At 42.8% G+C, this 72,089-nt stretch overlaps 1 protein-coding gene across 3 annotated transcripts; it reads right to left on the reverse strand.

Annotated features, from left to right (window-relative positions):
• Window positions 1-8,238: 8,238 nt before the first annotated feature.
• Window positions 8,239-51,252, reverse strand: fgfr3 (fibroblast growth factor receptor 3). 3 transcript variants are annotated; one of them, XM_086152272.1, is made up of 17 exons: window positions 50,968-51,252; window positions 46,060-46,125; window positions 44,237-44,239; window positions 37,258-37,427; window positions 29,835-29,958; window positions 29,138-29,328; window positions 23,597-23,741; window positions 22,689-22,864; window positions 17,177-17,322; window positions 16,785-16,906; window positions 16,523-16,633; window positions 16,254-16,444; window positions 15,089-15,211; window positions 14,282-14,352; window positions 9,523-9,660; window positions 8,913-9,018; window positions 8,239-8,497 (listed from the first exon to the last, which is right to left on the reverse strand). In XM_086152272.1, exons 1-17 carry the CDS (start codon window positions 51,182-51,184, stop codon window positions 8,333-8,335), a joined length of 2,265 nt encoding a protein of 754 aa, XP_086008398.1. In that variant the 5' UTR covers window positions 51,185-51,252; the 3' UTR covers window positions 8,239-8,332. The 3 variants fall into 3 exon arrangements, with proteins under 3 accessions (XP_086008398.1, XP_086008418.1, XP_086008407.1); XM_086152292.1 differs by lacking the exon at window positions 44,237-44,239 and having other exon boundaries at window positions 17,177-17,325; window positions 22,689-22,867; window positions 46,072-46,125; XM_086152281.1 differs by lacking the exon at window positions 44,237-44,239 and having other exon boundaries at window positions 17,177-17,325.
• Between the last annotated feature and the right edge of the window lie 20,837 nt (window positions 51,253-72,089).

Below are 72,089 nucleotides of genomic sequence, written 5' to 3' on the forward strand. Positions count from 1 at the left end.
CTGGAGTCCAACCGGTTTAATTTAACCCTGCATTTATTTTTCCCCAAAACATTATTAAAATTCCTACACAAATATGAGCCCCCCGCTCTTTCCTCCTCTTTGTTCGATGTTGCACATTCTCGTACCCGTTCTCGTTCTCTCCATCCGGTTAAATCGGTGATGAATCTGATGCTGCAGAATGATGCGACAACCTGTCGGTGCTGATGCTGGAAAAACACTGATTATCTGCAAATTAGATGTAATGACCCTCGATTGGAGGGGTTGGGTGCAAAGCCGGTTGTTTTAAAGAGTGTGTGTGTATGTGAGTGTGTGTGTGTGTGTGTGTGTGGTTTCGGGCTGCGTAATTGAAACAGACTCAAGTTGATGACGGGTAATTACTTTAACTCAATCAACGGCACGTTTCTCTAGTTTGGAGCGGGAAAACCTTCCAGAAGCATTAGGGAAAATCAAATCACGTCTTACTTCTTTTTTCTTTTTCAGTCATAATTTATGGAACAGTAAACGCACGGGAGGGCGAGCTGCGGAGGGAGCTCAGCGTGCCCGGGGTTTTCCCCAAATAAAAAACAGAAAACAATCTAGAATGGAGGTTCATTGAGTGTTGGCTTCACCTGAACAGCCAGACAGAACCCCGTCTTCAACATTTAGAACCTCAATTCTGGGGTCGATGCGGGTTTATAAATACCAAGTGTGGAGCCCTTCCTCCTCTGGTACCTCCACCTCCTCCTGTCAGGCAGGGGTTGGGGGGTTGATTTAAAGGTTAGACGTCGGTGCAGCGAAGACGGTTTTGACGAACGGTAGCCAAGGTTGCGGGGTGGGGTTGAGCGGGTGAAGGGAAGGAGAAAAAGAGGCGGGAGGCAGAGAGGGAGGATAGCGGGGGTGGAAAAGCGTCCGCCAGCGCAAACACCTCCGAAACAGAAACATCCATTTAGCAGCAAAAACAAGCCCCCCCTCCTCCTACAAGGCTCCGGTGAATGGGCCACTTCAGCCCGCCGAGGAAGTTCCATCCAGGGGCAGGATGTTCCCCTCGGGACGCACTTGAGCTGGGCCGGGTTCCAAAAGCCCCAGAACATAGAACCCTCTCTCTCTCTCTCTCTCTCTCTCTCTTCCACCCGAGCTGAGTGGCTTCAGTAACTGCTTGGAAAGAAAAAGTGTAGCCGGAGGAACGACGACGGAGGGCGTGTACTCCGCTTTGCGAAAAGAGGGGTGGTGGTGGTGGTGGGGCAAGACTTTCCACGGTTAAGGAGCAGTTAAGATGCTATGAAGGGGCTAATTTGTTCAATGTGCCACAGAATAAACAGGAAATAAAAAAGCGCCGCTAGGCCGGGATTCAAAGGGGGAGTGGGGGTGTTGAGGTGGAGTAGGCGGCGTGAGGGGAGGGGGTGCAGCCGGCGCCGTCACGCACCGGTGTCGCCACGTCACCGCGCTTCAGGCCCGGCGAGAGCCCGACTCGTAGGTCGGTGATGATGTCACCTGCTCATTTGCATGTAATAAACTCCCGCTTGCCAACATGGAGACCAAAATGCCACAGGAATGAAATGAGCAGAAATGAGGTGTTCAGGGACACGACTGTTTTGCGGGAAAACACGGCGGTGGACTGGTTCCAAATCATTTTCTGATTTTTGAATGGGGACTCTAGAGCAAGGTTTTGTTTTTGGTGGTATTTGTTGCTGTGGCGACTTTGCAAACCCACCGGAAGTCATTTGTTTTAGGAACCCAAGATGGACCAAACACCCTGTTTGGATTCCTCATCAATCATGTGAAGAACATTGTTCACGTCATGAAAACCCTCAGTTTAAATGGCGGTTCTTGCCAAAAGATCATCTGTCAATCACATCCCAAACGCTTCATATCTCCCGGCAACTAAACATTCACATCGAGTGACTCGAGGGGAACCCGGTTATGTGGAGAACAAGAAGATTCGATACAGTCAGGCAGCCAATCTGAAGAACCAGAACCACCGGTGATGGCAGCTGCAGACTGAACCTATATGCTAATTGTTTATTGATATCAACAGATTTGTCCAGTACGCACAGGTTTCAAGATTCTCCATCTTCCCCCCGTCATCCAAAAACCAAAGAGTCCAAAGGTGTCAGAGCTTCACTGGCGACATGAAGCAGCCCGTGAAATCTGCTAATTCCAGCATCTTGCAATTTAACTTCAATGCTAAGACTCATGTTGGTACCATCCAGCATTTGTAGCTTTGTTCTGTTGATGTGTTGCTAACTCCATGTTTGTCTGTGTTTGTGTGTGTGTGTGTGTCTGTGTGCTGTAGCAGCGGGAACTGATTATCCACGAAAGATGAAAATCTCCCTGCAGCTCCTGGACGTACGAATATAAGGACTTTATTACTGCTTTATTTATGCATTATAACGTAAAGTTGTTGTGCAGAGGACATTTTTTTGGTTAAAGCTTCAATCCTGGTCTAAAGGAGGTCTAGAGAAACATGTAGAGCGCTGAATTAACCCGCCCCTCCACTCATTAACCTCAGAATACCCTGCAGACGAAACAAATCAAGAGTCAGGACAAACAGAAATGGTCTTTGTGTGTTTTGTCATATCTCAGTCTCACATAAATAACAACAAACCCCAGAAGTTGCCGATACCTTGGCCGGGAATAACAACAATGGCTGATTTTGTATTTTTTTCTTTCCTCCGCACTAACAGTGGACAGACGCTGTGCTGACAGCCAAGGCTATTATAAAGTGTTTATTGAAAACCCTCCCAACAGCATAGTTTGCTAGGCACAGAGAGAGACAGAGACGGATAAATAAAGAGAGAGAGAGAGATGTGATATTTTCTTTTTCTCCCCCAGTGGGGATTTTTAGCCCTGGGGGCTGTTTTGATGGAATGTTAGAGGAGATTAATCACAATTAAAAACAGCTACATGGAAACAATTAGCTGAATTACAAATAATAACAATAAAAAAATTAAAAAAAAATCACAAAATGGTTAGTTCCACTTTTCTATGTTATGCACAGAAGTGAGGAAGAATAAATTACTTGTGATAGACAGGAAAAAAAAATAAAGAAAAGCTTTTCTTTATTTCCTAATTTTCTATTTGTAAAGAATAAAATCAATCTGAAGCCAAAATGAAAACAGGAGAAAACCTAACAAACAAACAAAAAAAAAATTGACACATCAGACGCTGTAATGTACGGAAGCCGAATCACCCATTTCTACAAACATCTCCTTTTCCTAGTTTTGTCTTGATGGGGAGCCGATTCTCTCACCATTTCAAGAAAACAAAGCTCCATTTTTCGTGATAATTATATCATTTTACTTTATTTGTTATTTGAACTAGCTTTTCAAATGTATTCATTTTTACTGTCAACGCCGCATCACAAAGAAGCATCAGACTCTCCTGGAAGGAGTGTTTCTTTAAATCTCCTTCAGCTTTACGTCTCCCCATGAATTGCAGTCATTCTGTAGTTTTGCATTTACCAAAAATTCTTCTAGAATGACGTGGTGACCGGAAAGCAAAACCTATGCAGGATTACTGGACAGCTAATACTATTTCATTTTTATTTTCATGTCAGAAATATATGCATCATTAATCTCACTGATCAGCCCTGTGGCAAATTTGACGCTTGAATCATTGCTAATTATTCATCCTGTTTAAAAAATATGATCCAGGTGATCAATAGTTCTAGGTAATCAATAATTTGTGCTTAATTTTTCAACTTGTCTCAACTGTTAACACCTTGTTGGCTGATCTCAAGAAAATCATGATCGATCATGTTGATAGAACACTGATTTGTAGAATAAAATTTGTATTTGATGATAAGAATAATGTATTTGAACAATTATGTGACCAAAAAAGCTTATAGCATATTCATTAAATATTAATTCATATATTACACCAAATATTGGATTCCTAATCAATGGAAATGTGTCGGGTTAAAATAAAATGGGTGCTTAAAATCAGTTTCTCTCCTGAGAAGTCTGGAAAACTAAGTCAAGTGATCGATTCCATCTCAGCATAAAGCAACTTCTGGCTCAAATGACTTCCCTTCTCTTTCATTCAGTGTTGGATATTTTTATGGGATTATCAAAATAAAGCGGCGGGGCCAAAGCAGTGAAATCTATATTCAAAGTCAATAAACAACTGCAAGCTACCGGAAATCCAACTTTAAGTGATCAAATCCCATTAGCGTTCAGAAAACAAGCATTATCTTATTGGAGTTTTCGTGACTGACTTGCAGGTCCTCATGGTTTTGTTTCTACATATTTGATTTGATTACATTTTTTTTCTGGTTAGGTGGGTTTTGATTGCAGTTTTAATTTTTTTCCCCAAAAAACACCTGGGAAACGACAGTATCCAGCGATTGATTGCATTTTGATGTTTTATTGTGAAAATTAGCTTTATGCCCGGTGTAAAAAAAAAAAAAACAGAATCAAAAACAAAACAAAAGCAAACAGTGTGACGTGGCATCTGGACTACAGTGAGGATAAAAAAAACAACAAAAAAAAAACGATGAGTGAATGAAGTCTCAGCCTTGTCATAATATGATAACAACAGATGGTCATTTAGAGGGAAAACACTGGATTAAATTAGCTTAAATTGAATTCAGTTTAAGCATAACAACAAACAGCTGTCACTGGGCACTTTACCCCAAAATTTCTTTACAATTTTATTGCATTCATATTTTTTCAATTTGAGAAATTATTCTCATACAATCCTGCTTTTCTTGAAATATTGCAAATTCTCAAAAATATTTGTGTCAACTTCATTCTCATCTCTGATTTTTTTCCCTACCTCAGTGTGGCCTCCGTACCTCGTCGAACAACTCTAGTCTAATTTTGAGCCAAAATGGCCACCTTTGATTTTTGAAAATATATATATATATATATTTTTTTTTAAAAGCATCAGTCGGTTGCGATTTCCTTCCCGGGTCACGAGTTTTTACAGCATTTCATTAAGACAGAAACAACATGTCCATCAGAACTTGAGACAGGAAGACAGAGAACAGCGATATTTAAATCAAAAATAAAAAGAGTAGCTAACAGACCGGAAACATCCTAGATAGCTTAAAAAGCAAAAAAACAAAACAAAAAAAAAATATACAGGATAAATTAAGCCGACAGCAAATTGAGGGGGGCTTTAGCGTTGAGTTAACAACTACAGCATCTTCATCATCTGGCTCTTTCATGAACAAAATAAACCAAAACAAAACAAAAAAAAAAAAAAAACAAAAAAAAAAAAAGAACAACAACATGGAGGATAAAAAGCAGGTAGCTAAGAATATAAATACTCTCACCATAGGGAAAGCTTTTACACAGCATGGAAGAATAAATTAAAACCATCCACTCTTTAAAACAAGTGCCTCTTTAGTTCTGTTCTTTCGGTTCTTATGTAGATTTAGATTTTTTTGGCTTTTATTTAATTTTTTTTCTTACATTCAAAATGATTAAACTGAACAGATAAATCTCAGCGGATTATTTCAGGCACTTTGTAGATTTTATGGGGTCAGAACTGACAGCAACAGTGAAAAGGTTGCAGAGAAAGAAATAAAAATAAACAACTTCACTTTACAAAGGCCTCTTTTCTGTTTATGCAAAAAAAAAAAAAATCATCATTATGTTTAAAAGTACCATTAATTTGATGGATTTAAAAAAACTAAAAACAAAACTGGTGTAGTGATACAATTAAATACCAACATTTACACTTTAAGTACTCTGAGTGTAGGAGGGGTTTAATTAAGTACTCTCACCGTCTCGCTGGGTAATTACAACATTAATTACACTGTAATAAGGCCGTTGCAAAGTCAAGCATTTCCCCTGGTTTTCATTTAGCAGCGAGTAAATCAAGCTTCTAGACCCTTGAGTGCCTCTTGACAACACGTTTCCGTTTTCAATGACTGTCCAATCATCAATAGGGGTTTTGGAGGGGGCAGACTTCTATTAACACTTGTATGTCTGCACTGGAAAATGTTACAATTTCTTCTTGCATGGCCAGTAACGTTATTCTTTTTTTTTTCTCCAAAGATTTCAACCGTTTGCTATTACAATTGTGTTTCTTGTGGATTTTTAAGGGAATCTGTTTTACGAAATTTCATGGGATTTTTTTTTTCAAATTTTCTTGCAGGTTTTAAGAGAATTTCTTGCAAATTTCAAGGAAATTTCTAGCTTATTTTTTGGAAATATTATCCCAATAAGCTATCCTGCCTTTTAGGGTCAAACATCTCGACGACTCAGTGAAACAGACTGTGTTTTAAGACTAATTTGGCACTTTTTTTTTCTCGAAAAGAAAGAGTTTAGAACCTCCTTTAACTGATCAATATCTATATCTATATAGACATAGATATAAATGTATGAATATATATACATATAAACGATATATATATATGCTTTCATTTGTTGCTGTGCTTTCCAAGTTGCACAACTTGCCTTCATGTCAGTTTTAATACTGAAAGAGCAACAATGTTGCAGAGGCAACAACCAGGAGGGGTTGAGGGTGGCGGTGGTGGTTTTGAAACACGAAAGTACAACAGCTTGTGTGCGTGCACGCAAGTCAGGGGTGCGTTGGTGCCACACGCACGTCGACCCTGTGACCCATGGTTTGCCATGCGAGTGCGCGTTGCCTTCAGGGGCCCCCCGTTTGGAAGAAAAAAACACTTCACTTTCCATTTCGTTTTTACCATGAAATAGGAAGGGCAGTGCCGGATTTTGTTCTTTTTAGTTGGTAGAGATGATGAAATGTCAAGTTTAACCATTAAAATAATCTGATTTTAGTTTGCAAATCTGATTCACGTGTTTTCACCTTTTTGTGTGCAGAGACTTTCCTTCAAACAGGACGACAAGGTCCCTGAAGGCCCCGCCTGCCATTCACAGCTGCTTTTTTTCTCTATGTTCGGCCTGTGAATTCGCGCGTTTGAGCCGCGCTGAAAGGCCTCTCGGTGACGAGATGCCGTTTCTTGCCCAGCAAGAGGTAACGGTTGCTTCAGCGAGGCAAACGTTTCGGAACTATAACATTAGTGAGGAAAAAAACAAAAACAAAATACAAGTAAAATTAAAATTAAAATATCTATTTAAATTTCAGCAGGAGTCTTAAGTTCACGACCCCCCCCCCCCCTCCCGATGGCTGGATAACACTCGCTCTTACAGGAAAAGAAATCATCTTCTGTCTGTCGTATGGATTCTTGTTAACAAAGTACAAAGGTGGATGAAAAACAAAAGAGAGAGAGAGAGATGTCTGCCGGTTGTGTGAAAAAATAACTTTGCAGTTCTGTCTTACAAATAAGTTACTGAAAAAACAAAAACAAAAAACAAATGAAATAAAATAAGTCTTCTGTGTACTAAACCCCTAAACTAGAACTTTTCAAACTTGAGAATCACATATTAAGTCTATAAATATCTTTACAAATATACAGGTTAATTAATCAAATATTTTTTTTTCTTAATCTCTCCGTGTTGCTCTAAAAAAAAAAACAAAAAAAAAAAAACGTAACAATTAAACGCCTCGCACCTTGGTGACAGTGTCTCTCCTAGATTGCAACCATCCTAAAACAAACAAACCTATATTTATTTTTGTTTTAAAAAAAGGATGTAGTACATGGTAATATGATACATAATCTGCCCGTAGTGTATTTACAATAAATCATTAAAATAAAAAAAAAATTAAAAAAAAAAACTTGCTCTCTGAAATCGGAAGAGGAGGTTGCGCGGCGACCGATTGCTTTGCTTGTGATACGACTCAAAGATGATAATTAGGGTTCTGTTTGTCAGGCTGTTACGTAAACACGCCCCCCCCAGCCCCTCCGTGGCTGGTTTCCAAATGGTCCGGCAACGGCATTGGTTGGAGCTTCATCCCGTGGCGAGGAAATAAGATGCCATCTTTGACGCCTCCCCCACTGCTGACTCTCTCGTCCCTTTCCTCGCTTCCCTTCCTCCTCCATCCCCGTCTTTTGTTCGGTCTCAAAAAGTTTTTTTTTTTTTTTTTTGAAGCTGTATTTATCCCAGTAGGCACGGAATGGTCCCCCCGCCCCCCTGCAGATCGTCCATAAGAAAAAACTGGCCCGAGTACAAAAATATAATTTCTTTTCTGAAAAGAGGAACACAAATACGGTTCAAATGGCAAAAAAAAAAAAAAAAAAAAAAAATCCTTCAATGTTTCGAGAGTCTCTGCTGAGGAAGGGGGGTTAAGATGAATTGAAGCACTGTGGAAGTATTGCATGCTGAGTTCCATAACTTGAGGAGCTGGGGGTGATTATTGGTTAGAAACTGGAGGAAGGAAGAGGAAGAGGAGGGTTGCAGGGTGGAGTTTGGGTTCAAAGCCCCCCACCATGAGCCCTTCCCCCCATCCCTGACCCCCAGCCACCACCCAGCTCCGGTCTTTATGTCCTGATCACTCCGTTGCTCGGTAGCTGCTTAGGGAGGGATGGCTCGTCGGGCAGCGGGTCATGGGCGAACACGGAGTCGTCCCCTGAAGAGCATGTGCTGTTGGAGTCCTGGCAGGTGGGCGAGTACTGCTCGAAGGGCACCGACAGGTCCAGGTACTCCTGTCACGGGTTGGGCACAGGTCAGTCTGGGGTTTTTAGCACCGAAGAAAACCTCCCCCCTTCCCAGTGGTTTACGCAGAAAAAAACCCCAGATCAAGTTGGACAATACCCCACTCTAGGGGCAAGGAGTGGGCTAGAGCCAATCCCAGCTGTGACTGTGGCGAGAGGTGGGGTTTAACCCAGACTTGTCCCATGTCAATCAAAGGACCACATTTAGACATCCAACCACTTAGTCTCTCATCCACACCTACGGACAATTTAGATGGACAACAGAGAGAACCCGCCCAGCCACTGGTTCACAGCCTGGAATCCTCTTGCTGTCCATTAACCTCAGTGATATTGCATCTTTAAAAAAAAGCTTTCCCTGCTAGCCAGACGATCTCACCAGTAGGCCGTAGCATTCGGGGGAACTTACATCGGTTGAGGTCATTGATAGAACCCGGTCGTGGTCTTCGACCAGCTGCCTGAACGTGGGCCTCTGGGACGGCACGGCGTGCCAGCACTCCCTCATGATCATGTACCTGGAATGTAACACAGACAGACGTTGGGGACATTTTCCACTGATCAATTGATTTCATTATGATTATTGGAAGGTGATCAGAATAAAAAACAATTAAAAAATTGATGAAATTCTAGTGAGTGTCACAGTATTCATGTTACACTACAAACACTACGATGCTCTTTACTGGAATGCAGCATGCAGCTGCCAAAAATCTGTTCTGGGCTCAAATGGGATGTCAAGCTAGCAGGCGCGGATCTGGCCAAACACTAAAAGCCCTGGAGAATGTGGATGATAAATAAGAAGGTAGCATTAGCCTGGCTCCTAGCTTAAACAGGCAGGCTAATGCAAGCGGGTATATCTGTGACAATGGTAGCACCTTGAGAACCAAATTATCATGAGATACAAAGGTTAAGGCTTATCTGCTCATTTGTTTCCAGCTTCCCTTCCTCACTTTGGAGAATTTACTGTGTTTTACTTTAAAAATCTAATCATTTCCGTTTTCTTTACATCCTGGATCACCTACAGTTCATGGGTGCAGTTAGCAGGTTTGTCCATCCGATGTCCCTCCTTCAGCAGCTTAAAGAGTTCCTCCACGGGGATCCCCGGGTATGGCGAGCCCCCGAGAGTGAAGATCTCCCAGAGCAACACACCATAGGACCACCTGAACACCACAGACACACACACAAAAGAAACAGATGAGAGGTCAAATAACTAGCGACAACCAGAAAGTGATCAAGCCTCAGAGGGGGGCTCTGCTTCCCCCTGATAAACCAATCAGTCCAGCTGTAGAATGTATTGATCTTCAATGATGTGTGCCACGCTCAATCTGAGAATCAATCTGAAGCTCCCACGGCCCGGCCGCTCGATATTAGCTGGTATTAAAATATTAGCCCCTGAGGCCGTCAGAGATGCAAACTCATCAGGAAGCACACAAGAGGTGAGGCTGACGGTACTGGCCGATCAGATACAGAGATGCATTCTTTTTGATCAGGTCCTGTTGCCATGCATCCAACCCCTGACAGCAACCTCGAGGCAGCAAGAGCTGTATTCGACTCGGTAGCGCGGATCAGTTCCCCATGCAATGGGGTGTGATTGGGATGAAATTCCTTTGAAGCGGATCACGTTGAGGGTGAATGTGCGCCAACAGTGACCTTGAACCGTCATCGCAGCACCCCGATTGAGATGTAATTAAATATCCTAATGCAAAAGTAAAGGTTTTTAGCAGATTTTTCTATAAACCTGAGTGTTGAAGTCAATGATTGGATCAATAAGGAACTAAACCTGTTTGCAGAAATCAATAATGTCTATAAATAAATTCTCAATTAAATTTCCCACCAGGACTAGTGCTGGGGGACAAGAAGGAAAACATGTACCTCTGTAACAAAGTCTTTTTAACTGTATCCTGGGCTGTCATTCAACAAAGCTCCGTGCGGTCTCGTGCACGTCCGCCCCTGATGGAACATTTCACTTGGCAAATGGAGCGGCCCCACGGCGGCCATCGACCTCAACAAATTATGCCAGGGATGTCGTGATAAATTACATGAATTGCAACACCTCTCTAAGTGCATGACGCTCGCCTGACAGGCCTTCGAATAAAAAAAGATTTATCTGTCTGGTGTTTCACATGGTTCAGTGCCAATGGATGGCGGACCTTTCATAACAAATCAAAACGTGCCGGGAGTGGGGGGGGGGTTCATGCACAGACAACATAACGTAATATATATGCACTGAGTCGCCTTGAGAGGCATGCCGTTTACAAAACACCTCGGCAGGCGTGAGCACAGAACGGTGATTGAGGAACACATTATTCAGTATCCAGTTACGGGCCAACTGCTGCGCGATGTGGAAATATTTGCAGGTCCGAGTCGATCTGTCATTCGTTCTTCTTTCTTCCTTGGTGGAAGCTTTCCCGGATGAAGCGCTGTGTTGTTCCCAAATGGACTCAGCTACTAGGGGAGGTTATCAGATAATGGGCCGTCTATTAGCTCAGTGTCCTATTGTTTGACTCTTCATGCAGTGGATTGGGACCCCCCCCCCCCACACCCCCCCACGGCGCTCAACAGGCTTCATCAAATTATCCATGCTCCGGTCGAGAAAAAAAGGAGGGAGGGCGGGAGGTGAGGTAGGCAACGACGGCAGTCCAGTTGCTGTTTCAAACTGCGCTTGTTTAACAAGCCAGTTTTGTAGTTGATTCCAGCTTGGTTCTCCCATTCTGGGTTCCCCGTGTTCTCCTGCTAAGGTTCTCCGTTTGCCTCTGACAGTCCAAAAACAGTCAGCAAGTAAATTGAAAATTGTCTGTGGGTTTTAATGATTGAGTCAGTGGTTGGACGTCTCTATTCGTCGTACAAATGACCTATCCCAGTAGAGATTGGTTCCAGCATTCTAACAACCCTTGGCTGCGGATAAGCCGCGCTGTAAATGAATAAACCAATGATAATTTAGTGGGCTAAACTGTATAGGGTCAAGGTGTCACCAAGGTTTCATCGATGTCACGAGCAGTGTGTCCAGAATGGCCAAAGTGACATCATCGATCGCTGCCAATATCTTGACTCATGGTTGTAACACCGGACTTATTTTTAAGAGCCAAATCTAATCCGTTCAATTTTGAGAGCAAGTGAACTTTTGAACCAAATCTAATTACATTCCCTCGAGAGAACTGCACAGAATTATGCTGGGTTAGTGTGGTGCCGGTGACCTTGAATTTCACCACTTGGATGGAATGAGGTCATCCCGCTGGCCGATTGGACACATAAGCCAAGTCTGACGGAGTGACCAAGAGGATTACCTGGAATATAAGGTTGACAAAGATGATATTGTGGGGGTTGGGTGACCTTGACATTTGACCGTGGAGAACAGATTTGGTCAATTTGTGAAGAGACTGTGAACCCTAATGTTTGAAGACAAATTCAAGCCCTTGGAGCAGTTCTGACCTTTTGGTGCATAAAAGCACCCTGCCCTCTGACCGGATGTTTGTGCCAAAACTGTATTTCATTTGCTTGGGTCATCAAGATGCTGAGGTAAATCATGACTCTGAACCCTGGCCACTGAATTCAGAAATTTTGTGCTGAAACTGTGAGAAAGCTTCTGGCTTTAATGCTAGAAAGAGACTTCATTCTGCCTTATCAAACGGAATAAACCCTTTGCTCATTAGGTCTGAATAAAAATGTTTCGCCAAATTTGAAGAAGTGAACCAAGACAAATGTCCCAAACAAGTTGGTTGAAAAAATAATTCCCAACACACTCCTCTCCTCCCCCAGCTGCATCAGTCCAGGCTTTTAGCTAAATCTTTTTAAGTTGCTGAGGTGATAAAAAAACAGGCTCCTCAGGTTCGGAGCCATTCAAGCGTCGAAGGAGAGTGCAGAGCCCCCACTGGTCTTGTTTGCAATCACCCCCGGGTTGTCGGAGATGAATATTAACGGTCGATTTGGTGGCTAATTGGGAGGTAAACAGCGGCAGCAGTCAAGGAATGAGAATGAAGGCTGTTGTTGGTGTGCTACGATGCCGGAAAATGTAAATACCACATAAAAAAAAGATTAAAATGGGGAAAAAAAAAAACATTCTGTTGGAGAAGGATGTGGATGTTTATTTCCATATGGTGGGTGCAGGTGAGGCATGTGAGGCATGCTTTGAGTAGTCACTCAGAACTGGACAATTTACCCAGGAAAACATGATGTCTCGGAAAAAGTGATCAGAAAACTGGATAAATGCTTCAGTCCCTCCAGAGGGAAGAATTCATGGGACACCTTGGGGTCGTGGATCTTACCTGACTATCCTCAGGCATTCTTCGAGGAACTAGACCAAGTGGTGTTTGTGGAAACAGTAAAACGAAAACAACCCCTCAAAAGGCTACAGTTGATGAAATGAGTGAAAGCATCCAAAAAATTTCTATGTTTTCTTGTTTCTGCAGAAAAGTACCAGAAGTCAAACTCAGGGTGGATTCTGAAGTCTATTTCTCGGGTCCTAGAGAAATTCTATCCAAACTGCAAAAGTATGAAAGGGAAGCACCTTACTTTAAGATTATTCTCCTGCACTACCATGTTTTGACAGGCCTGCTGCGTTAATTCATTGGATTGGATTAACTGATCAGCAGTCGGCTTGTTTCCAGGGCAGGCTTAGGGAAAATGAAGGTCCGTCATATCAGAATTGCAGAATAAATGGACTCAGGGAAGCGGGGGTAAGAGGATGGAGTGACGGGCCATGGCGCAATGGATCAAAGTTTTGCAATGTTGGCAAACAGGAGGAAACACAACGACACAGCGCAAATCCTGTTGAGATCAGACCGGTGGCTCTTCTTTAAAATAAAACAAACATCAACTTCTTCCTGCCACTGTTTAGTCCCCCCCATCTCCTACGCAACCACCCACCCACCTCCACTACACATCTGTTTCAGCGTAGCATATTTCATAAAGAAAAAAAAAGAAAGCATCGCAGGTCAAGAGACTAAGTCCCCCCCCGGGGTGTTTGAGAGTAAACTGGCTGCGGACTGACTACTGTATAAGGGGGCGGTGGGAGTGGGGGTTGGGCGGTGGCCTGGCAGTGGGATCCACTCTGTAATCCAGACCTGCTGAAATAACAGAGCCGGGCTGATTCTGCTCCCGGCCCGTTCCCAGTCGGTGTAATCACACGGCCAGCCAGTGTTGACAGGGGCCCGTGTTTGGCTTGGACGGCTGTGCTGGGGACACAGCGTCTGGCTGCAGCTGGTGGAGGAATGGGGGGGGGGGGGGGGGGGGGGGTGCGATTGTGCAGCTACTGCAAGACAGATTGACTTTGTGACCTTCTTTCCCAAACTGGCCTTGTATTTCCTCCTCACAATTGGAGTTAACATGGCAGTGATCAAGGCATCGGGTACGGTGGGTTCCGTGCGGCAGCTCCCTCTGCTTCTGTGAGACGTTGGAAAAAAAAACGCCTCGAGGGTAAACGCTTTGGCGATAAAGCCCCTCTTAGCGGCTCCTTGCTGTAGTTTAGAGTGGATCCCCGGCTGATAAAACAGCAACAAGATGCTGGAGCACTGCGGCATTCCTGCTTTTGGAGATTAAAGAACAAACGAGCCGAGGAATGTGGGGCAGGCCGTCGCGTAAGAAGCTCTGGATTATCGAGTGAGCCCGGGCGACAGCAAGCGGGAGATATTTGCTGAGGTGCAGGGAACCGGGCCAGTCCATATTCACACGCAAAAATACGGCCCTTGACGCTAACATGCTCAGTCACTATATTTCAACACTGGGATTCCAGGCGGCATTTCGGCATGCCAGTCGGCATGTGACGGTTAGCCTGTGAAAACTCACACGTCGCTCTGATGCGTGTACACCCGGTCGAACAGGGCCTCCGGAGCCATCCATTTCACGGGGAGACGACCCTGCCAAAACAGACAGACATACATTTCAGCTTGGGTCAGCAGTAGCGCTCTGCACGCAGCAGACGGCGAAGGAATCGGTCCGTAAAGACAAAGAGTTTTGGATATCAACAGATGAGGATGTTTGAACAGCTAACACGCCTTTGACCTCCAGAGGACCTCCATCCAGAGCAACCACATTCAAACTTGCGAAAACATTTCGGCTCTTGCCACATTTTAATATATATAGCTATTTTAACTTAATCGGCTCTCAGGTTCATGGGAAGAGCTGGAGCCAATTCCTGCTAACATTGGGTGAGAGGCAGGGTTTAACCTGGAAGGGTCACCTGTCCATCACATATGGAGATATCCAGACATTCACTTTCCATTCACACCCATGGACAATTTGGACAGGTGGTACACGGAGCTGAGATCAACCCAGTCACCCCAAAACATGGATTAGGGGTCTGATTTACAATAAAGGAACCAAAAGATGTAAATCATTGATCTCTATTCACAACAGCATTAACCGTTTCTACATTTCCATATTTCTAAGTTTCTTGCAAAACTTTGTTCCCCTTCACCAGGCAGGAATTTGATGATGGTGAGTCTGTTGTATTTTGTTCCAATCTCGAAGGAGTCCAGAAAGACAGCTCAGTTTACAGTACTACAACCATCGTGCACTCAGTAAAATCCCCTCTAGCAGGTTCAAGCAGATGGGTGTGTCTGTGTTTTATTTTCCTGAAGGAGGTCAACTCACATTTGTGGTCTTTTTGTAGTAGTCTATATTGTGCACATCTCTTGCGAGACCAAAGTCGGCAATCTTCATCACATTGTCCTCAGTCACAAGGACGTTTCGGGCCGCCAGATCTCTGTGGATACACTAAGGAAAGAAACCCCAAACACACACACACGCACGCACGCACACACACACACACACACACACACACACACACACACACACACACGCACACACACGCACACGCACACACACGCACACACACGCACACACACGCACACACGCACACACACGCACACACGCACACACACACACACACAGACACACAGACACACACACACACACACACACACACACAGTGTGTTAACAGAATGTCTCTCAAGTTCTAATCCAACTCTTTAAAACTTCAGAACACGGCACAGGTCAATTTGTTTCTTCTCCAGAGCTCAAACTCTTATTTCCCGCAGAATTAAGTCGTGAACCCAAGCCAGGAGGATGATCGACCCATTCTTGGTTACGGCAGCTGTGCCCGTCATGCTTTATTGCCTGACGTGTGAGCTGTTTTTTTTTTTTTTTTTTTTTGAACATCTACGAGTAAGGAAGGAGGAGGAATCACAAATTGAAAAATTGGAAATTCAATGGTTTAACTCTGAAATGTGATTGAGAAACAGACAAAAATACTGTTCAACCTATGACTTGAGATGTGTGTTTGGGTGTGTGTGGATGGAGGAAGCTCACTTAGAAGCACATGCTGTCAATTTACTCCAAAGATAAACAAGAGCAACACTCCTGCAGCACAGAACAGTGAGACAATATATTGGTTTACTTGAAGCCCCCTGATCCGATGCATTTAAACCCTGAGGCCTGGAAATGATCCTGACTCTTCCGATTTTGTTTTTGTCTCACGCCAACTTATCGCACCTGCGCTACATGTTCGATCCTCTTCATAGTCTGTCGAGGCCCAATAAATCCCACATTTTTGGGTTATTCAAAGACTTGCTTCAGTGTCTATACCTCTCCCATTTTTGAAAGAATCGGAATCAGTAAGGAAAATGTTTTTAGCAAGTGTCCTTTTTTAAACGCTTTTGACAGGTGTCTAGCTGACAAAGGTGTTCATGTCATAGTTGCCAGGGCTTTTCAGCCCACACAAACACGAACGGGCATATCTGTAGATAAACTGACTGACCTTCTGAGAGGCGAGGTACTCCATGCCTCGGGCGACCTGGTAGGCGCAAGACACCAAGTCTTTGAAGGTGAGCTGCTCATCTGGGATTTTACAGGTGTCGAAGGAGTAGTCCATCCCTGGCGCCCGACGCGCCCGCAGGTACTCCCTCAGGTTGCCTTTGGAGGCGTACTCCACCAGGACGTACAGTGGACCTGAGGGCAACACACAGCACAGGGTCAGCGTTTTGGTGACAGGACTTTTCGTCAGCTGTTCCTCGGCAAGGGCCTCACCGTCCTGAGTGCACGCTCCCAGCAGGTTGATGATGTTTTTGTGTTTGCCGATCATCTTCATCATCTCCATTTCCGATACAAGATCAGACAAATCCTTGTCTGTGGCGTCGTCTACATGGAAAGAGGGAGGAGAGAAGGAGCAAGCTGGATCAGGATGATAACAGATCGGACAAAGACATCGGACAAAGCTAACTAAAAAAGCTCTTGGAATGCCACCCAACAACATTGAAGTCAAGGAGTTTTTTGCAAAACAACCACAAACCTTTAAGCATTTTCACAGCAACGGTTAGCGGCTTATTTGGCTTCTCCTTGTCAATACCAATGGCCTCAGCCATCACCACCTGCCCAAAGCAGCCCTCGCCCAGGGGTTTACCCAAAGTTAGCCTGAAAAAGAAATAGTAAAGAGCAGAGGGGCATCAGGGTGGTGTGAAGTGTATGATGTTGAGCTGGCATTTCACAAAAGTGTCTCCCTATGTGGTTAGTTGGGTGTGTAGGTGGACAAAGTGATGACCTTGATGCTCAGTCCGGTAATGTTTCCACAGCAAATTAAGGCATAAGACTGAAAACCGACACCCTGCCTCTGATGAGATAGGGTGGGGAAAAAAAACTCTGGAAAAACGACTACCCCCAGATCTCGATCTTCTCCTTCCTCACCGTGTTCGAGGGAACTCCCACTTCGGGTCGGAGGGCAGCTCCAGCTCCGAGACGTTGGCCAGCATGGGGCCGTCGCTGGACGACAGGCGGGCGATCCTGACCAGTGGTGTGTTGGAGTTCATTGAGGAGTTGGAATCCAAGGACACCTGCTTGGGTGCAAAAAACAGACTGTTATCGTCTCCGAAAGGAAGTGAAGGGATGAGTATTGGGACAAACGGAGGGAGGACAGGAAAGGATGTGAAGCTCTGGAATCCTACAATCGAAGTTTGTGAACCTAATCAAGTTGGAAGACAGAGGTGTAGAGAATTATAATTTGCATTGTTCTGGAAACAACTCGACCAAAAGAGAACAACCTGGGCTGATCCCTTGTCCATCAATCACAGGGCACACACAAATACAGATGTCAAACCGTTCATCGTCTCATTCGCACCTATGTGTAGTTTTGGGTGTTCAGGGAAGCCGGTGAGCCAGTGAGAGACGGTGGTGAGAACCAGGCAGGAGAGCATGGAGAACCCATTGAACCAGTTGAATAGAACCTGGAAAACCACCTGTTGTGAGGCAGATGTGCTCACCTCTAGACTGCCCTGATGCCCAAACAAATCCGTGGTACTTATGAAAGTAGTACTGGAAACTGAAGGAAACACTGCACTTGATTTTTCAAGACTATTTTTTTCCCATGATCGTGCTGTTGTTTTTTTTTTTTGAAAACTTCACTCATTCAGTCATTTAAAACTCCTCAGAATGTAAAGACTAACTCTTAACTCAGCTGAGTCAATAAGTATGCAAAATATGTATCCCGTATATTGCAAAAAAGTAAAAAAAAGAAACCATGGGAAAGATTGCATCTGAGGACTGATGTCTGAGCAGCGTCGAGGAACAGACAAAAACAACGAATAAATAACAACAATCTGATTTGTGGCGACCAGCAGAGATTTCTTTCCAAACAGCCAGCTGGAGGAAAGCAGGAAGTAAACAAAGACGAATGAAGGACGAGATGGGGCGAAGGGACAGACGACTCAATCCATCAGAAGAGTCCATTTCCACGCACCTCGGCTGCCGTCAGCGAGCCGTGGGCTCAACATCCTCCCGCCATTTATCTGACTGCAGGGAGAGGGAGGGCAGACACCCCCCACCCGGGTTTTGATGAATCTGTTTGTTTTTTGTGCAGCTGAAGGGGCCGAGGCCGCCGGACGCCAACACCAAGGCGTCCACTTCACCGGACTTCCTTGTCTCCACCACGGAAAGGAAAAATGAGAAAGTGCTATGAAGCTTAAAAAAAAAAAAAATGGCCAGACCAAAATTTGAAAGGCATGAAAAAGTAATATCTGAGAGAACATGCCAGGAGGTTTACAGGAGATTTACTCAAAGTTATGAAAGAGAAAGGAGAGAAGCGAGAGATTAGCTTTACAAAAACGAAGTGAAGATTACAGAAAAATGCAATAAGATCTTTTCCCCCCTCACTGGCCTTATAAGACCAAATATATGGACGAGGAAGAGAAGAGTGGGAGGCTACAATTAGAGCTCATTTTGTTTCTTTGTATAAATCGGATCCATCATCCCTTATCTGGTTAGGAAGAGGAAAAAAGAGAAAAAAGGCCTGCATTTGTGGGGAAACACAATATTAACCAAACTTTGATTTGTACAAAATAACACGTTTCCCCCAAAAACTCAAAGTTTTCTGGGGAAAAAAAAGACTCTCTTAGATTTCAAGCTGCACAACCCTTCAATTATGAAGCCAAAGTTGGAGCGAAACAACCACGTGGCAGCTGGAGGCAGTGGAGGAGGCATGGGGGCGGGGGTGTGGTCAACCAGGGATAGGGAATGTCGGGGAATTTCTTCAACTTTCCTTTTGAAGTTAAAATTAAATTAAAAAAAAAAGGTTATTTTCTGTATGCAATGCTCATTTTGGAGTCGCACTGCGTTTCATGGTTCGGTGAAGATGAGGAGTGAAATTGGAGATCTTGGAACTAAGAAGAGGCTCTAGTCTTTCGGTGGGATTGGAAAAAAAAAACGTCAAAAAATGTCTGGTCTTCCTCGACATGTCCGATTTTTATTGTCCTCCTCGCTAGGGTCAGATCACATCTGCAACATAGCTTGTTTTCTGAAGACTTCATTCACGCCTTTAATTTGAACTTCCACATTTGGCTGAAAACTACAAGTATGTAATTCATTTATACCCCATTGCAACTGGAGCAATCTAGATGGGTTTGTGAATGAGATGTAGATTGAAGAAGCCTTAGGAGCCTTCAGGTATGAGAGACGCTGAAGAATTGATGGGATGAAATGATCGGTGAATCAATCAATGGATAGACGGATGGATGGATGGATGGATGGATGGATGGATGAAATGAGCTCACTTGAATTACTGAAGAGATGGATGGGTGGGTGATGAGATGAAGTGATGAATGGATTGAATGTACTTGATTTATTGAATAGATAGATGGGATAAATTTGTGGACTGATGGCTGGATTGAGTGGACTTGATTCATTGGATGGATAAATGGGTAGATTGATGGGATGACATGTTGGATGGATGGTGGGACCCAGTGGATTTGATTTATTGGATGGATGGATGGATGGATGGCTGGATGGACGGATGGATGATGGGCTTAAGTAATGGACGGGTGGATGGACCAATAGGGGAATGTACACAATTGGATGGATGGATGATAGGATGACATGATGAATAGGTGGATTGGTGGAAGATAGGATGTGGTAATAGATGGATGGATGAGTGGATGATGGGATGAAAAGATGCATAGTTAAAGTAATATATGGATGGGTGGATGAAGTGGGCTGGATTAACTGTCTATATGGATGGGAGGATGATTAGATGGAATGGATGGACAGGTGAATGGGTGGAGAGATTAAATAAATTGGATGAATTTGATGGATTGGATGGGTGATGTGATATTCCCTCTTTCCAGGAAAGAAACACCCCCTACAGGCTGGATATGATCTGTAATATCGAAGTACCTTTTACTATCTTTTTTTTTTTATTGAGTTCAACCACCATTAGCTAGGAGAATATCTTCAGTGTCTGAATCAAACTAGTGCTTCCCTCAGCTTCCATCTTGAATGCTAGTCTGATTAGCATTTGGCTTCACTGACTGGCCATGTTTCTGATGTGTGAACAAAAAGATAAAGCTTGTTTTCCCTCCTACTGCAGTTCTTTAGCATCCCGACAATTCAATAATCTCATTCCTCAACTTTATTTTTACTCTCTATCACTTACTGATGGATTCTAAATCGGGATTTTTCTCGTTGAAAGGAACGGAAGGATGGCTAAATGGTGACATTCAAACACACATGACTGCTGCACAGGGTTATGTCTGATTCATAAAAAGAAAGATTGACAGGAGGGAGGGGATGGATAACTGATTTACATTAGAAATGGTTTTAAATGCAGAGAAATCAATGTGAAAATGCTGTGGCAAGTAATGTAACGCTATCTACAACAATGACATTTATTATTGTGACTTATAACTCTCTGTCAAATGGGGCTTTAATTCTACCAGGATTTAGATGCTTAACTTAAACAACTATATTGTAACTATCAAGGCCTATTTCTGGGAGAATTGAATTCAACATATTATTTCCAGGAAAATTGAAAAGGCATATAATTTAATTACAGGCCTGCCCGGCCATTATATGGTTTTAATTGTGAGAAAATTTACAAAAATTGTCTACAATGCCGGTGCAATGATTTTGGTTAACAACAGTTTGCTGGCATTCCCGAGAACCAAATGGCATCATTAGAAAGAGATCTATAGAATACTAACCAGGGCCAAATTATGCAAATTTACCAGATGAAAACCAGTTGTGGCACTTCCAGATTTGATGATATATTCAGCCACTGGTAATCCCAGGGGTTGGAGGATGCAGGGTAACACCATGGATAAATAAAAGATATTTGCCAACTAATGAATAGAGGAGATATCACGCTCAAACACTCATTAGTTATAAAAACACACAGCACACAAAGGGTTAAAATATAAAGTAATTAAGGAGTTGTGTACTCCAAAAAACACACTTTATGTAAGTAATTGCTAATTCCAACGGGAAAAGCTCAGTGCTCTGGAAACATCTAAATATTCAGAGACATTTCAGATAATCCAGTGTGGCATTGAAATGCAATATAATATTTATTACAATGTGGAAACGACGAACAAATTCAAAACATTTGTCATCGAATAATTTGAGATACTGGCACCCCAATTTCCAATCAGTTAAGTTCAAAAACATAGTGAGAGAGCTCTTATTTCCTTTTCGTATCAAAGAAGTAAACGCAGTTGATGAAGAAGTTTAATGCAAATAAGGAATTCTAAGGCCAAGGATCATTGAGGGTTGGACGTTTAGTTATCGAAAAATAAATTTCCCTCTCAGCACAAGTGAAATGTTGTAGGCTCATCTATGAGAGCAAATGAATTTCAAAAGCCCTGGAGAAAAGCAATTATAACTCACGTTCCCAAGTTTGTCTCCAATTAGAGACCAAACCTGCACCTTAACCGCAGTCTCTAAAGTTCTTGAGAAGACAATTGCAACACCACTAGTTGATTACCTGGAAAGTGACAATTTACTGAACCCCAAACAATTTGGATTCAGAATAAGGCGCTCAACAGAGATAGCAAATTGCTGTCTCAGAGAAACTATTAAACAATAATTAGGGGAAGGAAATGAAGTTGTGGCAGTATTCTTACACTCCAAAAAAAGTCTTTGACACTATGAACCACCAAATGGTCCATAATAAGCTCAAAGTTAGAATTCTGTCTTGAGTACGGAGAGCAATGGATTAGACCGACTTCTACTCTGTCAACAGACCAGGCTTGTAAATGGGTATTCCACAAGTTTCAATTCAAGGCCACTTACTGTTTTAGTTTATATATTGATGATTAACCAAACAGCTGCAACAGAGCCAAATGCAAAATGTATGTGGATGACATGTGAAGTTATGTAAAACACTAAACACCAATATAAAGAACTTTCGCCTCATCAGACCATATATACTGTAAGCTGACACTGCAGCTCATTACTCAGTTACTTTCCAGGATTGATAAAGTGTTTCTGATTCTGATTCCTTTTGGACTTCCTCTTCTTTCTGTCTTTTTATATATAAATTAGCAAATAATGAAATGGGGAATTACCGGTAAATACAAATATATAAACATAAACAATAAAAAACAATAAAGATAAAATTAAATAAAAATCACTCTGTGCTGAATCAATCATGTTCTTGTCCCAAACTGAGATGCCCCTGTTTCCCTGTCAATCAGACTTTTTCTTCTTCTTCTCCTTTTGGCTTATCAGTCAGATTTATTATGTTACTGAAATTTAAATTACCTACATATAGCAATGGTACTGCAAGTGATCCTAGCTAAATGACTCCTAGAGGTTTAGGAAAAATCTTAATTTCCTATATGAATGAAAATCGGAATAAATCTCCTGGATTAGCTAGGATTAGGGAGGGAAGGAGGAGAAAGATGGTGCAAATCTTGTATCTACTTTCTGTTACCTGTCTCTTGAGGGGGAACTTTGAAAGTTTCTGGACAGGGGGCGTGGGCAGCGTCTTCTGTGTGGTCATCCTCATCCTGCAAAGGACCACGATGACCACCGCCAGGATGAAGAGCACGCAGCCTGTCACATAGATGAGGATGTCGGCGTAGTAGTCCACCTTCTCTGGACTGACTGCTGCTAGAGGTGAGGGGGAGGGAGGATGCTTTCGGTCAAAATGCCCTGGCTCCTGTTCAGTTTCATGACAAACATAATTACATGTGGCTTCACTCTGCAGCGCAGTGGGTCACATGGTTCGGGTTTGGTTTACCCCACTGATGCTCATCTAGACTTTTTAACAGTCACTCAATCAATCAGGGGATTCATCGGGTCACTTTGTGGCCTTTCGGCTTTCTCTAACTGTTCTTATTTTGGTTCTGCCTCAATTTAAGTCTAGGGACAAAGAGTCTTTGAGGGCAAAGCAGCCAATGGGCAATTAGCAGATATCCAGGCTAATACACGTTCATGTTGAAAAATGGTTTCCATTCAGGTTGTCATCATCGATAAACTACATCAGATACAAATGAGAAATAACAAAAACTAGGCTCAGTGAGTGCCTTACTTGAATTAAAATCAAATCGTAAGCATAAGTGTGACCTCTTCCTCTACCACTGTGGAATCAGCGGCAAACTGCTGTTTGTCCCAAATGATCTGCATTTCCATTAATGCTGCAGAATCAGGAGGTGCTTTTCAGAAATTTAAGGACATATATGTACACACACACACTCACACACATATATTTGTATGTATGAGTGTTTACTTTCTAGGGTGAAGCCTGCTGTTGCGCTACAGAGTGAAACAAATATATGCATTAAATATTTTTTTAAAAGTAGGCATCCGGAGGGCAGCGAACAAAGGCGATGTCGATACCTGGAAGCACCGTCAGCCAAGCAGAGTGGTAAGCAAAGCCGATAGAGTTCCCCGCCAGGCAAGTGTACTCGCCCGCGTCCTCGAAAGATACATTGGTCAAGAAGAGAACCTCTAGCTCCTTATCAGTGGTGTTAATACCGGCCGTCTGTCGGAGGGGTTGGGGGGTGGAGGAAGAGAACAAAGAAATAGAGAGAGAGAGAGAGACATTATGAGCCCGGAGATTATCAGAGGAGTCACTGAATGCACCGTGGAGGGGACAGGAAGGCCAAAGTGAAATCACCAGCGGCACCTGGAAACACCCAAAGCAGCACCATCACCAAAAAAAAAGGGGTACCGGGAGCGACCCTTGCTCATTGACTGGATTTAACAGTAAGTGGGGGTGGGTGGTGGGGGGTTGCGGATGTCTGTCACACAGGTAGTGCGATTTTTCCCTATGGCCCGAATGTTTTCTCCAGAAAGGACGTCGCTGGAATATGTATGGTCAGTTTTTTTTTTTTAAATCTGCATTGGAGTTGAAAAATAGCTCAAAAATAAAATAATGCATAAAAAATAAATATTTTCACTTTACCTTTATGTTACTTTAAAAATACATGCCTTGATATAAAATTATAAATGCTAGTTGCAGTGCTCTTTGCAATAACAATACCCATTATAACAAAAGAGTGATACATAAAATATCTGCTATTGTAGTTTATTCACATAAAATTACAAGTAATTAAACTTTAGTTGTTCTTTTTCTGAAACTGCACATTTTCAACTTCAACTTTCTAATGAACCATTTAAACTCAACTTATATTCGACAAACTGAAGCAGCGTGTGTTTCCCTGTGTCTAGCGGTGGGCGGGGAGTGGGGGACGAGCATTTCCAGCAAGGCGTCTGAGGCAGCTTGGCAGGAGGTGGGCGTGGCTTGGGTAATGAACAGCTGGAGAATTCACTTCCAGGGAGAATCAATACCAGCCTGCAAGCGTGTGTGTGTTGCAGGCTTTTCAAATTGCTTGGATAATAAATGGCGTGATACTGTGTTTATTATTGATCAGGGCCAAAGATAAAGTAACGCCGGCTGTCAGCCTGAATGATGCTATTAGCTTTGGAATGTGTATGCCTGTGTTTGTGCATGTGTATTTGCATATGTAGAGATAAATGTAAAGTCTTACTAGCCAACCAGCCAGAACCCAAAAACCAAAAGAAGTCCCGCAGAGAGGAGGAGACCCAGCAGAGGGATGGAGGTGGCGAAAGGAGTTCAGGATTTTCATTATTTTTTATTTCTATTTTTTTTTTTTTACCTGGTTTGTGCACGTTAAGCCAGAAAACGTTTTCCGACTTGCCTACAAAATTGGAGGCGCGGCAGGAGTACCGCCCGCCATCGCCCTCCGTCACGTTGGACAGTTTCAACTTATCGAGCGCCTCCGTTCGAAAACTGACAAAGCTCTGCCAGAGAGGGGAAAGAGATGGAGAGGTGGTGGGTGATCGATGGAGGGGAAAGGAGGACAGGTGCAAATTCCTTTACACTAAAATGAAAGTGATGATAGTCCTTTTTTTAAAAACCTGTTGTTTTTTTTATATACCTGATACTTTCAATAGATTTTAAATCGTCGCTTCAAGGTGTAGTTTTTTCAACTCATTGAATTGTTATTTTTGCTGATTTTATTTATTTCCTTTCAATATCAATTAAAAACATATTTTCTTCCAATTAACATGACCTTTTCTTAAACAAAAAATCATAGTATACTCTTGTCAGGTTTTTTTTTGAGAATGACAAATTACTTTGAGGTATTTTTTTAAATTTCTTTTACTTTGCATATTTCTAATTTCCTTTTTTCTAACTTTCAGATAATTTTATTTCTGGTGGATTTCAGCTAAATTACAATATTAATGTTTGATTTGCATTTCTCTTTTCAACATGTTGCTAATTCAAAAAACTAATGTAGGTAAAGAAAAAAAAAAAGGATCAAACCACCTCCTGTTAAATGACTCAGTGATGCAGACCGTCAAGGGGTTTGAAATTTGGTCAAGAGAAAAAAAATAGACATTCATTGAAAAACAACAACTACCTTCTGCCTGAAAAAACAAAATCAATATGATTGCATTCAAAGTGTTAGTATTTACAATAAAAAAACTAAAATTATATTTATAAAAATAATTGTGAAAACATTCAATCAATTTGCTATAATCCCTTTTAGTCTAAGCAAAACCTGGTTTCAATTTTCACAGCGTGGCTGTAGGTACTTTTATGTCCCAGTACTGCTGATATTTACACACGTGAGGAAATGATACTTTTTATATTGGCTGCTTATATATGTGCTGCACACACAGACATGCATGTATAGTCAATGAGCCTGTCTGTTTTTTAGATTTGTAGCAAGTCAAACCTGTAAGATGATACTCACATATGCACATGCACACACACATGCGCACGCACGCACGCACGCACACACGCACATGCACACACACACACACACACACACACACAAAATGCATACCCTTTGCTAACACATGTGTCTATTGAAAGATGAAAGGACTTACACTATGTCAATCTTTTTCAAAGCGTGTACACCACATGAATTCACACACATACATGCTCACGCGCAGACACACACACACACACACACACACACACACACACGCGCGCGCGCACGCGCGCACACACGCACATCTCTCTGGCAGAACTGATGAATAATTAAACGGGCAAAGCACATAAAGCTGAAAACATATCATGTTTTATGGTGCCTTAATGAACATCCAGGGCTCTTCGACTCCAGACCCCCCCCGCAATTCCCCCCCATGTGGGGGCGGGAGAGAGGTTGGGGGGTGGAGGAGTCCCTCATCGTTAACTTTTCCAGGCATCAAAAGAACGATTCAGCCCCCCCTTAAAAAAAAAAACCTACAGACACCTCCCTCCGCACACACACACCATTTTTTTAAATTCTCACCACACGAGATGTCGTGGGTCGTCTGAGCGAACCGCGGTGTGGGCGAGTGAGCTAGAGGAGGGGGGGCGGGGGTTGGGTTGGTGGTACGTATGTGGGGGGGCTCGCACCCTCATCTCTGTAAATACTGTTTCAAATTATGCGGTGGTCGAAAATAGAGTGTGGAGCCGCGGTCTGGCCTCCCCCCTCTGCTCCCCCTTCCTGTCTGTCTCTGCCTCCTTCATCCCTCTATCCCACCCTTCTGAAACCCCCCTTCGTTTCGAGCCCCACACTTTCTAAACTTTACACTTTGGTTAAACTCGATTTTCTGTCAAAGCAGGGGGGGAGGGGCGCGTCGATGCCGCCTTGCCACTCCGTGACGTGATCTGATGCGATGCCACCGCCGGGTCGTGCGCACGGGACCCGGACAATGTATGCGCCCGCGGCGCTCTCGTGCTGAGTGTTTTCCATGGCGACGGGAGCCAAATAAACAAGTGAAATGTGAGTGCTTCGCCCTTCTCTGGAGGTGGAAAATGGAGGGTTCTGAGTTTCTGGCGTTCCGACAGACAGAACCGTGTCCAACAAAAACTGTTCTCTTTTCTGACTCTCATCCAGAATTGGGGAACAAATCGATATGGACCCCGGAGCATCCCCTCCACCAATGGAGGGCTTTTCTATTTTTCAGTTTTGTTCTCTAAATTCTGTGTCAATTGAAATAGGATTAATGAGGGAATCACCTAAACATTCAAAAAATAGTATAACTTAATCTGGAAAGATTAAAATAAGGAATGAGGAAGACATTGCTACAACCTAAAGAAAAAAAGACAAAAAAAGAATTAAAAAAAGGCTTGTTTTGAATCACCATGAAACAACTAAGCGAATATATTACCTTAAAATTGTCAAAAAACTTCACAAATAATCATCTCAAAATCATCATGAAATGAAAAGAGCTACCTTAAGTCTCAGAATGCTAAATAAGGTCAAACCTCAAAGACTGTTCAATGTAACTATAAAAAAATGCTCCGAACTGTTCCTGAGAGTACATATATTTCAATTTTCTTCTGGGTTATGTGGCACCATGTCACCAGCCGCTTCAGTGGTATTGATCTGCGCGAAATACTTTTTCCATGCAGGAATGTCATTTATTACACAGTAATAAACTCCGCCTGATGGCTCGTGCGTGACGATTTTCCTCCTGTGCCTCATGTGTGTATGGTGGCCCCGAGGTATTGCTTGCAGAAAATAATAATAATAATAATAAGGCTATTACTGTTGTTATTATTCCAGTGCTGGCCTGACAGGATGGCTGCGGTCGTTATGTAACCGGAGTAAAAGCCCTGAATTGAATGAGAAATGGAACAATGTCAGCCGCTGGAATTTTTACTACATTAGCCTTTTTTTTTTCCCCTCGATGCGGCGGCTCTCATGGCATGCCGATCGAGTGTTGCTGACCTAACTGGATGGGTGATTTTTTTCTGTGCGTTGGAAACCAGCCTCGGTGGCGGCAGGGCCGGAATGGAGGCGGGGTGAGTCACATGGATCGAGCTCGTCCGTGGTGTGCACAACTGGAGAGGGTGTATCAACTCACGGGGATACAGGCTTATAACACTCAAAAAAAAGAAAAAATCCAAAACCCTGGATTTTCCCCAAGGCGACTCATTGTCACGTCAACAACTCTTCAAAAAAAGAAACTGCTACCGTAATCAGAGGCTTCAGAAAATAAAAATAAAATCCTCCAAACACATTTGTGGAAAGAAGCTTTAAGAAATAAAAGAGGCAAAAAAATGACATAAATCGGCAAATGTAAAGTCTCTTTCAGGAAAAAATAAAATCAACTTTCATCTTGAGAGCTTTGAAAGATTGGTCAAGAAATTAAATTAAAATAAAAAAACGAATCATCAAAATAATAACATAAAGCTCATCATCAAGCGCCATCTTTCCCCCCTCATCCTGCTGACGATGCCCTTCCTTCTTCTCCTCCACTAATTCTTTCCATTACTTTTCTCTCTCGCTCTCTCCCTCCACCCCTACTCGCCCTGCTCCCTACCGAAACCAGGCAACGCAGCACATCTGACGGCGGTGGTTCCACCAGCCCGTCTCTCCTGCCGCCACCGCAGCAGTTAACTTAGTCTGAACCAGATGTTTGTTTTATTCCCTCGCTCGCACAGAAGGAGGGGGAGGAGGAGGAGGAGGAGGAGGAGAGACGGAAGGCAAAGAAGCTCTTTCTGTACCACCCCTAGTAACCGTCTGCCTCTCCTCTCTCTCCCTCCCTCCTCTCCTTCTCTACCTCTGTGGAGGAAAAAAGCCTCCATTGCTCTATTTGCTGAACACAACCATGGGGTGTGTGTGGATGGTGGATGGAGGAATGAGGGAGGGGTAGGGGGTATCAGGGGTCCGTTGGTGAGTGGTTGGGGGTCACCTATGGGTCTTTGGACCCATCTTGGATGCCCCCCCCCCCAAAAAAAAACATGATTTGACCTTTTATTTCACAGGAGAGAAAGTTTAATTTTTGAATAGCGGCTGGAGACCTCTTATGCTAAAAAGAAAGAAGAATATATAAATCCATTATCTGATTACATAATACTGTATAAGCTATATATTCATTCAGTGACAAAATCTACACAACATCACCTACCTTGAGGACGCTGACGTAGGGGCTGCCGTCGGACCCGTAGCGGCTGCCGTTCACCTCGATGTGTTTGAGCCACTGGATGTGCGGTTGGGCATCGCTGTACACCTTACAGTGGAACTCCACGTTGCTGCCAACCACTGCCGTCTGATTGGCTGGCAGGCCCGCCTGCAGGATTGGCCGGTGCGGGGAGCGCTCTGATGGGGGAGGGGGAGATACAGCGTTATTCCCGGGGGCAAATTATCTTTATTTTTTTCCAAAGATAATTTCTTATTTCCCTATCAAGACGTTCAGTAAATGAATTAATGCATGCGGGGGATGTAGCATTGGTCTTGTTGGGACCATTGGGGGGGCAGGGTTAATCCTGTGTTTCATCAAGACTTTCAGGGTCCGAAAAATGAATGAATGACCGAAAGTGATTTAAATGAAATGAGAGGAAAAAAAAAAACAATTGAGTTTGAAAACAATGAAAAAAACATTACAAGTAAGGGGGAATTACAGAGGTTCTCAGAGGAATCAGAAAACAAACCATGTGAATAGATCAACTTTTCATGATGGAAGGAGGAAGGACTGAGGGGAAAACAGGAAGAAAAAGAGGGAATACAAAGGAGGACATAAGAAGGAGGGTGAAGAGGTAGTAGGAGGAAAGGGAAGTCGGAGGAATGAAGGAGGGATGAAGAGGAGGGATGAGCAGTGTGTTTACCCAGGACATCCAGCTGGTAAGTGTGGCTGATGGTGCCGTACTTGTTGTGAACCACGCACGTGTAGTTTCCTCGATCCGACGGGACAGCGCTCTCCATCACCAGACTCCACTGCTGGTGCCTCAGCTGGGGACACATAGGGGGCGTGGGGTGAGAAAACGCCAACAGAATAGAAAAAATGGAACCCTCTGGTTTGAAACAGATACCAAAATTCATGTGACAAATGATCAAACAACATGAAAATGTGCAAAAAATACCACAAAGTATTACCACGAAACAATTAGGAATTAGATCAAAATCACAGATTAATTACCTTAAAATCCGGAGGAGTAAAACTAATCAGTCATTTGTGATAAAGAAAAAAAAAAAACAGAAACAAAATAGAAATAAATATCTTAAAGAAATAATCAATATAAGCACCACCCAACCTCGGAGCCTGGCTCCCCGACACAGTCAGATCGACGTGTTTCAAAGCTGCTAGGAACGGAAACGAGGTAAGAAGAGAGAGGCTGCCAGTGTCAATGTCGCCGTCTTTGGTTGAAATGAATGCTACTGTCTTGATAATGGGGCGTCTGTGCAGTATGAATGAATGGATGGATAAACAGCTTGGAAGAAAATTCTTAGAAAATCGGTGAGAAATTATGAAGGAAAAAAAAGTACAATGCGACGCCCCCCCCAATACACTGGTGTAGCAACCTGTAAAACTACCAAGAATAGTTGACTAACAAGAATAACAATCTACATACATGCTTCCAAGTGTTTTTCCCCAACACTGTAAAATATTTTAAAAAAGTAAACTGAAAGTGTAGCAACCTGCAAATTTGTAAAAATTATCGCCCAAAAATCTGCCAAAAAAATAAAAAACATAACCCCCTCAAAATCCTCAGAGGAAACTTCCAGAGAATCCAGTTGTGACAAGAAAAAATATACCAAACATAAATGTGAATATTACAAAAATGAAAGACAATGACCATTACTTTGAAGGGAAACAAAAGGAATCAGAAATGATGAAAATATAATCCCACAGAATTTTGCTAAATATCGAAAAGGGCTAAGAATTCGGAAAAAAGTAAACAAAAAACAAATTGAATGCAAATTTGAAAAAACAACGATTACGTAAAAAATCATCACAATTTGGCTAAAAGTATGGAAGAAAATTTTGACAAAATTATCCACAAGGAAACGATGAAATTATGCAAAAAAGGTAAATGAAAAATAACAGTCAGCAGGTGAGAAGGACAGGAATTATTTCAGAGCAGCAGAAATAATCTGAATTATCAAAAGAAAGAGAAAATGAGAAATAAAAGACTAGATAATTGATGAGGAAGCAGTGTATAAGAAAAAATAAAAGTGGAAACATGCGCCCCTCGGTGGGGTTGTAGAGGCGGTGGTGGTGGGAGATCAACAAGGAGGCCTTTCAGGGCTGGAACACTTAACCTCACCTGTGTAGGAAAAAGTGGCGATCCGAGGAGTGTTTTCACAAACCTTTAACCCCACGCATTTTGGAGAAGGTGTGTGTGTGTGTGTGTGTGTGTGTGTGTGTGTGTGTGTGTGTGTGTGTGTGTGTGTGTGTGTGTGTGTGTGTGTGTGTGCGTGCACAAGAGTGCGCTGGAGGACGCATTGGAAAAAAAGGGCCGAGCAGCGTAAATATTATGACGGTGTTCTGGCTGCAGTTCTGCTGTAACTAAGAACTTGCCAACGTGCCCACCCCCCAACCAAAACCACCTCAAAGATGCTCCACCCTGTCTAAAAGCCTTCGAGGCTGGAGATGAGTGTGGCATCTATGCAGTTACCAGTTTTGATAGTGAGGAGCAAGAGGAGGAGGTGGCTATAAGGTGGTGCCAAGGCAGAGGCCAGCACGACCGACAGAAATACGCATTTCTGAACTATCAAAAACAAACAAAAGAAGCAGCCTATAAATGCACGAGTAATTACAGTAATTACCCCCCAAAAAAGAGGTGTTCATTAGCAAAAAATTCCAACAACATGAACACATTTGAAATAGAACATGATGACCAAAAATATCAAGCTGTTACCTGATTATTGAAATAAAAATGCAAAAAATATATTAATTGAAAATGATCTTATTTGGAAGGTAAAAAAAAATTAGTGAAAAATACTCCAAATATAAAGTAGACAGTAAAATCTATAACTGGGGGATGACCTTATCTGAAAAATCATTTAAACTGAAACTAAATTAACACTTAATGCCTCACTTCCTATTTTGAAATCAAAGAGAGATTCCTGTTCCCCCTTCTTCTGCATTGCGTCTCGCCCTTCTCTCCCCTGACTGACCCCCAATGAACCCACTGCCTCGGCTCCCGATGGTGATAATCCCGTCTGTTCCAATCATGCCGGATTCCAAATGGAATTAAATGATTAAGCAGATTATGCTCCGGTCATACGGAGCTTTAAGGGCTTCGGTTGCCGACCTAAAGGCGGATGGTGGCCATGGGAATGGATGGGGAGAGTGGCAATCAGCGTCACCTGGGGGGGGGGGTCGATCTTCCTGGGGGTCTTTTTGAAAAACACACGGTGATCAATTTAAGGCATCGAGACATCATTATTCACTCATTCACGTGTGAATCCTGCAAACACTGTCAGCAGTCAGCGAGGTGTGGGGTGGATTTAACCTGGCCAGAAACACCTGTCAATCATGGGTCCTGCAACATTCACACCTACTGACATTCTCTGGTGAACCTATAAACAGGTGTCAGAGCATTTGGTGGAGGAGGTGGTTTGTGTAGATAAACGTTAAAGGAGATGCAGAATTGGGGTATAAATAAAAAAAGACAAGCGTCCAAAAACAGTCCAGCAAAGTGTATAAATTCCTTCTTGAAAAAAAATCCCCCAAAGAATTGAGGATTTAAAGTTTAAAAGGCTTAAAGTCTTAAGGAGAAACAGCGGAGCCACTTTAGGGGTGGAATAGGGAGGGGGGACAGGAGGTAATTACGTCGTTGACTTTCTGTGTCGGAGCCAGTTAGCATCGGCACGATGAGAGAGAAACAGCAGCGTATCAAACTCTCAATGGGATGCAGACCTCCCCCTACTTCTCCCCTGTCATCCCCCGCCCCCACTGTTCTCCATCTGATGGCTCAATAGATTCCTGACCTTTGACCTTTGAGACTACCCCCCCGTGGTCCGTGAAGCCGCAGTGGAATGATGGATTTGATTTTTGTACTCGGCTGCTGTGGTGTTTGGCTCGAAGATGAGGGAACAAGCAGGAAGAAGATGGGAAAGAATCCGAAACCCCTAAGAAATGACCTGAAAGATTGGGGACAACTTCCTTGAGTTAGTTATTAAATAAAAACAATACAGGAAATGAATGGAAAACTGGCTTCAAAATAAATAATATACATACATGCCAAAGTATATATAGGTTTTTGATAGTTATTTAACATAGAAAATATCATATCTTTGTGTCTGGAAATATTATTGTAAAAATAGAGAGAGAAATCATTAAAATTACAGGAGCGTTTTTCAAATGTCTCCAGAATGGAAAACTCCCATATTGGTAATTGTTCACCCAAACCTTTAGCCCAAAGTTAATGGTGACAGTCTAGACTTTTCCTGTCTAAAAGCACATCAAATAACAGAACGCTGACAGATTACTGCCTCAAACAATCTGTGCAAAAAATTAAGTAGCTTAAATCAAACTGATGAGCCGATTTAAGAGTTTTAAATCTGAGATCTAATAAATAATCTGAGATCTATTATATAATCCCCTTTATCCCTGTCAGATTAGCACTTTGGGAAATTAAATCACTCTTCGCCCAGAAATTGATGTGGGATCACAAAAAAAAAAAAATGCAAAAAGTGGGTCTTCACTCCTGAAAGGAGCGCGACAATTTTCTAAAAGTCATGTGACCCCTGAGTGGAACCATCCGGGTCCTGTCATTCCCGGAGCTGGTGTGACTCAGAGAACATTCAGGAGACGCCGTGAGGTCGGAACCTAAAAAAAAGTCACACGCTCGTCCGACCTGGATTAACCACGGCTGTCAATCCTGCCGCTTCACCTTCCAGACCCTGCTGTGGGAATGGAGTCTTCATCAGGCCTTTGTGATGCTGTCAGGACCCCCAAACCCCCTTCGCCCCGACCCAGAGACCTGACAGATAGACTCATTGGCAGCAGATACGAGGCTGGTAGGGGTGGTGGGGGGCCACTTTGGACTTCAACATCAGTTGATGTGTCACCTAATTGTGATCAGCCAATATTGTCCGTTTCGTGGAGCAATCGGGAACAGGTGCAAACACCGATAGCAGAACAATATCCCCTCAGTCAAATAGCCTATCGTTTTTTGGTGATAGGGTGTTTTCTTTGTTTGTTTTTTTTTCAGAAATAATTTTGTTCCCGAGAGACGCCAAAACTTCAATATCAACAATTCAGTTGTGTTTCAGATGCAGTCGTGTAAACTATTGATCATTGTGTTTCCACATGCTGATACTGATTGACCCAATAATGTTACACATGCCGCAACCACAGCTACCGTTGCAGGATTGCCGCTGCAGGACCGCCATCTGCACAACAACACTAGGTGTGATTGGATCAGTATCTTCAGCTGATGGTCAGCAGTTTGACAACATCATCAACATGGAGGGGGGGGGGGTCACAGGGGTGAGGAGTGGGTGAAGCTGTTACCTTTGACCCCTACACCCCTTCACCCGGCAAGGCCTGGATGTGTCAAAGGCCTGTCTGTCAACGCCACACACACACACACACACACACACACACACACACACACACAAGCACATGGTGATTGGCTAACTAGATTTTGAAAGTGCTTTGAGGGCCCCCCCGGGGGGGGGGGGTGACTACTTGATAGAAACACAAAGAGAAACGTCTTCATGATAAATTTAAAGGGACAGAGAGGAAAAAAAGAAAAGAAAACACAAAGGAAAAGTTGAAAAGAATCCCTGATAGAAAGCGGCTTAAATAATTTGACAAAAACTTTTCATTCATTCATTATCTAATAATGTTATCCTGGAGTCAGGCTGGCGAGGTCTGGAGCCCCTCCCAGCTGTCATTGGGTGAGAGGCGGGGCTCACCCTGGACAGCTTGCAAACTTTCCTGCAGTTTCTTCCAGACTTTTTACCATGTAAAGAAAATGTGTTATACGTTCGTTGTGACTATTTTCGAGTTTAAGAGAAAAAGAAAAAACACACATCCCCATATGAGGACAAAGTTTCATTTTAAAACACAACGCCACTACCAACTTAAAAGGCGAACAGATCCAGACAGTTCCAGAAATAACATGTAATAATATGTTTATAACCTAACAAGTTGTTTTTTTTGACCAGTTTCTGTTCGAATAGGGCTGATGGAGGAGACATGGAAAAGACAGAGAGCGCAGGAACTTCTTTTTCCTGATGGGGGTTTGGTTGATATTATCAGTTTCAATTTTGTAAGTGAAATGCATATTGTAAGCTTCTGTAAGGGAAATACATATAATAAGCTTCGTATGATCAGACAAATTAGCTTATGTTTCCGTGCTAATTGCCAAATGGACACTCAAAAATGCAACAGTTTACTCAAATAAAGTTTTTGATTTAATCTTGATTTATTTTCCTAACCCACTTTCTGGTGCATCGCTATCGCAAACAGTGACTTTTATTACAGTTTCATTAAGCAGGTTAGAATACGTAATAAGGAATTTAGAAGAAAAAGAAGCAAAACTTGTGGGGTTAAAGCTTTTGTCTAACTGCAATCAGTATTTTTGTCATCTTGACTAATTTGGAAGCATATTAGTGGAGCGCAGAACGTTATTGCTAGCATCTTGATGAGAATCACTAAAAGCTGTTGTCGGACAACCACTTCGGTCACGAGCCAGAACGCCCTGAGGGCTGGAGACAGGTGTGTGTGTATGTGTGTATGTGCGTGTGTGTGTGTGTGTGTGTGGACAGAGGGAGGGAGACAACTGCTGTTGGTCTGCTGGGAGCAGATGTCGGAGATCTCTGTAAACTGTTAATAGCTTCAGGATCCCATTACCATTAACTCTTTAAAAACTGAGCTTCCACGATGGGGGGTGGTGGTGGTGGTGGTCTGTGCGTATGAGTGTGTGTGTCTCCTCCATCCTGCCTCTACACCAGCCTTGCTTACATTCACTGTGACTGAGTTATAAGACGCAATTTCACTGTTGTAATTTGCTGGATGAGAAACAAAGTGCCAGCGTTTGGCTCCTTAACCCTGGATTACGTTTGATTTATGAATTATTGCGCTTGCACCCAGGCAGGACATCAGCAGGGGGACAAAAATCTACAGGCATAATCCTGAAATATATAGCTACCTTCCCAATTAGCAGCAATTTTTAATTCCACACAGATTAGCAATTTTTAATGTCTTAACTTTGCATAACTTTGTATAACTTTTAATCTCAGATATTCCTCACTTTCCCTTTGTGGATATATCACTTTAGTCTCATTGTTGCTTTGAAGGCAGACTGGTGAATTCATCTCAAAGATTTCAGCGAAGATCTCAAAATTTAGAATAAAATGTAACTAAATCTCTTATCAATCCTGAAGGTCTTCAGATTTTTTTCTCTCACATGCTTAAATTCTCCCTTTTCTTTTTAGATCGTATAGGATAGACCCAGAGTGAAACCTCGCTGCTGATCCGAGATAATACGAATCTATCTCCTCAGAAGGGTGAGATTATTAGCCACATTTAATCCAGAGGATTCATGTTTTTTTCCCTTGCATGTTTGCCAATTAAACATCAGTAATTTGTTCGTTTTTATTCCCAGTTGCGAATGGGACCGAAATGTTTCTGGAAGTCTTTTCATCTCTGATTTCACCAAACAATCGAGTTACTCAGTTCAGCTGGAGCCTGACCATCAGCTGGAGTACCAGCCCCACTTGCCTTTTAATCTGGCGGCCATTACCGAGGGGCAGCGGTAAGCCAACCCCTGCCGCTTTAAGCGGACCGCTCCACACAGGGGACCCGCTGTTGGGAGCGGGAACGATGACAAACCTCCCGCTCGACAGCTGTCCGCCGCACCGGGTTCCTGTCAGCACCGCGCTATCGCCGTCGGCATGCGCGGCTCTGCCGGCCCGCTCCGGTTTCAGCCTGCCGACTTTGACCCGGGGATTTATTTTGGTGGTCTCGGCAGGAGGGCAGCAGGGATCCTTGCCGGGGGGCATCCGGTCCCGCGGTGTTTCCTGACCTTTACCGGCGTGAGAAGATTCTCCGAGCACGTTGCGTCTCTCAACACTTGTCCGGTTATAGAAATTCGCAGAGTGGCCCGGCGCTCCCTCCGCTGAATGATGGCCTCGCTCACCCTACTTGGGGATTAGCGTGCTTTGCTAAAAGGCACTTGGGCGTTCTGGCCCCAGATCAGGGTCACATACCCAGTGCTGGTGAGAGGATTCGGGTTTCACGGGGCCCCTCCGACCTTTGGCGTGCTAACACGTCGAGGCGGTTCTCCTCACCTTGATCCCGCCCATCCGTTGCTCTCCCTTGAATTCCTTCCCGTTCTTCAGCCAGTGGATGCTCGGCGGCGGGTTCCCGGCGGCGGCACAGCGGAACTTGACAGTGTTGGCGGCCGGGACGGCCAGAAGCTTCTTGTCCATCCGGTCGGGCCTGGTCCAGTGAGGGGCCTCTGTGGATGGAAGAGGAGACAGGATGTCAAAAGTGAAGAACTCAAAAAACGGTGTGTTCTCGTAGGATAGCGTCTAAACCTTCAGATTGCAGATTCTCTCCGATTCCTCTCTGCTGGCTTTGTCCCAACTCAGAAGCAATTTCACATCCCGGATTTAAACAGAATTAAAGACTTTAGAAGAATGTTTGCCAAAAAAAACATACAATTCAACAAAAAGTATTTGGAATATTTTAAGGCTCACTTTGATTGCTACAATTTGACGTTGGGAAGCCTTTTCCTTTTCATACAAGGCGGACAATGTGTTTTTAACAAGCGACAAAATACTACAATTTGGCAAAATAATAAAATTTTCATAACAAAAATTTAAAATAAACAAGCACCTAATGTACTGAATGTTGTTGTGGTGAGGGTCCTTTGGCTGGGTTCATGTGACTATCTTTTTTTGTGTCCTTGCTTGATAAGCAGACAAAATATATTTCAGGTTGTGAAAGGGGAAGCGGAGCGTCAATTCTTAATAGATTCATGTTTACCATCGGACACTTTACACCCCCCGGCCCCCCAACGCCCGTCCCTCCGATGTCAAGCCCGGAAAGAAGGCGAGGTGCGAGATGCCTCGGTGGTGTAAAACCAGGCTTGACGGGCACGGACGTGAAGAATGCAGCGCGGGAAGCCATCTCCAGGGCCAGATAACGCCAAGGGGGGGAAAAAAAGTGGCAGTCCATGTGAGGCGTCCCGTTCTGCGGGTTTGGAAACCTGTCAGGGCAATTTATTGAGTTGTATTGAGGGGACGGCAGACAAAAGCAGCGCATCTAGTCAGACGGGCTTATTGTCGCGGCCGTGTGGGTGTGGAGGGCGGGAGCACCAGGGCATGGTCTTATTCTTTTTATAGGTCTGTGTTTCTGAGTGTGTGTGTGTGTGCGTGTAAGGACAAAAGCTGGGGAGGTGGCCGACCGGTCATCAGATGTCTCTTTTACTTTCTAAATCCGAAGGGGGGCGTGGGGGAGGACTAATTACCATCTCAATGTCCAAGCTTGTGCTTGGGCTTGAAACCCAGAGCTGCCGGATCAGGCTGGTCAGCCCGGTGAGGGTGGGAGGGGGGGCTGCCAGCCCATTTTCTCCCTCCGTGTTTGTTAACATTTCTTTTAACCATGCTAATCTACGCTAGCGGCATTTCCAGGGATGGACCGTCTTGGCCGCGGTTTGTGGACTCAAGCGGGAAATGCAAATCTGAAACGGATGTTTGATGATGGTCATAACAGGTAGAAATGGGTGTCCTGATGCCAATGAACCTAATCACCCTTCTGGGGAATCTCGTGCCACCTTCCTGCAGAACGAAAATGAACCTTCCCAACAACTGATAGCAGGACCCCGAATGGGTCCTGTGTTTGGCTTAGTTTTACAAAGTCAAAAATAAACACGATATTAGCCGATAGCTTACATCTTCGGGCTTCATATCAGGATAAGGTCGCTCGCTAGCTTGATGAGGTCATTCCCGGAAAGGACTCTGTGTCGAGTGTTTCAAAACTGATAAGATTCTGAGCCTTTGTTTTGTTTTCGCTGTTCACATATCAAAGTGCCTTTCGACCACCTGTTAGCAGTGCTGCTATAAAGGCTAATGTTAATCCAAAGATGCTAATATACTAAAAACAAAAAAACACATCAGCTTCCTGTTTTCTCTGTATCCGTCTCATGAGGACGAACCGGCCAAGATGGCAATCAAAGACCCAGCATTCCCGTTGGAGAATGGGCCAGCGTTCATCACGCGGCGACGGCTGTTCTGATGTGTAGCTGAGACACGCTGGACCGCAGTCACACTTTTGGCTCCGACCTCGGCAAGTAATTACAACCAGACGGCAAAGATGGAGACAGAGAGAAAAGCAAAAGGGGGAGAGAAGTGACAGAGGGAGTCGGGAGGCAGAGACACAGCAAGAGAGAGAGAGAGAGAGAGAGAGAGAGAGAGAGTGAGAGAGAGAGAGAGAAACACAGGCGCTGTCTTATAGAATGCCTAATGTTACTTCACTCTATTTTAACAGACTGTAAACTGTGTGCGTGTGTGTGTGCGTGAGACTCCCCAGCTTGCTAAGACAAACACCCCACACACACCCACGTACGCATGCACGCACGCACACACGCACACACGCACACACAGCCTTAAAAGGGAATTATCTGTTAGACTTCAGTACTTCTTGTCTCTGTCCCTTCTTGGGGGACAACATGCTGCCGGACAAGAATCATAGTAGTCTAGACGCGCGTGCACACAAACACACGCACACGCACACACACACACACACACACACACACACACACGTTCTCCACATTCTGCCACTGCGATGTGTGGTCCTCCTTTCACTGCTTCGGCTGAGCTCATCTGGGCTTCCCCCTGCTGCCCCGGGCGCTGCTGCCACCGACTCACAGGCCACCAACACATTAGCAACATGAAAATAGACGCCAGCATTGACTCGGGAAGGACGCCTCCGTGAGGTTTAGGTCAAAAAAACATGCAGACGCTTTTGCTGCCGTTCAAGCCACCCCCACTTCCCAAAGTATAAATTTCATAGAAGGTCACATAGGGTGTAAATCTGAAGAATGTTCATGTTTTCAAGAAAACTACAGATGCTGGCTGCTAACATGGCTAATTGAAATTACAGATCGATATAATGTACATTCATCAGTACCAGTTTTCCAGTATGCAGGGTCATGGGGGCAGGCTGTAGTTAATCCCAACTGACATTGGTGCAAGAGGGGTAGGGTTTAATCTGGACAAGTCAACTGTCAATCACAATTTCTAAAGTCAAATGAATGAATGTAGGATGAAGTCCATCCAACAGACAATGCACAGTCTGCAATGAACCTTCTAACTGTTTTTGGACTGTAGGGGAAGATGGGGAATCTGGTGTGAACCCTGACAGGAAAGCATGGAGAGATCCCAGACAGGAACTGGAGAGAACATGAAATCCAGTTGCTGCAGGAAGATTTTACCAGTTCAGTGACCTGGAACCTTATCAGACATAATAAAATAGAGTCAATCAGAACATCGGGAGCCTCATTCTGAGTTATAGAATGCAATCTAATATCAACCCAATCACCAAAAGTGTTGAATCAGGGTCTAATTTTGAATAAAGAAACATAATGACTTAAAAAAAACTGCCCAGAACAGTCTTCAATGAAGAGGAAGACAGAGAACCTGGAGAGGACCCAGGCAGGAGAACAGTGAGAGAGAACCCACTGAACCACCGACTTCCAACCTTGAGTCATCTTTCTGTGGTGTAACAACGGAGCCTAGCTTCTCCACCAACGGGTCTGGACAAATCCAAAGAATGTATTTATTCTGAAAATCAGTCTGAAGAGGGACAGCAGAACCAGAACCAATGGACGGGTTCTCAACTCGAAAAGCTCACAACAGAACTTCATGTCCCATGTTTTGATTCAGTGAAGAAGATGCTAAGAAAAGAGATCTAGATTCTAATCCAGAGTCAGAAGTCAGTTTAGTTCAATCTGCAGTTCCTGGGGTCCCAACCCAGTGGCTCTACATCTGGGCTTTTCATCAAACAGATTTTGGTGAGAGTAGGTCATGAGAGGAATGAGGGGAGGGTTGGGAACAAAAAGGGGATGCGGGCGGGTCGCCATGGAAACTACTCAAGTTCCCTTGATCTTTATAATACAAGTCAAAGTTTAAAAACCGTCTCTGCACTGAGTTACAAAAAAAGGCCCATTTGAACTGTGCTGATTAAAAACTAGTGTCTGATTATTGTCTGTAAACAAAAGGAGCAATAATGAGGCCTGAATGTAACCATGACAACAGATGGGCTTTACTTTAATTAGCCATTGTTCTAAATAACAAAGCAAACGTCTCTCTAAAGATGTGACTGTCAGGACGAACTTTGTCATTTCAGAAAGTATTTTGGTTTTCTGTGTGTTTTCATCCTGATATCCCCCCTCCCCCCGTCCCAGCTCCTCCCTCACTACCCGAGCAAATCCCTTCCCGTGTCTAATTAGTCGGATGGTATTTCCTCAGCGGAGGGGAGTAGGATTTTCTTACAGGCTGGGATAAGGGGTGGGGGGGAATGTGGGCATCGCCATGGAAACTGCTTCGGGGCCACCTGTTGGCTGGATGTTAACCAAGGAAAGGGTTTCGGAGGCAGCCCAGAAATACAGCACTCTCGCACAAGCATTAGAGAGGGCGGGGCTTTCAACCGGTGCTGGGGGTGACACATACCGCCCAACATTTCCTGTCATACCTCAGGATGAGGACACTGTTTCCCACATAAAATACTCCTTATTAGCAACAACAGTGAAAAGAGCAATATAGAAGTATTGAAGGGAAAATGATAAATACAGAATACGTCATCAGAACGGGGTCTTGACACCATCGTCCCTTGTCTCACAGTCTGGAGGTGTCAGTTTGACGCCCCTGCTTGCAGGAACAGGGACTAGCTTGCGAGTCTACGTCTAGTCCAGTCTCTTAGCATGTTAGCATGAGACTTCTTGAATGGAAAAAAGCTTTTGATTTCAAGTGAGGAAAAGTCAGAGCAGGAGCCCAGGAAAAAAGAGAGGAGGGCAAACTGAGATGGCAGGGAGAAACCAGATACTTTAAGAGCTTTCATTTCTCTTTCGTCCAACACTTTCTCGCCGTGTCATCTGTCATACGCGCTTTGAAGGAAGTAGAATCCATCACATGTAGCAGGGGACCGTCCGTCAGCACAATGAAAACGCTCCACATTCTCTTGCTTCTATTATTAAAACAAGCACTTTTCCCCCCACAGTACAACTCCCCCACCTTTCTATTTGGACCAATCCTTTGTGCCCCCCCCCCCCAAAAAAAATGGCTCTGCACTCTTCAGGCTTGAGGAGCGTGACTGACGCTGTGCCCGGACTTCACGTCACCACTGCAGCAATTAGTCTGAGCCGACAAAACGCCACAATGCCAAATGCAATGGCATCGCCCCTTTAAATGCGCACCAATCCAGGAAAAAAAATGGAGTGGGTGGGAGAGCGCAGGGAAGCGGAGAGAGTTTGGGGGGGTTAATTGTGTAATTGTATAATTATCTCCCGCTGTCGCCTGCGAGTGCACGGGCAGATTTCATTACAGATTACAGCAGGACTCTTTGAAGGTCTGCTGCCCCCGAGGGCCTGCAGGAGCTGAGAGGCGAAGAGTGTTGGAGGGAACGATGGCCCAGGCGAGCAGCGTAGCGTGGCCTGGCGTCCGGCTCTCTGCTCTCCTGCCAGGGTAAACAAGGAGGGCTGCATAGTTTAGGAACACAGTGCAGATTAGGGCTCTGTTAACATTCCTGCCCACCAATCCACTCTTGACAAATACACACACACACACACAAACGCACGCACGCGCTGCGCTTTCACTTCATGCCGGCTTTCCGCTCTGCAACAACAACAAAAAAGAAACCCACTCATGTTGATAACGCCGTTTCAAAACACGTGAAACACTGGAAACAGCTTGTTCAAATACACCCCGATGGATAACCTATATTACCCAATGTTTACGCGCCACTTACAGGGGACTGAGGCTTGCCTTGTTTGGCCTTTCATTTGCCGTAGTCCTGCTGTCCCAACTTCTAGGCCAAATTCGCCCGTTTTGCCCGTTTAACACGAGTCACCATATGTATGTAAGTTAGCCAGCAATAACAGTTCAGTCTTTAGGCTTTAAATTCACACTGCGCGAACCTCTATAGTCAGAATCAGAAATACTTTATTGATCCTGGTGGATATTGGGGGAAATTGAATACTTTGATGTTATGCCATTCACCACATTATTGAAAAGTAAAGAGAATTGGCAGGATGGTGCTGATGAAGCCAGTAAATAGCTGGAACCCCCTCTCTGACCTGGTTGATCATACACAGTCTTAAGCAGGTTTAAAATCAGATGAGCTAATGATTTTTTTTACAATTAATTCAAATTGAAAATCAATGCTGAAGTCTGGACAGCAGGGTGGCGCATCTTAATAAACATGGGCTCCTGATATAACAAGCTAACACCTTTAAAAATGGAGTTCTGCTGACTGGATACAAATCTGATTATTTCCATTAAAATAATTCAGGACTTAATAAATGTACATAAATGATGGCTTGCTAACAGTTACCATAGGATTCCAATGACTGTGCTAAGCAGCAGGAGTTGGGTCTTGGTTTCTGGAAGCTAACAGAAAAAACTTTTTCAAAAGTTATTCGCCCCCAAATATAGTCAGGTCCATTTTGTGATTCACTGACCCTCCAATACAATGCACGTCAAACTTGACGCATTGCCCGAGTTTCTTTGACCAGTTTTGAACAGTTTTAATCTTAATAAAGACCTGAATGAGGCCTAAGTGAAGATGTGGACACTAAATAGAAAAATAAAACTCCATTGGCTACGGACAAGTTCACCTGTCTTCTCCTATGATAAGAGCGACAACTAACTCAGGTGTCAATCTCAAGAGTTGGCTGGCGTCATTGTTTGCCAGCGGCTCGTCAATCTTTGCTGTTTTTTTTTCTTCGCAGAAGGCAGCAGGAGACTGCTGAGCGAGTCTTGAAGGCGAAGGGATGAGCTCATCGCAACAGCAGCCCTGTGTGTGTGTGTGTGTGTGTGTGTGTGTGTGTGTGTGTGTGTGTGTGTGTGTATTTTGGGCCTGAGCTGTTGGTTCAGCCAGCAGCGACCAGTCCAGGGTGACTCAGCTACTCTCATCTGTCTCATTGCGTTGCTGGCGTTGGCCCTGAGGCGCTGTTATTGTTGTCACTCTAAGTATACTTTACTTAACTACAGGTAATTTATTTTGTATTTCTATTTATTTGGGCCCTTTTTATTTTTACTGCATTACCTGCTGTCTTTCCCGGAATTGCACACAGACACTCAAAGAACACGTTGAGAGTTTGTCGCCAATTTCGTCTTCTTCTTGCTCGAAATATGCAAAGTTCCAGAAATAATTCAAAATAAAACCTTTTTTTAAAAATGTAAACATAAAGAATAATTTTTTTGGCCTGCCAATTAATGTGTAATAACTTCATTAAAAAAAAAACAAAAAAAAAACAAAAAAAGTTAACTTTTTAAAAAACTTCTGTATGATTTCTGAAAACAATGTTGTGATGCCTCTCATGTTCTCCTTGTTTGACTTGTTTGCACGCCTCTCATGACCCCCCCCAATCCCCAGGCGCCTCCTCTCATAGAGTGAAACTAAACAAGTTAATAAATCACTTTTCAAGTCGTTTCCAGCCGATGTTTGTCTCCTGCTGCACTTTCCTGTCCGTCAGCAAAATCCCTCCCGCCTCATTACTGCCTCCTCCTCCCCTCCCCCCGTCTGCTGCCCCCCCCTCCTCGCCTGCTCCTAGACCATCCCACCGCTCGCTGACAGTGAACCCCGTCACATGGCTCCTTCTTGCACCCCCGCCTAATTAGTCCTGGCTTAGCAGACATTAAGCATGGATATGGGGGTTTAGCGTCTGTGTGCTAATCCCTAGCTTTTGGCCTGGAAATCGAAGCTGGTCATGTCATGAGGTGGACCTATTTCCAGAGATTAAGGTAGGCTGGTGGTGGCATTCGGGCCACAACCTGTGGATGCCACTGCCCTGAAATCAGACCACAGACTCAGCTTACTGATGCTTCAAGTGGTGTAGGGGCCCCTTTTTCTCTCTGGTGCTGACTTTCTTTGGATTTTGAAAGTGACTTTCTGAGGTTAAGTTGTCTCCACAACGTCTGTGCTGAAATCGTCTGCCGTCCGCTGATGTAATATAGGCGCATATCTAACATTCAACTTACATGTTTTTGTTGTAACGTTACCATCTTTTAGGTGAATTGACTCTTAAATGGCCATCTAAACCAACATCTTTCTAGTATCAAATCTCTGTGACCTTTAACTGCCATTAAATACAGCTGTACATCAGGGTTATTATTGTGTATTTAACAGCTGATGGAAAAATAAACATCCGTAGTAAAAAACTTCACTCTTCAAAAAAATAAAAAAAATAAAAAATAAAGTTTCTTCTGGTCCTTTTGGTAACATGACTGGATCTTAATTTGTCAGTGTCCTCTGAGGATCGGGAGCGATACGACACAATGCGCGACAACAAAGGGAGCACAGCATGGCGTCTAGCCTGATCTAGACTTGTTGGGGTTGGGGGGGCTCCTTCGTCTCCCTCCATACTGATCCAATGTTCTTTACCAGCACCTGAACTCAGCATGTCTTATCTGACAATCACAACGGGGAGCGGGCCCGCGAACAGGGTTCCCATCAGAGAAACTTGGGCTTTCTGATCTGCATCTTGGTGAGCTTTTAGTGTAATGGCCTCCAGGGAGTAGCTGGCTAGGAAGAGAATGAGGAGTCTTTTACGAGTCTCATTTAATACCGAAGCGAGGAGAAGATCGTAACAGAGTCTACGAAATCGGGCGGACTCGGGAGTCTGAAACACTTTGTTTTGGTAAGTGTTGTGAAACAATCGTGTGCAGAGGCCCAAGTTGTGTTGAAACATTGGTCACAGGGTCTTCACACTCCAGTCCCCAAGTCTTTTCCTCTCATAACACTCAAAGAAAAGTGACACCTTAAATGCCAAATCACTAAATAACCAGTGATTAATCACTAGGCACTTTGAAGAAACTTTGCTGAAACCTGAGAATGATGCTTGTGGGGAAAAAAAAAAGAGAATTCACCATTTGTATTACCTGCATCTTCTGGGTCTTCATCATAGTCTTCATCATCACCAGAGGACAAGGAATCTTCAAAGAAAGATAAAAAGGCAGCAGATCAAAACCTGGATTTGTCACAAGGTGGATTCAGACCTTCGACCACCTGATTAAACAATAAATCATCAACATTTGAATCAACACCCATTCGTTCCGATCAGCAGTTAGTTTCAGGATTTTTGCCACCTCACCAGACAAGATTTTCCTGCTTTTTTATCGTTTGAGGACATCGTCCTTATAATCAACATCGTTAATGAATAAGCTAATCCATAAGAACATATAAAAAATTTCCATCTTTCTGATATAAATCTAACCTTTGTCTTATTTAAGTCATTAACTTAAGGTTTTCTCATTTTAAAGGAGCATTTTTCAGTTGTGATATTGGTGCCCAGAAGAAGAGTACAGTAGAACCTTGGCTTAGAAATTTATTTTGTATAATTCAGATTTAATTGATGTGGAACCAAATCAATTTTCCCAATTGAAATCAATGTAAATCCCATTGATCTGTTCTCCAGCCCCAAAAAATACACTGCACTCTTTTGAAATTGTGGCAAAAAAACCCAAAGGAATTTAAATATTACAGTGTTTCCGTTGTTCTTTTTCCTTCTGAACAGCACTTGTACTCAGCATTGCCAGCACTAAATCCGCATGTAAAAGTAAAACATTCACACATGAGACCCTCGCTAATACTATCTCCAGCACGCTGCCTTTCATTCATCCAAACTAACAATAACATTTCTACTTCTTCGAGGACATGAGTCCTTCACTTGGTTAACGCAGTCCCCCTTTAGCCTGCTCAGCTGTCTTTTGTGCACCTTTTTTCTTCAGGATTTTAAAGATGGTTTACTTAGTCATGTCATAGTGCTTGGTAAGATCAGTAACACGAGCAACTCTCTTATGTTTAGCGATTATTTCCTTCTTCAGATCGACTGTAATACTTAACCTATTCTGAACACCACTAGCACTAGCACACTAACCTTAATTGGAACCACAGTGAAGGCTAACTTACTTAAAAAAAGCACACAAAAGGAGAACACAACAATGAATGATGTAAACAGTGTGGAGTGCCACAAACAACTGCTGCTACCCTACACCGCCCCGCGAGAAGCCCATGAGTTAGTTTGTGTTCGTGCACAGAGACTTTTTTGCAGGGCAACAAAAAATGTGATCCAAAAGCCTGTTTGTAGAACGATTTCATCGTGATTAGGGGTGTTTGTGAGCTGAAGTTCTACTGTATCAGGAATTCATGACAGCAGGCAAAAATTAGGCAGTTTACAAACAAGAGCGACTTGTAGATGAACACGCCAGCATGCATGGCTGGACGAGAGTGGCTCCACTCAAGGAGGAACTAACAGTTTCTCTCTCCATCAGAGATCACACATCTGAGCACTTCCACGAATTAATGAATCCACTCCACTGCACACACACTTTGGATTTCCCGCACGTTTTCATTGAGATGAAAGGAATAATTTTCCAGAACTGACCTCAAAGAGCCAGGTGCGGCTGAACATGTGCTCAGCTCATCCAATCAGAGGCTGGCTGGAACTATTGCTGAAACGGAAACTTTACTTTTTAAAAGTAAAATTTTTTTTTAATCTGCTTGCGTCAGCGGTCCAGTCAGGACTTTCACATTTGAGTCTTGACCTAAAAGTGACCAATCTAAATCAAACAAATGACATCACAACCCACATCAAACAAATGACATCACAACCCACATCAAACAAATGACATCACAACCCACATCCAATCAAATACCAACATTTTGGAGACCGCCAGCATCCCGCATCCAGACTGACATCCAGAATGTAGACTGATCGGAACTTTGAGTAGCTGAATATTGGATGGTAAAGATTTCACATGCTGATACCAGTAGATCCGTACAACACTTACAAAATTAGTTATCAATGTGAAATGTGATTTAAGACCCAGAAACACCAGATCAATCAATCAATTACATTATAAATGCAAAGACATATGGAAGTACTACTTCTCTGCATGTGAGTACTGTATTTTTAGTACTGGGAGTAAAATGTTTTTACACGTACTGCTCCTGCATCAGCTGGGTGTCTGACTTAGATCACCGATTGGATTGGCGCCAATATTTACTCATAACCAACCCTTCTGGAGGAATTATGGTGGCTAAAGGGAATAAATATTGGTGCAAAAATCATGTCACCGGAAAAAAGAAATTATTTGTGAGCTCTCACTTACATCACTGCGCTAGCTAGCGCTGTGTATTAATTACTGAAGTTGTATTGGTCACATGTATCTTAGAGACAATAAAAAATTGGATCAACAAGGAAGAATTTGTTTAGTGATTGGTGATAGCATTGATTATGGGGACAGAGTTGAAATGTTTTACTTAGGAATGACAGATTCGTGTGTTTTGTAAGTATTTGATGATGTACTCCCGTGTACTTACAGTATTAATTGCAACTGTTTTGGTTGGTAATAGATAACTACTTCCAAAACATGGACAATGATCATATGTAAGGCCTATAAGTTGCATTTTTGTCTTAATATTTCATATTCTTTTTATCGCTGTACATGTAGGTGTGCATGTGTGTGTGTGTCTATGTACAAAATGGGTTGGTTGCAGCCTGGATGCCATCCAGGTGCTAAATGTGATATGGCTGCTAAATATCTGACACCTTTCTCAAATATTTACAGAAAAAAAACTGTGTGTGTGTGTGTGTGTGTGTGTGTGTGTGTGTATTTGAGTGCATGCATATGTTTGCCTTGGATAGAGCCAGGGCTGCCCCCAGAATTTACTTGTTGGGCGTTAAAATGATATGAAATGTAAATGTGCTGCGATGATCTTTGTTGTTTTCCTTGTCTGACAATGGGAGCCGAAGGCAAACTTACTTATCATGCCGGCGAGGGTGGATTCACTCCTCTTTTGAAACTGATTTTAGTCAAGTATTGGGGCGTAAAGTTTAAAAAGATGGATGGGTGGTGTGAATATTGGGTGGTTGAATTGTGCAGGGGTGGGAGGAGGAGATGTGATGTTCGCATGTGTCCCCCTGCAATCTGGAGCTGATATGTGGGTTCAGGAGGAGAAGCTCTTCACTTCATCACAGGCCCTTGAAAAACAGGATTTTATACCGACGTGAAGCCAGTGCCTGCGTGCTTGTGTGTCTGTGTGTTTAGGCAGCTCTTGGGGACCTCCAGCTCACTCACTCACTTGTCCTGATGGGGACATTGACAATAAAATTGAATTTCTTGAAATATTTTATTGTGAAATGTTCAGGGATATGACAGTCACTACCGCGTCATTATTTATAATTAAATATATCATAAAATTTTTGCGGATCAAATTTTGGTCAAATTTGCAAAACTGGAGAAATAAGAAGTATTATTTCTAGAACTACGGAAGTAATGATGAAATACAAAAAATAAGTGTAATTTTGGATCAGGTAGATTTGGGCCTGGATGTCAATGTCAGGTCTGGGCATATGTGTGGCGGCGGCGGGTGGTGGAGCTTAACTGTTAGGCTGTAGCTTTCCTCATGCTGCCCCATCTGTTTTCAATGGTGATACGTTTCAAGCTAATTGCTCTCTAATGAGTTGTCAATAATGGGCTCAGCTGGCATCCATGAGTCTTTATAGGGGGCGTGTGGGGTGTGGTGTGGGGTTATTAAGAAAAAAAGATAGCCAGACTTATAAGATACTTCTCGCCCTCCCAAACCACCATTTAACTGCGAACGGCATTTATCAGAGGAGTTGCTTGCCGATAACGAGCTGTACCATGGTGAATTAGGAAGAGCGTCCTGCAAGGGACTTGGCCCATTGGCTGCAACTGTGATCCCTGGCACAGTGTTTGCTAAGCTCTGTGTGTGTGTGTATGTGTGTGTGTGTGCAGCTTTGGCAGGCAAGCCAAGTATAAACCGAAAGCTTGACAAGAAAAAAAAAAAAGATTAAAATAAATAGACTATTCTTTTAACATTTTTCCAGCAGAGCGGAAAGTTTTCTCCCGTTTCAGGACCAATGATTCTGGAAGGCCGACATGTTGAGACGTTGATGCTCGACGAAGATTATTGACAGGAAATACTTTGATTCTCATTTGTCAGTTCCTTTTTTTTTTCCCCCCGTCTGTTTCAACCAGAGGTCCAGCCTCTGCTTCTGCTGAGTAGAAATCACCCTGGACGGGAACTTTGGCATCTAATCACATCCAAAAGTGCTAATTTGCAAATTCAGACCTCAAGTGAGAGGCGGAAGCCATTGTAGGAATCAACACCAGGGTTTCACAAGATGTGTGGGTGGGGGAAGGAGGACTAATTATTAAAAAAGTTATTTGATAACATGGAATTGACTGAAAAGATCAGGACTATAAATTAGTTTTTAAAAAAATAACATTTCCTGATCAAGAAGCTACACTGTTTTCAGCAAGAAAATACCTAGAAGTCTGCAAGAAATTATTCATAAATTAAAGGTAATAAGAATAATAAATGGACCGATGAGAATAGGGTTAGAGGGAGGAGGTTGATTTGCGGTGGTGACTCCTGAAGGGCTGACAGGAAAAATGGACTAAGCAAATTAGAAGAAATAAAATTAGAAAACAGAGAATTGCCCAAAAAATGTGTAGAAATAGCAAAGGAGAAAATCGGGTTGAACAACAAAATCTCCACTAATCTTACTGAAAATAAAGCAATGAATAATTTTGAGAAACATTAAACATAGCTTGCTGCCATACAAGCAGCAAAATAATCCCATTCATAAATTTAAACTGATGCTCAACTTCTGTGTTTTCCCACCAACTCTAGGCACAGGTGTGATGAGTCTCTGGGTTCTCCAATGAGAAAGTGTGAGAACCCCCCAGTAGAGGGCAGAACCCCCCCGCCCACTGGGACTGTTGGCCAGAAGGTGTCTCGCTCACCTGTCACCCTGATGGTGTAGTTGCTGAGCAGCATGTTGCTGTGGGCGAGTCGGCAGGAGTAAACGCCTGAGTCCTCGTACGACACGTTGATGATGCGCAAGATCCTCGGGCCCACATGCGTTCGGTTGTTGGGTACCAGGCCGGTGCCATCTTTGAACCAGATGACGGGATGGGCAGCGTCTTCTAAGTCACATGACATTTCCAGTGTGTCCCCCATGCCCAGGACGTAGTCCTCCAGGAAGGTTGCCTCGCTAGACACGGATTCTACAGAAAAAAAACAAAACAAAAACTTCCTTAGACCAGAATTTAAAGCAGCTAAACTTAAGTGAATAAGAGGCAGTTCTTGCCAAAATAAACATCCTCATATGACGACAACTGATTTAATGGACTATAAAATAGATTGTGATATATCGAACAATTCATTTAACCGTTAGCTGCCCAAGCTCAGGATGTTGCCCTGCCCTGGAGACAAGGAGATCATGTCCTCATGTCCCAGATGCGTACTTCATATTTAGCAGCATTGCAGCCTGCTGCGACATATTTAGGAAGAAAACAGCTTGTAATCTGCAAGGAGCCCATCGCAAATATGCAATAAAACAATAAACACTGAATATTTCCAACATTTGACATGAGTCAGCTGGACAGCATATCACCCAAAAATACATCAGAGGTAAAATAAATAAATTAGTAAATAAAGGCAATACAACAATGGCGGAGGGGAAGGAGTAAATAAATGGCAGCTTCCCCTCGAATCTCATTCTTCTTCTGGGCCACAATTACTTAGTCACTGGTTTGTTGCTGTGGCAACTAGTCGAAGTGATACAGACGCGTGCTTCCTGGGCATGCAAAAGAGTGCTGAGTGAGAAAATTCTGCGGGTATGGTGATGAGGAGAAAAGTGTCATTTTTAGACAGAAAAACACCCCTGATGTTGCCGTTCACGGGTGGCGGGACGGACGGTTGGAGGCAGGGCCCTGGATGCAACATGATAATAGATGCTGTGAATTATAGAGTTCACCCTTCTTTGCATATAATTAAAAAAAAAAAAGGTCATCTTCTCATCATTAACTTATCTTCTCATCATCAATTGTGCCCAAAATTAAAACCTACAGAGAGATTGTAGATAAATATGTGGAGTGAAACTCATTATTCATGAAATCATGTTGAACTACTTCAAATTTCCTAAAATATAAAACAACTGTTACATCAGCTGTCTGGAGTGCGTCAAACTCCCTTAAATATTTTTCTCTGCCTTAAAAAAAAAAAAAAAAAAATCCACATTCTCCCTGTCCTCAAGGGCTGCCTTCTCTGACTATTTAAGTCTGTCATTCCCACTATCCATCCTGATCAAATATTGGTGTCAATCGATAAAAAATGAAACTACAGAAACGGTAATGGTGAAATAAACTCAGTAAATGTAGTAATATATACTTGTCCTTGTATTTGTCCTATAGTATAGAACAACTACCTTGGGAGCATCATGTCTGGCTTTAGTATTCACTAAATATATTTCATATAAATATATAACATTCAGTACTTCCAACATTTTCCTTGGTGTACTCTAAATTAAAGTTTATCAGAACATATTCTACATGACTCAATTTCCTTGCAATGCGCCCCAGGCCTCTATTCTTGGATCTTTATGGTTTGTAACTCACGTCCTCCACTGATATCTGAAATCACTTTAAATTCCAGCACATTGTCTGCAAATGGATTGAACATGGATTGAAATGAAAAACTATAAAACCAAAAAACTACAACGCCCCGGTCAGATATACACAGAAGCTGTTGGTCTCAGTCAACCATCTATTTAGCTCCACGTGGCATAGACGCTGCTACGCAGGCCAAACCTGACAGATGTTCATGGATGTTCCCAAACCTGACAGATGTTCATGGATGCTCCCTCCGCCCTCCTTTGGGATTCCCTCACCCACACCTCATGGCCCGGGACTGGGATGGGAATATTTATGTAAGTTTTTATCATTTTTTTTAAACAAACACTTCCCTTCAGGGAGAAGAAAGACTCACGAATGGGAATGACTTCACCTCTAATATCTCGGGGAAATGGATCTTTATGGGGCGATATAATAATCTCAGGGGACTCGTTCTTCACTCCAGCTTTATGGCCCTGTGAAGCACAACCTCTGCTGTTGCTCCTTAAAGGGACGTTTCACTCAAATTACATATGATGCAGACTTGAGTTAATCAATGTGTTTATGGTTGACCACAGTGGCGAGTTTTTTTGGTTTCAGGTTTCCTGAATTGTGTACATGCACGCACGCACACACACACACACGAAATTTGTGTCCTCTACTTTTTTTTAACATTTTACCTATGTTTCAACCTCCCCTCACTAGCGAGAATATGCAAATTCTACATAGTGAGGGAAAATGTTCAAAAAGTGAAGTCTGTTTACGCCTTAGCATGCACCTAAAAAGTAATTCATAAATAAGTCATTTACATGTGCATTTTATTCTGAAAATATTCAATTTTTATCTATGTATTTATTTTTTTTGATCCCCGTTATAATCAGTGGATGGATTCTCTATGTTCTCCTTCTTTGGATTCTCCCTCTCCCCCACAGTTATTATGTTAAATGAATGCTAATTGTGCATAAGTGTGCCTGAGAAGCATGAATCATCTGCACATCTGTGTGTGTCTGTACTTGATCTGGACATGTGATTGACAGGTGACCTGTGCGGGTTAAACCCCGCCCCCACCCAGACAACAGCGGCAATTAGCTCCAATCTGTTACTCTAGATTTCCCGACATTTTTTTTTCCGACATTTGTGGTTTTTAAGACAAGCTGCAGCTCTGTGCTCAAAACCTCCAGGAGAAAAAAAAGGGTAGCCATTGTTAATAATCAAGAAGAGGAGAAAACGCAACACAGGCGAAAGACAATCCACGTCACAACCCTCTTCACTGGGGTCCATTGATGGGGGAGGGTCAGGCTAGGAGAGGTTATGCATTTGTTTGATCCTGCAGAGAAGAAAAAGAAGAAAAAAAAGAATATTTTCTCTTTGATCCCGGGAAAACAGGAGCGAGCAAGGCATATTTTGCCACCACCATTGTTTTTTTTTTTTTTTTTTTTTTTTATTGCGTTAAAGCCAGAGGCCAGTTCTAAAGCCAAAGAGAAAAACAAAAATAAAGATATGTTGTTGTCAGGAGCAACAAAAAAGAAGAGGTTCCTGGTCATCGTCCATTTGCATAAATGTAGATGTGAATATAAGTGTTTGTGTGTGTGGGCTAAGTTGGTTGAATAATATTGTATTAGGTTTAAAAGGCTTCCCTTTCAGGATCCACAGAGGCTTTTCAGAGAAAACCACTGCTGCCATCATGTAGACAATCAGGGGTAGAAACTGTTGGTTGGTCCTTTAGTTCTTCCCAATCATGTAACTGAAATGGAGAAAATGCCTCCATACAAAGTAAAACACTTTAAGAAAACAAAAAAAACACAGAAACATTTTTTTTAAATTGTTTTCATGCTAATTGCATTGGCAGATTACAACTAAACCAATTAGTGTTTGATGACCACTGAGCCCAAGCATGCTAATATGAGAGTGTGACGTGTTGATAATTAGCCGCAGAGCGAGGCGGCGCCGCCATCCATGAACACCATTAAAGCACAGAATTGGACAGGCTGGTCTGTGGAGGCTTTAATTTCATTTGTTCACCTCCTCTGTTCTCTGCTTCACGATGCTCCGAAAGAAAAAAAGATGAAAAGGTAGTGATTCTTGACGAAGCAGCAACCCCTTCCCACACACACAAGGACTGGTGGCGCCCAGGTTGATGCCAACATTTCCACATTCCTACTGTTTCTTATCCGGCATGTGTGATGTGTCTGCCGCCTGGTGTGTATGGATGTGTGTGTGTGTGTGTGTGTGTGTGTGGGGGGGGGGGGGGGGGGGGGGGGGGGGGGAGTTCTCTCCGGAAACGGAGGCCAGCTGGAAGCAATGTGTGACATGCTTTGCGTTTCTGCGAGTGAAAATGCAAGTTTGGACACGGAAGTGTGTGTATGCCTTAACAACATGTATCTGTGACTGCAAACTTAAAACTTGACTCGCGCATGTGTGTGTGTGTATATGTGTGTGCTAAATGCACCTCTAAGTGTGTGTTTTTTGGCCAAGCTGGACAGTAACTCCATAAATCAAGAGTCCTCAGACCCCCCTCTACACACACACTCTCTCTCTCTCATAAACACACACACACCCCAGCTCAGTATCATAACAAATAGCCCTTCAGAATAATATAGAGTCTCTCTTTGAGATGCTTCGCCACGCCGTCCGTCCACGCCGCGCTCACAGACTCCATCTTTTCTTGTGCATCTGAAGAGGTTTATTTATCCTCTGCAAACTTCTCCAGGGGCCGGTTAGGCTGCGGCCCCGGGGATGAAAGGGCCTCTTTATGTCAGGAGAGCCTTTCCACTCTCGCCTCTCTCTCTCTCTCTCACACGCAGTCACGCCTTCGCACACACACACACACACACACACACACACACACACACACACACACACACACACACACACACACACACACACACACACACACACACACACACACACACACACACACACACACACACACACACACACACACACACACACACACACACACACACACACACACACACACACACACACACACAGAGAGAGAGACTAGAAGGACAGGATGGAGCCAAGACCAGACAGAGACGGCATCAACATGGCTGCCGTTCTGTCAGGTGACAGGAGGGATTTGGTAAAAACCCTCCGTCGGACTTCCTTGTCAAATCTGGAGCTCAGCCTGAACCTGCCGATGCCATTTTCCTTTCCGTCTCCTTTCAGCAAAGGGTTACCCCAGTGTGTTACAACCTCAGGACATCGGCTTGGCAGCATGTGTAAAAATGGCGAATCAACAGGAAAATGCTATGGATCCAGAACTTTTGAGAACTGCCGCAACGCTTGGCCTCGTAGTGGGTTTGATTTTTGGAAAGGGGATCGAAGCGGGACAAGAAGTGGGCCGTACAAATGTTCCATCTTTTTTTTTTGTTTTTAAAAACAAAATCTGGGGTTTGTCAAAGTACTATGTCCGTTTTTTTTTCTGTGTCCTGATGTGGACCTGTCTCCAAACCGCGGGGGAAGAAAACTGTGTTTCCGTTTTCCAAGTCTGTCAGTAAGAACACCAATCAAGGCATTGCCACAGTGGCACTTTGATTAATTTATTTTCTGCTCCGGAGGAGGGGAACATAGAGCTTTTTTTTCTCCTTCAGTTGCTCAGGAAACATTGATCTTGTGAGTATTTGTTAACATTCCCCCCTTTGCAAATTCAGGCTCCTTTCAACTTCCCTCTGCCCTCACCGGCTGATAATGATGCCGTTCTGCCACGGGGAGTGCGGGGCAGATTTAACTGCCCTTATCGGCCATAATCTGGGGAAAACTTGAGTCCAATGTCATATGATTTATGAGCCTGATGTCAGCTGGAGACAGGGAGGCGAGAAGCCATCCCTCTGGACACCAAAACACAATCCAATATCCAACACTTTCTCCTGCGGCAATGACAGCAAACAACATGACTGTCAAGTTGAAGATGTTCAATAGCGATTCGTTCACTCATTCTGGTGCCGACGCTCATTATCCGCGCAATAACCCGAGACGAAACAGCGCGGAGGGTGGCATTATTAGACTTTGATTGACAGGTGACCTGTCCTGGTAAAACCCAGTCTCTGGCCTCAAATGACAGAAGTGATCAGCTTCTGAGTTAAAGTTAAGCCCATCATGGCTATGGGCCAGTAGTCCACCTCCAATGTATCAATCGACATCACAACCCCAAGTCATCAGACTTACTGGATGGTGGGGGGATTCTAAGCTTTATCACAACCACAGCGGACATTTAGCTGGCACACAACCTTGCTTTGGCATCCTCCATGCCAAATTCAAACCAGCCGGAAGACAAAATATCATATATATGAATTTATGAGTGGATTAGGATGGGGGCTTCACAGGTGCTGTTTTTCAATCTGTCACATTTATGAAAAAAAAAAAAAAAAAAAAATTTAAAAGCTGCAACAGATCCCTTTATGAACCATATCTGTGTTTAAACTGCTTTTCAAAGTGATGGATTCCAGATGGAGCCGGCAGACATTCATCTTTATCAAGCTATTTTTTTTTCTTTGTCGTCATCTCCCCTTGTCTTTGCCGTGCCGAGCTAATAATAAAACCAGACAGCACCCCCCCCACCCCACCTCTTTCTGCAGACTCAGTTGATCCCAGACCAGCAGCAACTCAGTTCCAACTAAAATCTGACTTATTTTTGATTGTTTGTTTTAGCACATCGTGGTTTTGGTCCCCTCTTATTCGGTAACTCCTCTATCATTGATTACATCATCATTTTCCCTCCAGTTTAAAAATGCATTTCTGAAGTGAGGAAAGTGAGGCCAGTAGTTTGAGGGCAACGTCAAAAACACCACATATCACAGAATTCACATTTAATTCCCAATGTTGATATATTTCTCATACTTTTTTTCCCGTTTATACCTTAAAATGAAATTTGCTTCTGGTGCTCCGGAAGATTTTTTGCAAATTGAAAAATATAGATTAAAGTAATTTTCAATCAATTTGAAAATATTTTTTCTGAAGTTTTCGACACCTTCAAGTTCTTTAATCTCACAGTAACCTTACTGATTGAACTGAAACTTGAAATAAAACATGGATTAAAAAAAGTTCAATAAACTTGATGATTATGACAAGATGGGCTTTTATATCCAAACGCTGCAAATTAAAAGTTGGATGTTTAAACTTGCTTTTTCTCCTACTTTTTGTCTTGATGTGTTTCTGTTTTTTATTTTCGCACAATTTTTGGACCTGATTATTTGCTGTTTTTGTCAAGGGACTGACCAGTCTGACGAGCACTAACATCCTGGTCCAGACAGAGAACGTCCCGCCAACAGATTCTTCCACTTCCTGTGCTGAAAAACCTTTGCTGTCTGCCAAGCGTTTGGCACATCTAGCCCCCCCTCCGCCCCCCGCGCCAACCCCCAACTCCCACTACCACCTTTTAGATCAGACAAACCACAATCACATGACTTTCAAACAGGATCTGTGGATTCTCTCCAAACGCCATCACCACCCCTATTTCTCTTCCTCCTTTTCACAGCTTTGCCAATTGTAAATCCAAAAGCCACCACTTCTTTTACCATCACCCCCGCCCCCACACATACACACACTTTTTGCTGATCTTCAGTAAAGAAGAAGAAGAAGAAGAAGAAAAACCCTAATCTCTGTTTAATATGGTTTGGCCGGATGTAAATACCTCCGGAACAATGGCGTTAATCTGGGCCGTCCTGACAACCTCACACCGTGGCAGAGGGAGAAGCCTGCCAGGAGGAGCTGGAGGGAGGGGGGTGGCTCGGCTGGATCAAGGAGGAGAGAGGGGTGAGGGAGGGTCCGGCCTCAACCCCTCATGCCTCCCCCCAAGCTTGTAGCCCCTGTTGCTCAGGGAGCCAAGTCTGCATTTACTAAGAGTCCCCTTAAATTCAAGTTAAAGGTGGACGTCTCCTCTAAACATCCTGCCCTGGACTGTGCCAACACCCACCCCCCTGCCCCGCCTCAAACATCCGGGCCCTCCCCTTGGCCCCCACAAACGAGCAATGGAAGCTCCTGAACCGCCTAAGTCTGAGTCCTTGAGAGCAAATCACTTGCCAAATATTTTGCAGATGATGATGTAATATATTACTAACTCTAACCAACTTGGAAATTAAAAAAAAAATTAAAAAAAAAATCAAATTTTATAGATTGATGGGTGCTTTTTCAATATAATTTGTGCATTTAGAATATTTATAAACCAACTGCTAGATTAATATTTTTTTTTCCCCCACCAAAGTTTCAGAATTTTCTGGGGAACTTTTCTGTGTTATCCTGCTTATTTTCAAGTCAACAGTGCTGTTGTTTCATGTTTAGCTCCTCTGGTAATTTTTTGCCTATTATTATTATTGATAATGTTGCGCAAGTTTTAAACATTTAAAAAATGTTTGAAAGCCTCTACATCTGTCTTTAAATGCAGATTTTCAATACTGGATTCTTTTTCTCTTCAATTTAGATGATTGGTTAGTTCTGGTGTTTTTCTTTAATGTAAAACCTTCCTCAGTGGTTCTGTAATTTCTGGCTGGTCTAGAACAGGCACCCCCCCCCCCCCCCCTTCACCACCAACCCTCCCATTCCCCCAGAGTTTGGCTCTCCGCTCAGCCCTGCTAACGAGCATCGGAAGCTGCTGTACGTCCAGAGCATCTTGGCAGCGCCCAATCGTCTTTGCTCCATTCAGAACCCCGATGCCCCCTCCCATCCTCACACACATATAGACGCAAGCACACACAGTCACCCCCCCACCCCCAACTCCCTCCATCCTGCCTCAGAATAGGGGCCTGGGCTGGATCTGCGGTAATTGTCATTCCAAAGACAAACTGGCCTAGTTTCAATTCAGCAGACAAGTGTAAGAGGCTCAACCCACAAAGGCCGGGATGTCGGCGAGGTGTGTGGGGCTGCTGCCGCCGTTGCCGCACAACATCATCACACCCCTTTGGCTGGTGCCAAGGGCCCAGTCCCATCACACAGCCGGTTTTTGCAGTTTTTACTTTCCCGCCCAGCAAGGGGAGTAGAGGTCACTCTGCCGAGGGGGTGCTACACAGCTGCCCTCCTTGTGTCCAGCTCAGATTCAGCCTCCCCCGGGGAGGGTAAGCCATCAGCACATAGGATGGGGGCGTGAATGATATGGTCAGGTCTTGTGAAAATTTTGTCAGAAACCTGTCAGTTCACCAATTAATTCGTCCCCTGGCACCACTGCAGGAACTGGCTCCCCCTTTGCAGAGAAAATAAATGCATGATTTTAAGGATTAATCTAAAAACAATAATAATTTTCCACATTAGACACCATGATTGATATGAGGAAAGTGGTCACTGACTCTTTTATTTTGGGGCCATTCAAAGTTGATATCTATCAATTACTTTAGTGGCTGAAGTAGAATTTAACTGATGTGCTAATTAGCGTGTGCATGGGAGCAATACTGCAGCTGCACAATCCGGTTAGCTTATCATGCTAAAGCCAAAAGACAGCAGCTCCCTTTGATTGGGTGCTTTGACATATTCTCGCTAGTGTTATTGGTACGCCGGTATTTGGTTGTGTTAGGGATTTGTGGGATTTTGAAAAACAAATTTCTCTCACTGTGTAAGAATACTTCTACTTTAATGGAGATTCTGGATTTGGTCCTGGAGCACACAATGGTTTTGAAAGCTTCGATTTTTAGCCATTGACGTTGTTTTGCTATTTAGTCATTCACCTGTCAATTACAGATACACATGTGGCTACATCTAACCATGAACCCACTCATTTATGGCTATGGAACCTACCTGGATAGTGATAGGAGGACGGAGAAGCTGGAGAAAAACCAAACAGGAGACAATCAAGAGCCTACGTTGGAGGGGGTAATATGGACACTTTACAGTGATCACCACCCCATTAACCAAAATCTGAAGAAATCCAAACTAGAATGTCTCACAATGTCAGGAGCAACTGAGTTCTCCCCCAACCACTGGCCTGAATGAAATGCTGAACTTTGACCTCCTAGATGTAGACTGCACAGTGTGACGAACATTTCCCCACCTCACACACAAACACGCATTTTGAGCATCATCAAGACTATTAGCTTTGTGCACTCGCGTGTCAGGGACATCACTCTCTCTCTCACACACACACACACACACACACACACACACACACACACACACACACACACACACACACACACACACACACACACACACACACACACACACACACACACACACACACACACACACACAAAAGCAAAACAAAAGCCCTGGACGGACTGTTTGGCATTGAGTCGTTGCCATAGCAACTTTGCATTCACGACGTAAGAAAACACAGGCGGTGTAATCGTGTTTACAGTGTCTCGCTACAACTGTGTGTGTGTTTTCAAAGGTGAGGAAGAAGTCGGGAAGTTAAAACCATCATCTCTCCTTCGCTAATTAATCCGTCAGGCGTCACGGAGACCGAGCTGATCCTCACGGTACATTCACTGACAGTAAACACTCAAGGAAGTGGTTCACATTAGAAATGAAAGCCTTACAGACTTTGCTCTTCCATTTACAAGGAGAATTTTGTTGTTTCTTTTCCCCACTTAGTGGTCATCGCTTTTTCAGATTTTCTGATGTTTTCCTATTGGACTCTGGTGATCTTGAGTTCACGTTCTTCTTATCCTAAACCATAGTTTGGCTCAGAGACTCCCCCATGGACATGAGAGGATTCATGTTAATCAAACACAGATTATGAACCAACCATCTTTGGGACCAAAGACCCCACTGGGGCAACTATTTCACCTCAAGTGCCGTTTTAGAAATTAAAATAATCCCGCTGCCATAATAATCTGTGAATACCGCAACCTGGATGACGGGAAAACCTGGCGGAACCAGCTTTCTCAGGTGTGGTTCTGCCCTAATCCCTGCACGCTCACTTCAAAACAATTATCACATTATCAAATCATCACTAAATCCTTTAGGATGATGGGAATGGCGGTTTAACCTGGTGGTGGTCAGGTGGGATTAGGAGCAGCAGGATGTAGAAGTGTTAACAGCTCTGTTTACGACACTGTTTATTGCCGCCACGGGACTCGGGGTTCCGCCTCCTCAACGTGGAACCAGCTGCTGATCTGTGCTACCATGTGGTTCTGATCACCGGGGGAACACCTACGCACACACTTCCTGAGTCACTTCCTGTCCCGGCGCTGAACTACTGGCTCCTCCCGTTGGGTTACCCCCCTTCTCTGTTCCTCCTCTACGATCCGTCAGGCTGGCGGCGGAACGTGAGGCACGTGTCAAGAAGACGGTATTTCAGGTCTGTGTTTGTTCTCTCCGGTGTTCTGAGACCAGGTAGGGAGCAGGAAAACCCCCTAATCCCGTGAAGGCCCACCCCCCTGTGGCTGGAGGGGCCTTCTACTGGTAACAGCCCACAGAATGGGGACCCTGCTTGGGAACCATCCAAGCAGGTTTTCTGACTAAACCGCCATCCCGGGCTGTGTGGTAATATTCCTACTGAAAACATTGCCGTATTTTCATTCATTGGCTCTGAGACGTAGCTGCTGTTCTTCTTTCACCATCAGCAAGGGCCCGCAAACCATTAGCATTGGTTACTAGTTTTCTGCTCCCCCCAGGTAGCAGAGTGTCCTGGCGTATCCAAGGCAACCGCTTCAGTAGCTTGCGACATTCACATTTCCCTGAGCTGGAGTCCTGCTCTGCCAGTCATTAAATTTAGTTTTAAGAAAAATAAATGAGTAAATAAATAGATAAGTAATTATGGTGGCTTCCTGTTAATAGAATGAAGCTGGCCTGACCTGCTTCAGTGAAGCAGCTGATTGGCTGATGGGTTGACGCAGTGGTCGAACTCAATGACAGATACACACACACTTATACTGAAACATAAACACCACCATCATCTCAACCCTCAACATCCTGAACCAGAGTGAAGCGATGGAAGAAAAACAAATGCATTCTGTCTTATTTGATTTATCTTATTAGTTTTTTTTATTTTTTTTATTTTACATTTGAATAATTCTATTTTTTGTAGATATCTCATTAGTTTTAAGTTGTTTTTCCCCCAATCACTTGCCAGACATTTTTTCCAGAAAACATTTTTTTTTGTGGCAGATTAATTTCATTTAAAAAAAAAAATGTTGCTTACTTTAGCAAAACCCAAGAGGATTAATTGAAAATATGCCCCCTATTTTTCTTTCTATTTTAAACGGATTTGTCTTCATCCTCACCTAGTGTCATTATCATCATCATCATCATCATCTATTGATAAGGATCAATCGGCCTGACATGAAAGCGTGAAAGGATCTGAAGCAAAGCAATGATTAAAAGGAAGGGACATCAAAAAACTGCCCTGGAATAACCAAAAGTGGGTTTGGACAGTCCTTAGGACGCAAGGCTACTTGTTCTTGGGCTCTCACATTTCACAGGTTCCAAGGGGGTGTGCTTGATCGAAACAGTGTCTCACAAGGCGTTCACCATTGTTACTTCTTTTGAGTATTAAAGCTTTTTTTTGTATAATTTAAGCTATTATCAGTTTTACTGGTTTTAGTAGTAACAGAACATTTGTGTCTGTCTCTATTACACTGTGCTTTGTCGCTCTGTTCTTCTCTCTCTCTTTCTTCCCTTTTTTTAACCCCATCTGGATCGAGACAGAAAGCTGCTCACATTGAGTTTGTATCTGTCTCGTGTTTCTGCCCGGTAAAAGGTAGTTTTTCCTCGCCACTGTCACTGAGTGCTTGCTCATGGGGGCGTGTAGGGTTTCTATCACTCAGCTCTACATGGAAGTGTTATGAGACAACTGTGTTGGGATTCAGCAACATATAAAATATGACTTGACTTGAGAGAGATCGGATGTTAGCTATGATGGAAGAAGAAAAAAAAGCAAATGAATTCATGGTGGGCCATCGCTGCTCACAGATGCAGTCGCCCTCGTCAACGACTTCATCTTTCCAGGGAGAGAGAAACAGATGCTACCAGGCTTTATATCAGAACAGGGAGAAAGTACGTGGGTGGAAAAGAGGGTTATATTTGGATTTTTTTTCAGCTTTGTAGTGATTTCATTTTTTGTGCAAAATTTCAAAACCTCTTTTTCTTAAACAGAATTTTGCTAGAAATGCTAGCCGTAACTTATATGTAATATATATATATATATATATATATATATGACTTAAATATGCATATACAGTATATTGAATTAATTCAGTTTTTTTTCATCTCGTCTGTTTCATCTCTGTTTTTTTAATGTGATCATTTTGTATAACTGTGTGGTATGTGGTTTGTTGTTATTTTTTACACATCAACTTACAGCCTATGTTATTCAGCGGGCGGGGTTGTTTTTCGATTCACTGATCCGTCCTCCAATACCCGATTGTAAATGACAAAGAGACATGCAGGGACAAATCGGCCAGCTGGGGGGAGAGGAAGAGGAGGAGGAGGAGGAAGGAAAAGAAGGAAAAATGCAATAAAAAACAAAAATAGGACAAAAGACACAGATGTGAAACTTTGAAACAGAGAATGACTAAAAGTTGTATGATTTTTTGCAAAACTTTTTCTAGTGCCGCTGCACTTCATTAAGGTCACGTCAATAAAGCTGGATTTGAATTTGCCAAGCAGGCACAATGGACACAGCAGATGTTTGGAGACCACAAGGTCAGAGGCAGAAGGAAAATGGCAGGATCCGGACACTAAAAACACAAAGATAGTGAAGGCTTTGTAAAAAAATCTACAATAACGCTGTAGAGCTATAACAGAAACACATCCAACTGTTATTTAATGTATTATAAAGGGTTAATTTATCTTAAATCTTGGTGCTCAAGATTTGAAGCTGGATGAAAGAATTTAAACTTGTCAGTAAACTAATACATGCATAATTAATGTTGACAATCTGCTGAATAAGGTAAAGTTAATTACTGATAAAGACATTTAATCTAAATAAAGACAAATAATAAACTAACAAGATTCATTAGGAGCTGGAAATATTCGCCAATGTGACATTATAGTCACATTTAAAGCTTTAAAGAAAACTTTCAGAGCGCAAAAATGTCCTTTGGACTTATTGAATACCACAAAGTTTCTGAAGCGTTACCTTGAGTCAAACAATTTAACAAGACGTGTGTTTTTTACAGTTCTATTAACATACATATTAACACTTGTTGACGGGGATTCTGGTACTGATTGAAAAAAGAACTTAATGTTTACTGTTTGATATCAAGAAGAGGCAACACCAATACATTCTCGGTTATGCGAGCTCAAAGGCACAAGCGCACACACAGACTGTTTGCTCCCCTGTTTCCATTCAATGGGGAGATGTAAATGGGGTAAGGCAGAGCCAGACAAGATAGCCTGGCTTCTGATTAGAGAGCAAAAGAGAGGAGAGTAAAAAGATGACAGAAAGGAAAAAAAAAAGGTCATAGTGGGATGTTAGGGGCAGGGGCACATCAGCATCTAATCAATTTTTTTAGCTTCTTATTTACATTTTTTAATAGATACAGGTGGTTTGTATTTCCTGATTTTTTAAGGGAAAAGATTAACAGAGTTTCGAAAAATATTTTTTCGTAGGAGTTTATTTTCCCCTCAAGGGTTGTTTCAGGGGTTAGAGATGAAGCGGTAGTTGAAAATATTCCTTTAATTTTTCTTTCACTCAGAAGCGACCCCACTGCTTTGGTGACATTTGGATTGAACAGGCACAGTAATATTTCACAAGATTGTTGTGATGGACGGCGAACAAGAGGACAAGAACAGAAAAAAAAAAAAAAAAACAGGATAACACCGTAAATACATGTACTGACCGGTTTTGTGTGTGTGTGTGTGTCCTTGCTTTTGTGCGTTCCTGGCAGAGGCAAACAGATGGCAGTTTAAGTGCCAAGCTGAATTGAGTCCAACAAATGTGTGTGTGAGAGCACACACACACACACACACAGACACACTCAAGAGACACTTGCGCGGCACTGATGATGATGGGTTCCGCCCATCACTCAGACAGACCCTTACCGCCCCGACTGGCTCCCCAGATATCATTCCTTCATGTTTCTTCTCGTTTTATTTTTCCTGTCACTTTGCAATACTTTTGTCTTCCTTGTTTATGTTGGACGCATGTAAACGAAAAATGTAGTTGTTGGCTACTGAACGCTGGCTAATGGGTTTCACGGAAGTCAGCGGGAGTCAGCCAGATGCTAAGAGAATATCACAGGAAAATGAAGGAGGAAGCTAAAATGATGAGATGACTGATTAAAAATAAGTGGGAAAATGGCAAAATGTATCAGATAGAAAAGAACGAAGATATCAACTTGAAAAATACTTAATAATAGCCCAAAAGGAAAAAAAAAAAAATAGCCAAGAAAAGTGAACCATTACATTTTTTTTTTCTAAAACCCTTTAAGAAGAAGAATCTGAATATATTTTACTTAGAAATCAGGGATATTACAGAGAAATACGAGAAAAAAAAAGAAAAAAAAAAACCACATTTTTTTTTTTTCTAAATAAATCAGCAAATCAATCAAGCTCTTCAAAATATGACCTCAAAAATGATCAAGTGTTACACAAACACCCTGCTGGCTCTCCTTGGCAAACGGCATGTTTTTTCTTGTTTGTTACACTCCTGTCTCTTTGCATAACCTTCTTTTTCTTCTTCCTTGTTTTTCTTGAACGTGTTTAGACCTAACAAGCAGGTAATGGCAGCGGCAGCTACCGATGCCATTAATGGGTTTACTGAGGGATTTCCAGAAAAATTAGCAAGGAGCTAGCAGTATAGCAAGATGGAGCAACCCAGAAATTGGGTTATTACCTCCTCATAAAACCTTACAAGGTTTTTTTAAATATTGTTGGAAAAATAAAAATCCCACTAAATTCAAGATATCTGCGCTCAGATAGCTACTGGCTGAAGGTCACGTGACCCGATCTTCCTGGCCCCCCCCCCCAGCCCCACAAGACATTCGCCCGCCTCTGAAATGAGAAAAAAGTTGCGAACAGAAGAAGAAAAAGAAAATTAGCTGTCAACGGAATAAACTTTCCGTTACACAATGAAACCGCAAGAACAATTACAAAAATAAAAACCAATTACCTTAAACTTTGAATGTGACTACTGGTACGAAAACCATAAAAAGACTGGGGACAAAAAACCGAAACAGCAGGACTTCATCGGACTAGAATATATACAGAACTTTGGAACCCTGCCCTAAAATATCAGTTATTTCCAAACAATAAATAAAAAGTTGAGCTGACTTTTTAAAAGGAAAAAAAAACATACAGAAATTGCAAAAAATTAAAAAACTGCAAGACTTTACAAAAAAATAAAAATGATAATCTGCACCCACCTCAGTCATTAAATATGTAATTGTGTGGCTGTCAAGGTACTTCAGAGAAAAAATATTTTGTCAGTCTAACCCCCCCTCCCCCCTCCAGCCTCCTGATACAACACAATGAGCCTCTTTGTTACTCCATGTCTGTCTTATCTGTTAAGTAGCTCAACAATTTCCTTAAGGGGAGGCTGGTAATTAAAAACACGCCGTATGTCAGCACCGCTGTCAGCCAGCGGGGACTAAGAACCGCAGTGAACCCAGAAGCCGGAGGTAGTGTGGAGGACATGTACAGGTGTGTGTGCATTTGTGTGCACAGCGGTTAACGCAACAATACAACCATCCATTGGGGGGGGGGGGTCAGATATGTGGATTTGAATTGGTGCCAGAGAAAGTGAGCAGACGAGTGGAACGTTGGGTTTGAGGGTGTGCACTCAGTTTGTGCACGGCTGCACGCCCGGCCTCGTTGTGTCAGGAATAGAAGAGTGGAAAAGGAAAAAGAGACGATAAGGAGTTATCAAAAAAATAAAAAATAAATAGAGGAGGAGAGGTGCCTTTTTTGATTTCAAGGATAAACAGTGCAAAAAATTAGATCAGATATGATTATGGGGGAAATTTGTGTCGCAAGAAAGAAAATGCTTGTGCAAGAATTCTCTCCAGTCATGACAGTAAAATATAGAAAAAAAGGAAATAAAAAGGAAGGGAATATGATTGCAAAAAAGACTGTGCTAAGAATATAATTACTGTACTGAACCTATACATAAACTGTACATTCAAGAACAAAAAAAAAGTATACATTTAAGTGAAATGTACACAATATACTGCTCGAACACTAAAACAACACAATGTAACTCAAAGTCAATCACACTTAGGAACAATGATTCATTTTTACTGTTTTAAGGACGTTACATCAAAGTTGAATTAGCCTGTAGTGTGTTTTTCCACTTTAATTTTGAGTGTGAATCCAAATCCAGACCTCCATGGATTAAATTTGATTTCTATTGATAATTTTTGTATGATTTTGTTGTCAACACATTCAACTATGTAAAGAACAAAGTATTTGATAGGAATATTTCATTCTCCCAGATCTATGACATGTTATTTGAGCGTTCCCTTTATTTTTTTGAGCAGTGTATAATAAATACGCCAAAAACGTTGAAAATGTCTATGAACGCTTCCGTGCCCGATTTTTCCCGTTATTACGGTACCACAACCATAGACCATTTCAAGACAACCAAGAAGGTGCCTTTCAAAATAAAATGATGTAATCCTGCACTCCCAGGCAAGCTGATGGGTATTTAAAAAGTTTTTTAGATTTCACTGTGGAAAAAAAAAAAGTTCGAACCAGGGACAGACAAAGAATGAGAGAGAGCAGCGGGCAAATAGCTGCAGAGCCCCCCTCACACACACAAAACACTATTGATGAATTTCAAAAAAAATATTTTTATTACCTTGTGTAGGCAATTGTCAAATAAACAAAGTGATTATTAATGTATCATTTGCGTAGCCAATTGTCTAGTAAAATTAATTTCAAAATATTTTCATATTTACGTGATTTGTATGTGAATAGGAGTGTGCTAATAAATCATTTTCCCCAGGCAAACTTACTGCAAAGAAAACTTCTCACACTTGATTTATTTACCATAAAGACCGCAAGACTTCAGGCTTTGTAATAACACAGTTACGACTCGGTAATGAGCCAACATCGCATCCTAGCCAAAATTCACTGAAAATATTCTAATTGTTCAAGCTTCAATCTGAACCAGAGGGGGGACTTCCCACCTCCACCCCCAGTTTGATTCCATCCAGTTGTTATTAATTCATCTGATATCAAATCCTCTTGTTGAATTTCACTCGGCATCAGTTTTTTTTTTTTCCACTGTTATTCAGTTGAGTCTTATCCTTGGAAAAATACAGTCTAGACAGTAATACTCTCTGAGCACTTAATGAAAATCTCCCTAATGCATAATGTGCTTAGAAGGACAGGACGGCCGACAGAGTGGAACATGTAGGCCATGATAAAACTATCGACCCCAGGATGTTGGTGTTAATTGCTGCTGTGAACGTGGGGAAATAAAAAAAAAAAAAAAAAAAAAAAAAAAAAAATCAATCTTTAAAAACTTTAAGATTTTACATCATGATCTGCAATAAAATCCGATGCCTTGAAAGACGGTAGCAGTTAAAGTATTATCACCTGACTATGATCCAACTACGGCGGTTACTCAGTTTGGACTTCCTGAACACATTTTTATAGCTATAAAGTCAGAAGCCGGGTACAAGAACAAAATGTTCATTGATAAACAAAATAGCTGCTATCCGGCTGCTAGCCGGAAACTGAGATACACATTTGCTTGTCAGTTATGGGTTGTGCGACCACCCTACTGAATTCCTCTGTGGTTCTCAGTGGTTAGTTTATGATTTGATTGTTTTTTGTGCTTTTCGTTTTAATTTCTGAGAACCAAGTCAGAGTCTAAGAAATGGATATTAGCGAAGCATCAGATCTTGCTTTGCAGTCATCAGCATTGAAGGCTTTAATTTCTACCAGCGTTTTTAGAGAGGGGCGAAAACACCACACACCAGGCTGTGTGAGTGTTAAAGAGTTTCTGCGCATCACAGAATATTATATCTCAAGGAAGCAAGAAAAAACAAAATCCTTTACATCTTACATCTGGGGCCCTAGAAGGAAGATGTTCTCTGAAAATAAATAAAACAAATGTTACCTACAATACACTGGTTTGAAAGTAATGTTTGACAAAAAATGGCTACTTATCTCTGATTTTTTTTTTTTTTTTTTAATCAGCAGGAAATTTACCCTTAAAATCTATGTGAAAGCAACCTAAAATCTGTCAATAGGAAATACATGGTGGGGGAAATACATAAATTAAAAAATTAACAAAAAAAAACAAAAAACTGCAAAAATTTGACAAAAATGTTAAAAATAAATAAACAAATAAAAAGTGAAAAGTGCTTAGTCTGTGACAATCTACCCTAAAATATAAGCAATAAATTACCACAGATTAAGGAACATTTAAAAAGAAAATAATGATGAAATAATGCAATCATCATCCAACTGAGAACGCTTGTTTTTGGTGCGTTTGTGTTTGTGCGCACGTGCAAGATGGCAGATAAGTATTTTCTGAGGTTAAAGTTAAATGTGAAGAGGTGGATTAGGGTTGGATTAATCTTTGGGTTTTGCATGAACCGTCCGGGATTAAAAGGGAATTCCAAAGCATTGCTATTTGTTTCCGGCCGGTGTTACATAATTCAGAAAATAACTTAATCACAGGAAGCAAAAATAGAGATTATATGAAATATTTGGAGCCTTTTGAAGTAAAAGTTTAAGTTTAACAGATGGAGAGGCCGCTGAAAAATAAAGGGAAGGATGCTTTGAGCTAGCTGAGTGGTAGAAGATGATGAGAAGAGAGTTAGGTAAAAGAGAGCTAAGATTAAGGTACTGGTTGAAAGTGACAAAGATTAGGGGTTTAAATTAAAGTTTAGCGATGGAACTGAGGAGAATAAACAAGGGTTAAGGTTACAGAAGTAAAGCTAAGGGGTTCGTTGACTTAGGGCCAGGCGGGACAAGGCGTTAGGAGGAAGGGGTCATTTAAAGGATTGCAGGGGAGGACAACTCGGGTTTTAAGATAAGGGATGACGAGGCGGAGGAGGGTGACTGACTCTGGGGGAAGGAATAAGATAAGGGGCAAATGGAAGGGATGGGGATGAAGTAATATACAAGGCTTTTAATGAAAGACAATAAGAATCTCGGGTCTGTCCGAAGTCAGCGTGATGTTGTAATGGGGGTAAGAGTGTTGTGTCAATCTGCAAAAGGTTGGCTTTAACAGTTTAACAGACTGTTGACTTTTGATAAGTGGAGGTCATGGATCACCCCCCCCCCCCCACACACACACACACATACATACACGGTTTATTCTAATAGTACCCAAGTGGTGTGTCCTTTAATTTCCTTCTGCCTTTTCATTTTCCCTAGTTTGCAATTGCTACTGACACAAAAGTATGTTTACACAAACATTCATACACGTGCGGATGTGCACGTACAAGGCCACAAGCAGCGACGCAATGGCGAAAAAAAGAACGAGTATCATCTGCAGCTTCACGGAGGCAAAGTCAGAGCCACATAAATCATGGCAGCTCAGAGGGGGGCCAGAGCAGGAGGGTGGGTGGTCAGTAAGTACAGAAGAGAGTCTCCAACACACACAAACACACACGCAGAGCTTCTGCTCTTCGTCATGTGTCTGTCGCGTCGGTCAGCTCGGCCCCTGAAACCTCCTGAAAATGCCACCGGCGTTTGGAGAAATAAACAAGGTCTGCGGTCTGAAGCAGCGTTTAGGTAGATTTAATGGAAACACACACACACACACACACACACACACACACACACACACACACACACACACAAACGTCACAGGTCCATAAATACTCAGCTGGGATTCAGTTTACAAGACGTTTCTTCTCCTCTTGACTTTGTCTTTTTTCACCTAGAGGGTACGTTCACACCTCTGGATGGTTTGCTCTGGTCTGGATCTGCTGCTGTACATTTGGGTTTCCCCTCCAATGAGACATTCGCTCGACTCAGAAAGGGCTGATGAGAAACATTTTCAAAATCAACAGAGGGCTCGGTCAAAAAGATTGGTAAAAAAAAAAAAAAAAATGTAAATAAGTAAAAACTGCTGAAATAGAAAAAAAGGGTGGATTTTCATGAATCAGGCAAAATTTGATATGAAAATTGGAAAAAAAAAACCTCAACAACTCTACCTGACTTTCCCTGATAGCTAAAAATTATATGTAGGAAACATCAGCAAGAAAGTAACAGAAAACATTGAATTAAATAAAAAAAGGAGATTTTTTTTCCCTTTGGATTGAATCTAAGAAATACGATGAATTTAAAGGTTTTAAAGGGTGGTGCAGTGGTTAGTACTTTGGCCTCACAGCACGAAAGACCCTGATTCGATTCTGAACAAGGGGGCCTTTCTGTGTGGAGTTTGCAGTTTGTGGGGTCTCCCTGTGTATGCGTGGGTTTTCTGTGGATTCCACCCATAGTCCAAAACCGTGCAGCAGGTTAATTGGGCAGCTGGGATAGGCTCTAGCTTCCCCTATAACTGTGAGTGCAGGATAAATAGCAGATGATGGATGGATGAAATTTATTATTCTGATCCTTTTGATTTTACTTCTTGACGTATTGCTACATGGATGCTGATTTTACTGCCATCAGCATTCGTCATCAGTGGGATGGTT

Source organism: Fistularia commersonii, chromosome 1 (genome assembly GCF_037954325.1).
Source record: "Fistularia commersonii isolate RoL2024-O1a breed Wild chromosome 1, RoL_Fcom_v1.0, whole genome shotgun sequence".
Classification (NCBI taxonomy): Eukaryota; Metazoa; Chordata; class Actinopteri; order Syngnathiformes; family Fistulariidae; genus Fistularia; species Fistularia commersonii.

What these genes read in the sequence shown, in the direction of transcription:
- fgfr3 (XM_086152281.1), bottom strand. Translation starts at nt 51,184, where the DNA reads ATGGGGGACACACTGGAAATGTCATGTGACTTAGAAGACGCTGCCCAT. An exon ending in CCTACGTCAGCGTCCTCAAG is followed by an intron (nt 23,742 to 29,137) that starts GTAGGTGATGTT and finishes CCCCTCCGACAG; the next exon opens with ACGGCCGGTATTAACACCAC. An exon ending in AGTTCCCCCTCAAGAGACAG is followed by an intron (nt 17,326 to 22,688) that starts GTAACAGAAAGT and finishes TTTGCACCCAAG; the next exon opens with CAGGTGTCCTTGGATTCCAA.